At 42.4% G+C, this 70,814-nt stretch overlaps 1 protein-coding gene across 3 annotated transcripts; it reads left to right on the top strand.

Annotated features, from left to right (window-relative positions):
• The first annotated feature begins 21,461 nt into the window (after nt 1-21,461).
• On the top strand, nt 21,462-31,108 carry pcdh18b (protocadherin 18b). Of its 3 annotated transcripts, none has more exons than XM_010749712.3 (4): nt 21,462-24,458; nt 24,883-24,971; nt 25,333-25,448; nt 29,599-31,108. In XM_010749712.3, the coding sequence occupies exons 1-4, from the start codon at nt 21,960-21,962 to the stop codon at nt 30,555-30,557; spliced, it is 3,663 nt and encodes a 1,220-aa protein (XP_010748014.2). In that variant the 5' UTR covers nt 21,462-21,959; the 3' UTR covers nt 30,558-31,108. The 3 variants fall into 3 exon arrangements, with proteins under 3 accessions (XP_010748014.2, XP_010747939.2, XP_010747861.2); XM_010749637.3 differs by having other exon boundaries at nt 21,463-24,458; nt 24,916-24,971; nt 25,333-25,502; XM_010749559.3 differs by having other exon boundaries at nt 21,463-24,458; nt 25,333-25,502.
• The last annotated feature ends 39,706 nt before the right edge of the window (nt 31,109-70,814 follow it).

Here is a 70,814-nt window from a genome sequence, read left to right as displayed (position 1 = left end):
TAATTAATATGTTACAGTCAAAAACAAAAATAAGATTATTATTGCAGAACTGTTCTGATTAAACTGGCAGATCTTAATCCTTTTGTGTGACCTGGCTGGAGTTCCTCCTCATGTCTCAGATGTTCATCACAGACAATTCCCTCTGAAATTATTCAGTATTTCACAAAAACGTCCTTGTCCTGTTGCTACCTGTTTATGGCTTATTGGCTAATAATACTGATAAAGACTTATTTTCATGTGGTAGTTAGAGACAAATAAAGCTGCTCCATGCCTGTCAACTTTTTTCTGTATGTTGCCTGTCTGAAGTTCAGCCCTGAGTCAGCTTGAATGTCCTTCATGACTTCTCAGTCATGGGAATTCCCTGTAGTGCTGACGATGTAGGATATCTGACACCACAACAGTTAATTGCCATTAGTCCCAGTGCTGTCATGCTTAGAGCTCTTGGTTCAGTTGTCATAAGTCAACATGAACATGAAACAGACAGAGTCTGAAAGATATTATTTTCTTTGGACCAAATGAACAGAACTTCAGGTGAGAAAGTGACCTGAGATGACCTGGGATGCTGCTTCTCCAGTCAAACAACAGTAAGTATGAGAACGTGATTCTCACTGTGAGTCTATACAAGTGAGTGCTCAGGTTTAAATCCCAGTTTTTTGAGGTGTACACACATTAATTGATTTTTACATACGTTCGACTTGCTGCAGTCGGCTTGGAGAGCTCCATCTGCTGATACATGCGTAGTTTTTGATGGTAAATATGTATATGAACTTTCAGTTCTTGAAAAATAATCAGACTTTGTTGACATTGTCATATTGCTACTTAGACCTAAGTATCCGTTGATTAGTTATTTTTAGAGACAACTGGCTCAGTTTCTTGAAGAAATTTTGTGTTTCATCCAGGAGTTAACTGACTGGCATTGAATCCCAGGTATTTATTCATATATTTGTTCAGGTCTTCAAGAAACTAAAGCAAGGCAAGCTGCTACAATAACCTTCAATGGATACTACAACAGGAAGTGTTGCAAAGAGCAAACGTGTGTGTGTGTGTGTGTGTGTGTGTGTGTGTGTGTGTGTGTTACTGCTCACACATTCATTCGTTAAAGGAAGATTATTATTTATTGTTATTTCTTTCATTTTCACTTTGTGGAAGCAGATCATTAGTAACATGAACAAACACAGAGTTACTCGGTCTGTCTTTACACTCAGAGCTGCATCGAGAAGAGTTACTACATAAAGAAAGCTGTTCTGCCTTTTCAGATGGCAGCTGGTGAGTGTGTGTGTGAGCATGTGTGTGTGTGTGTGTGTGTGTGTGTGTGTGTGTGATTTATTTTAACATGGTTCAAATATGTCTTGTCTGTTGACATATTCCTTCCTATCCTATCTTTGATAAGCACCATTAACAGTACAGTACATGTTCATCTGTTTTTTGTTTTGTTTTTTTTCTTTTAAAGGCAGGGTGGGGGTTCACTGTTTAGACAGTGGGTTGAGGGGGGAGTGGAAGTATGGACGGGGAGGGGGCTAGGGGTCGGCTGGAGTCTGGAGAGACAGACAGGGAGAGAGAGTATAAAGGATCTCATTGTTTTGAATTCCCTCAAAGGGAGAGCGAGAGGAGGGATAGGTGGGGGTGGGATGGAGGCGGTATTATGTTTCAAGTGATGTGGAGTGGTACATTTTAGTTATGGGACACCACCAGGAGGATGGAGGGGGAGAATGAAAGAGAGAGAGAGAGAGAGAGAGAGAGAGTGAGAGAGCAAGGCTTCTAAACTTCAGTTTCCAAAATAAATATTTCCCATCAAAACCTCCTCCTCTTTCACCCTCTCTCTCTCTCTCTCTCTCTCTCTCTCTCACGCACACACACACACGCCCAGCAGGCTATACTCAGGAATTCTGCTGCTTCATCATGCTTAAATCATCTTCCATATTCCTTTGTTTCTCTTTGTTCAGCCTGGCTGTCCTGTGAGAAAATGTTTGCTTGCAGACACACAGGCTCTGTATTAACATACAATGATACACTTAAAAAACCCAAAGAAAATGCAGTATAAAAAAAAAGTGTAGTAAACTTAAGATACTATGCTTAAGTTATGATTTATGAAGGCATACTGAACTGGAGAGTGTGCACATGTGGAAACTCATGCATGAGAACAGTATATAGTCAGTGAAAGTGGTGACGCTCATGCCAAAGGTAGTAAAAAAAGCCAAATGTCCTATTGGCTTCTTCACTTTAAAGCCTGAACACTGTTTATTTTTTGTTTCTGAAGCTGCAGTGTGTACAGAACGACCACGAGGTGTGAGATTTGGTGTGTTTGTCGGTTCATCCACTCAGCTCAGAGTTGATGTACGGTGTGTCTCTGTCTAGTTAAATTGTCTCTGTCAGGCCGTTAAATCCACATAGAGAGTTATGATGTGAGAACTGTTGCAAACGTGTGAGTGCTGAGTCATTACATTTATAAACAGTGCTGGAATCAGTTCTGTTCAGACTAAACTCAGAACAGTTGATGATAGTCACAAACAGTATTATGGCCATGTGATCACCTGCATGTGCATAGATTTGATTAAATCTTTATCAGCACAATAAAGCAACTCGCTGCCAGACTCCATAATTGTATAGTTATATAATAATTTCCACATTTAAAGTGAAATCATTTATTTATTATGTTGAATAGACAAAAAGTACTGAGCGCAAACAGCACTTTGGTTGTTCGGCTGGCCCACCAGTTTGGTCCTATATCTTGCCTATTGGATGAATTGCAATGCTACAATGTGTTTTGGTACAGACATTTAAATTTCCTCACCATGCATTTTCAGAACTTATTGGCCAAACTTCACTGGGCATGCATGCATTGCATTCCTACTGCGACTTAACAGAGGTCTTGGCTCATGAGTGCTGCTGTCCAGTCCAACATTTTAGATAATAACCTTGTTTCTAAAAACTCAACATAAAGACTTACATAATACAGACAAACACATATTCACATGGGTGACCTAACGCAAGTCCTTACGATGGTTTTACACTATTCCACTGACCCAGAGGTGGCAGTAATGTAGCAATGGGCCAGCAAAGGCAGGAAAGAAGAACTACAGGCTGGTACATATGCAAGAGAGGCATAGAGCCACTGGAGGGGTGCATGGATGACCAGCAGAAAAATATGGAAAACTGAAACTGAGTTCAATGAATATGATTTATGTCAGAAAATAAACAAGAGTTTGCTGATGCTATGATGCTTCTCTATTTCACTGATATAAAACTTTGGTCCTTTTTTATTAGTTGTTGCTCCTATCATTTGTTAAAATTGATGGGATTAGAAATTGGGTTTGCAAAGGAACAAATGCATTCAACATGTTCAGAGTGAATGTGAACATAATATTTGTTTATTAGGGTTAAAATACTGCACAGGGCATCTTTAAAGTCACCTGACTTCCACACACAGTTGATGAGCTGAGTATCAGCTTCAGACTCAGTGGGTGGATTAGACTAGCTGTTTCTCATTGCTTCCAAATAAATGTTAAGCTGCTGGACCTATCTGTGCTGAACACACCGAGATGAAAGTGATGTTCATTTTCTGGTCCGCTTTTTATACAATGGTGATTTCCCAAAAGAGTTACAAAAGCATTTCACTAAATACAGTATGTATCCTGAGCTCCCCTGAGCGCTGTGAACTGTCAATGGTTCTAATGGAACATGTTTAGGCAACAGCCAAAAAGCCATTGCCTCACAGAATTGTTACCACATGCCATCCACTTAGCAACCACATGGCACCCAGAATGGTCCCCAAATATTGGCCATTAATGAATGATTTTGTGTGTGTGTGTGTGTGTGTGTGTGTGTGTGTGTGTGTGTGTGTGCAGCTAATGACTAATGACTTTAATGACTATAAAGCACAGACAGCCATGGGAGAATACACGCAGAATGTCCAATGGGCCATGACACGTTTTTTTTTTTTTTTAGTTTGCACTATTAAAAGAGCCTTGAATCATGTGTCCAGCTGGTAGACACACACTGTCTTTGTGTCACACCACACACACACAGTGAGAGACACACCTGTGTGTGAATGAATCACATCACCAAGGTCAACCCCTTCACTCTTCTCACGAACACACACACACACACACACACACAGTACCCTCTGCTGCTCCATGACCCCATGCATTCATAGGTCTCATTGTGGGCTAGAGATGTGCTTGTGGCTGTGTGTGTGTGTGTGATGGGGGTGGGGCCCGCATTAACCTCTGCACCCTCATCCTGATGTCCTGCCTTATCATCAGCCATATGTTGCTAAGAAGAGAACTGGGACCCAGAAGAAGAATGATATGATATTTTTAAAGATGTCAGTCTTTTACATTTATTTTTTTTATGTTTCCAAGACACTCGGCTTGACATTTCAACACAAGTGATAAAGGAAGTGCAAAATACACTGACATGCATAAATAAAAAAAGACATTATAAGAACTGTAAAATCATTGTGGGTAACAATAATCAATATTAAACTAACCAGTAACATTCTAAGAGTAAGAGTTGGCAACACTTTTTTTCATACAAATTCTATCATGACCTCATGAAACATAATTGATTATTACATATTCAAAGTGTATAAAACAGCATTTTGCTGCTCATATATCCATCCATTATCTGTAACTTCTCATCCTCATCAGGTCATGGTGACTTTGAGCAAGAGGTGGGGTACACTCTGGACAAGTCACTAGCTTATGACAGGGGACATAGAGACAAACAACCATTCACACTCACATTCACACCTACAGACAATTTAGAGTCACCAGTTAACCTGTTAAGGTGCATGTCTTTGGACTATGGGAGAAAGCTGGAGTACCCGGAGAGAACCCACACAGACACGGGGAGAACATGCAAACAGTTCTCAAAGCAAAAGTGCTCACCACTGCACAGCTGTGCTGCTGCTCATGTGTTAATCCATCAGTTCTTCATTGTACTTACTTTACTTGTCAACTCACCACGCTTTTACACTGTTTGTCTGTCTGTCAGCTAAGATGAATCAACTGACACTACTCTGTGTTACGGGAAAGACTGTGGTCAGTTAGCAGGATGAAGAATGTGAACCACAGCCTCTGATGCTTTGTGGACCATCGATGCCCGCCTCCTCCCATGGAGGTTTTGTGGTGCATCGATGCTATTTCCGCCTTTGCTTGATCTTTCATGTTGTGATGCAGTCAAAAAAAAATATATACTGCACTGTTTCCTGCATCATAATTTGGGCCATAAAAAGGAACAGATTCACATATTTCCTCACACCAGAAGCTTTGCTGTTTGGAGATGATGTGACTAACTATGACCCATCGGCAAGGTGTACTTTAAAGACTGTTTAAGGGAGTTTGGTGCCGTGGCTTTGAAAACTGGATTATTTGAGAGGCTGCAGTAATTTGCAAATTACTTCAGTGTGTTTACTCGTTGACAATGGATGTGTGTAATGGCGGTGAGCACGAGTGCGCTTATACATTAACCCTTACAGAAAATTCAGCTGTTCTCTTCAGGTTTTTCTGGGTCGAGACCACTTGTGTTGTTGTGGGTCAAGATGTAGTTGAAGTTGATTTTCTCTGAGGGAGGATGGAGAGAGAGGAAAGAGAGGAAACGCAGGAGAGAGAGGAAGAGAGAGAGACGGAGCTGTGAGGCTCCAGATGAGACTGATTTCCTCAAGAGGAAGAGTGAGGGAGGTGCTGTACTGTGTGTGTGTGTGTGTGTGTGTGTGTGTGATGTGGTATGCTGTTATGCCTGTGATGTGGTTCATTTTCATCTGCATACATTCCTGTGTGTCTATATATGTGTGTGTGTGTGTGTGTGAGAGAGAGAGAGAGAGAGAGAGAGAGTTGGTGGCCTGTGTGTGCATACATATGGCTATTTAGTTATTATGTGCCTAATTTGAATGTCCTGTGTTGGTGGCCTTGCTTTGAAACCCCCCCCACACACACACACACACACACACACACAACTGCTCCAAGGTTCTTGCCAAGCCGACAGCCCGTTGGCGGGAGGGGCGGGGTCTGCCACTAAAAGAAAAAAATTAAGGAAGTGGGAAAAAGAAGAAAACGGAATGTGAAAAGACAGTTGGGGGGAGGTGGCTGAGGATAGAGGCCAAATGGAGTAGAATGAATGCTGCAGCAAACACACACACACACACACACACACACACACACACACCCACACACAGAGCAGGCTGATTGCCGAGCTGATTAGCTGAGGTGCTGCTCAGACTGAAAAAGAACAAAGAGTGTATCCTCCAGTTAACACAGGGAGACAGATACACAGACTCCATGTTGAACTTTATTAAACATCTCATTAAACATACATCAGTCAGTGTCGTCCACCTCTGATATGATGACTCTGATGGATTGACAGCTCATAAGCACTGCACTGGCTTTGGGGTTATAGGATATAGGTTATAGGAGTCATATGTTACGTGCCATTTATGTCAGTTTTAAACTGAATCTGAATCTTGTTGTTGCACTTCGTGGAACAAACATTTTCTTTCTGGGAAGTCTCTGGGAAGAGTATAGAGTATAGAGTGTTTGTACCTCCAAGTGGACGACCTGAGCCGGTCCACTGATCAGAAGATCGGCGGTTCGATCCCCTCCAGTCTGCATGTCGAAGTGTCCTTGGGCAAGATACTGAATCCCAAATTGCTCCTGAAGGCTGTGCCATCGGTGTGTTAATGTGTAATGTGTGAGATATGTCCTGAAAAGAGTGGTCGGAAAGGCGCTATATAAGTACAGTCCATTTACATGAAGTCAGCATGATTCAGGACATTGACAGACATTTATATAAGTATATAAGTAGTAAACCTCTAGCATGAAACATGGATGTAAACAATATAAATGTAAATGTTTTTATGCTTGTTTTTAAGCTTCTGCCTTTAAATATATCAAACATAAATGTTTGAATCGGAGGAATTTCCTGGAAGCTTCTCTGCTCATCAACGACCACAGTGTGGAAAAATGTGACATCATTTCCAAACATGCATGCTGTGCATAGTTATTACAGAGTTTAAGTGGTCTGAAAGTCTGTTTCAGCCTGAATATGGCGAAACATAAACACACTAAATGTCAGCAGAGCTTTGTGTTTTCGCCTGCTTTCTTTTCATGTCTGCTGCTTTCAAATGAGATGAGAGGGGCTCGTGTGATTGGTCAGTCACTAAACCCGTTCCAACTCCACCTGCTCATTCAGTATTCCTCCTACTAATATGTCATGTGTTCATCATTTCTTCCATATTGCTGCAAGCTGTGTCTGGTTTGTGAAGCCATCAGTGTTCATCAAAATCATTTAAAACAAAGTCCCACACTCTCTGTTTAGAGTTTGTAGAATGAAGCAGGAAGTTCCATTCAGCAACTTTGTTAAAGACATTCAAACCCTCAGCTCTGTCACGACATTATTGCATGCGAGCTTCATGCTGCATCTTCACTTCATACGACTATAAACTGTACTGATGACTGGAGAGCAGTGCATGTGCTGAAACAAAAGCTGCAAGCACAGAGACTTTCCTAAAGCACTGCATTAGGTCATTAGGAAACTGTCCAACTCCTTCTAAAATAATGTATTCAGATGAGCGGACTTTATGATTTAAACAGATTAGTCACTCCTAAATGCTTAATAACAGAAAACACCTTAAACAAGTTTCACTGATTTCACTATTTGATTTTCCTGAAACTTTAAGCGAGAGAGGAGAAGGTAAAAATTAGGTCAATATTGTTTTTTTTCTTCCTGGTTTGATGTAGAGAAAGTAGGGTGATTTCCAAACAGGCTCCACATCAATATTCATCCCAATAAGTCGCCCACTTTCATCTTTTTACATTTTCGATTCTCGTTCATTTCCATCACCACCGGCCCCCCTCAGTACTTTTTGAGGCATTCTGTATAATGTCTTAAAATCCAGGCGATGAGGTGGGCCACAGCAGAATACAAACTACTTGAGCTCCCAGTGTATCCTCGAACTATGCGGTAAAATTACTTTGCTTCCAGAAAAGAAAGAAAAAACTGTTCATTGTACGCTTAAACTCTCCTCTTGATAATGCAGATGGAAGAAAAATGCTCTGGGTTCGGTTATTGACAAAGGTAATGTGTGATCTCCCTGAGGAAGCTGTTAAAATGTTAATGCTGACGAGGGGGAAATACAATAACACTGAATTGTGTGTGTCTTGCAGGCAGCTTCAATCAGAGAGTGATAGATACTGGCTAATTTGGGAGAAAGTTAGGTGAGAGGTATTCTGCTCCGTAAGCTTTAATGGTTTGAGAAACGCATTTCTCTTTTCTTTCTCTATCTAATGTCTATCTATCCCCTGTGTCGCTCCTCTTTGCTCTATTCTTAATTAAAGGAGGAGGCTCTCTTAATCTCTGCACACTAATGACCTGCAGGAGGCTTTACCTCACACAAAGAGCTCTGAGAAAGAAAGGCGCAGACAGAGCGAGAGGGTCGAATCAGTGTCAGCGTACAAGTGTCTTTGTCTGAAAGTGTGTCTGCAGAGTGGGCGACGCTGTGTGCAACTCATGAGAATGTGTGTGTTAGGGTTTAACTATGTTAAACCCCCAGCCCCGGTCTGGTGGAGGAAGGGCTAAGGGGTCAGGGGTCACCTGTGGCCTGACAAAAGGGACCTGAGGCCCCCACAAAAAGCCATGCGCCTGGGAGTGGGGGCTGGGAGGAGAAGACTTATTACCATCAGCCCTCGCCTGGCCTTTAACAATGACGGATCAGCATCTGTACATCCCGACACACTGACACTTATCCCTCAGCGGGAGGGACACCACGACAGAAAGCACCAGAGGGAGAAGAGGGGGGGGTGGGTGGCGGACATCTGTAGATATGTAACAGCATGTTGAGCAGTGCCTGCTGTCAAGAATCAGCAGATCGGCTGATTTAGACTGCTGTCCATCTGCATCTCATTGCAGCTTTTCATTGAGACCAACTGGAAAAAATAACCTTAGAGTGAAGAGTGAGCGCTCCACGTACCAGCAGATGAACAGGTGCAGAGTGCAGAGCTCAGCCTTTGTCAGCCTGGACCTGCACTTCTGCCTGTTCTGCACAGCGATTCTACACAGGATGTGATGTATTGAATTAAGAAAGTTGAATGGTAACATGATTCAATATAGCCTTTTAGGTATTAAATAAATTATGGAGTTGAATTGGTGGATAATTCCATTTTTCTTGGGTATGAAAGCTCCATAGAAACAGAAGTTTGACAAAATAATCTCATTTTGAGGTCTTCTCACAACCTTTCAGGTTTCCAACCACCTCTCATGGTCTTGATCAACAAATATTATTAAGAGTATTTTCCAGGTGATTAAATCTCAACTTGTACTTTGCAGGTCTTAACAAAAGACTTTTTATGTGAGTGAAAGCTCTGGAAAGACCAAGTCTTTTTTTAAATCTTCATTTCCTCCCGGTATGATACTGTTATACCCAATGAAGTAATGTCCCAATACTAGTAAGCATCAAAACAAGATTGATCTGATCAGATTAATCAAACTATGAATATATGTAGATGAGATACAACAGAATAAAGCTTTAACAGCATGAGGGTTGAGAGGCATCCAGCAAATGTTGACTTGGTGCATTGTTATTGTCACGGCCATGGTTAAATTAGCTTGAGACAGATGTCATTATGTAAAAGATCTACAACAGATGACTGGAGGTTCTTGGCTTCACTCAGACGTCCATAAGAACTCCTTTAAGGTCTGATGGGATGAATGCAGAGCTGTCTGGACGGCTATTTGTCTTGGCTTCTAATTCTTATACTAAAAAAAAAAAACAAAGTGTCAGATTTATCCCCTATTGATTCACCATACTATTTTATACCTGCAAGGAAAATTGATAATCAAGAGGTTGCTTATTAGTCCGGTGGACCCGACTGAATTTATGAATCCAAATTTAAATCTCAAACCAAAAATGGAGTTTACACAGTGAAGGCTGTTCGAAGTTGTTTGGATTTAGTGAGATGCTGGGTGGAAAGTCCATTACCAGCTGCAGAAACAGAACTCACTGTTCTTATATTGTATTTGAATATTTACACAGTTTTAGATGTTTGTTTTTAGTTTAGTTTTGCAAAATATATTCTTATCTTCTATCTTAGTGTTTGGTCTGACACAATTTTGTCAAATTTCGCAATTATGCAAGTGTGAGGAGTTCCCCAAGCTTCAATCTTTCCAAATGACATAACACCAATGGCCATAGATATTTGCAAGTGTATTGAACCAATGGATGATACTTCACCTTAAGACAAGATGAAATATGTACAATGGTAATATTTGTCTGTGTATTTGTGACATTCACTCATTCAATTATTTGTGTCAAGCATTTTTTTTCTTGCAGCTCAGTTGTTTGCTATGAATGCTATAAATTGGTGTAACGCACATTTTTATAACTCTGCAAAAGCAATATGGATAAAGGTGCATAACAATTTAGAAATGAGGGAGTCTATGAAGTCCCAATACACAGATGAAGTCAAAGGCATCTGAATAAATGAGGTAAATCCTTGCAGAGGCCAAATGAACGTTGCCTGCCAGTCCAGAAGTACATTTGTCAGTTTTAATTATCAAAATGATTTCTCGTTCAGCCTCACAGACCTGAAACAATGTTCCAATATGTTTGACATGAGCACTCGGGGACTCCATCCCTATAGCCTCCATGAAGCTATGTATAATGAATGTGGTGGACCAAGTGGAGTGCAGCTACTTCCCTTTATTGCACCTCTGCCCATTTCTCACTCTGAAAACACTATTACTTGGAGGGAAAAGCAAGGGAGTGAGGAAGAGTAGATTAGAAATGAAAGCAGTAGATGAAGGGTGGGTGGGGGTGGGGGGTCCTTTAGGCAAGCCTGATGAATAAGGTCTCGTGACTGATGACTGGGGCTTTCTCATGGAAATCAGCGCTGGAAAAGTAATTAGGGAGCTCTTTCATTAGCTTAAACACAGCTAGGCAAAGAGATGCTTCTGGTGCATCCCTCCCTCTCTCTCTCCTCAGCTTGCCCACCAAAGAATCCCTCTTGGGAGTATTGGATTTGTTTAGGCCTTAAGTTTTCATTAACAAACCCACTGGGATGAATGTGGAAGAAGAAGAAGAAGAAGAAGAAGAAGAAGAAGAAGAGCGTCATGGAGAACTGAGGAGAAAGAGAGCACACAACACACCGAATCAGATCATTATGGTGTTTTCTCCAAGTTATTTTTATCCCATGCAAGGCTCTGATTTAAATTAATAGTCAATTAGCCCAACTATTAACATGCATGCCAGAACTCACTCCTGTAAGAAGCTCAGGGGAAAAAATGCCCCTCAGTCGTCTGACATTTTAACTTTTCCTCACGCAAATCATCTCCCTCTCCTTCCACTACCCCCACCTTTCTTTTTCTTTTTTTTTTTTTTTGAATGTACATGTTGAGTTGCACATGAATGATTCATGAAGGAGCATGCTGCTAAGTGTTTGCGACTCTTAATGTGAGTCAGTAGCTGCTTTTAATGTGTCCCTCCTCATCAACACACACAGGTACTGGCCCTTGGTGTAGCGCTGGCTCTGGCCCACATTTCAGCCATGCGATTTCACACAAAATCTGCACGCACACACTCTGCAGGCCCCTGTCGCTATGCCCCGCGGCAGCCTGTACACTTCCCTCAGTAGCCGGGAGTGGGTCTGTCTGGAGAACATGAGCTCGGTAGATGCCAGGAGACTCTTTAGCTGTCAGAAAATCTTGTTTACTTTTCATTTTTACACCGCGCCACAGCCCCACTCTGGGGCTTTCTCATCCCTGCTACACTTCCAAAAAACTTGTACCGCCTGCACTTATGCTTTTCCCCTGTCTATTTCTCTTAGCGACTCAAAACCAACTGGTGAATTTAAGAGCCGACTCCAACAAATATACACAGTTGTTTCTACAAGCACAACTCTGTCATGTTTTAGGAAAGAAATGGCTTTTTGCTGGTGTTTGGCTGAGAGTACACCACATGAGACTCACTGTTGGTGTTTGACTGAAGAGATTCTCTTAGATTATATGACTTCAGTCCTGAATTTCCTTCCAAACCTTGCCTCTACTGGAGGTCAAACAAAGCTCAGGATCATGCCGAGGTCATTAGCTAGTTAAACGCTAAAGCCTTTAAGGTTCACCAGATGAGGCCCAAGCAGTTTCCTCCCCAGGTCCAACCTGGAATGTGTTTAGATAAAGCACATGGGTCTGAGAATCATTAGGATAGGTCTAGTTATGGGCCGTGTAATAAGTACACTCTTTAGTATGTCCTTCCCCTTGGGCCACCATGATAAACACAATTGCTGTTTTCACTGTCTGGACCTTTTAATTAAGGTCATAAAGCAAGATCCTGAATTGACAACAAATAGCACTAGATTGCCTGAAATAGCTGGTTACTGTGAAACTCTATAGAGAATGTTGGCGTCTGTGTGGGGTACTGTAGCAGACCATTATGAACAAAGCTCTGTGGTGCACCCAATTACTCATTGGGAGATTTGTTTGCCTGTAAAGTTGGTAAATTGATAGCTCATAATGAAAAACTAATCTGATGAGTAGCCTCCACTTTACAGTTGGTATGGTGTCTAATTGCAATATAACAGCACTTAAAAAATCGTTAAAATTGAAAATATGATTGTTATAGCAACAGCTTATTAGTTCTGTTGTAATGAATTAGATACTTGCTAATTACATTTGTGCAAGAAGTAATCTGTTTACAGTTTAATAACCAGTTGTCCCTGCAATGCCGGGCTGATAAAATATCAACAGTGGTGGGGAATTGCACACAAAAGGGCAACAAAGTGAATTTTCAACCGAAGATTAAAACAGAATAAAAACAGGTCTCAGGCCCTGATGTGGACAACTTCGAAATCCAAATCACAACAGAGGGAGTCTGTCTAGCCTGCTGCGAAAGCTGATCCTGGGATCTATAAGAGTTTCCACGCAAGTGGCCCCAAAATTAAGAACACGTGGCGCTCTGGTCAGAAAGATTCTACCCCCACTCTAAAAATGAAAAAGAGAGAAAGAAAGGGCAGCGCCTGCCTCACATCTGCCAAGACAAACAGAAAAGAAGAAGCGGGGGCTGGTGGGCGGCTGCGGGTAGTAAATCTTTAGTCTAATGAATGAGCACTGCCGAAAATATGTCACCCATTGGCCCTGCACGTGGTAAACATTCAACTCAAGCCACATAGGAGGCCTTTGTTCGCTCTGCTCTCCCCCTCCGACACCCAGAAAAACTCCTTACTTGCTGCTGTCCTCCCTCTATTGTCCTGCAAGCATGCGTCACCCACAACTCTGAGACAGTTTGAAAAAAAAAAAAAAGCCTAATGAATTGACACTCTCCCGTTTTTTGGGCAAACTATATTTTATGACTGACACCAAAGCAAACAATGAGACAAAGTTTGCTACTGTGTGTAGGGTAGATGAGCAGTTTGAAATGGAACCAAAATTAGACAAAAAGAAGGTGTTCGCTTAACATCTGGCAGATAGTCCTCAGAACTACCCTTTTGAAGCTAGAGAAAGAGGTAAAAAGAGGGGTGGGGTAGAATGAATACAGGTGGATTGATACAAAAAGATAGCATTTGAAGGTTTAGCGCATATTACACTGTGACAACAACTGGCTAGATGCTATTCTGCCAGTCCAAAGATATGAAAAGAGGGCGTAGTCCCAGAGAGGCTATTGTGCAACTTCAAAAACAAGTGATCAGGTATCAGGGCAGCATATGCCAGACGTGTGTCCGTCAGAGAGGCAGGCTTTGGCTCTGTCATAACATGACTGCAGGGAAGGACCTGCTGTAAAAGTGCCTGTGATCATCCTAAACTGTTCGTACATGTAACATAAAACTACTGCAAGTCTTTTGAGGTGAACCAGAGAAGTCAATTAGCCTTTGTGGCAGAGAAAACCTACCGGCAGAGTCCTCGCAGATGGATACCTTTGTGGTGTTTGTCAGCACTGCTCTAATTTACAGAGCAGGGTCGATGACAACTTGCTGCTTGCAGAGAGTATCGACGAGATGTTCCTGATTTTTGAAGCTCATGAATATTTCATGAGTTGTGAAACAACTTCAACAAGAGCCTAGTTTAAAATCTGTAACTTCTGAGCTCAGGCTACAAATGCATCTTTGCACAAGTCCCTCTATAGAAATGAAAAGAATTTCTTTTTCTTTTCAGGGCAAATCATCCCTGCACATTCAGACCTTTTTACACTGTGTGGTTTCTTTGTAAGAGCTGCTCTTCAAAGCGAAACAGGACATTTAAAAGCTTCTTTTCAAAACTCGGAGAAAGTCAACAAGGTAAATGGTGGCGGTGCACAGCACATACCTAACAAGACAAGGGTCTTGTATACAGCTCGAAAACCCCATTACCAAGTCAAGGAGCTCCTTCAATACCTCCAAATGTGAATGAAGTCCTGGGGGGCAGTTAACAAGACTGCACCCCAGGTAGGAGCAGGGGCTTTATGGATGGGCTGGCAATCCCAGCAAAGACAATCAGAGCTGATCAGAGACGAGAGCAGAGCAAACAAGCTTTTCTGCTGCAGAGAAAGGCTAACAGGCTTTACAGCATGTGAGGAACCCAGCATGAACACTCCCACATGTGATGTAAACAATGCAGTAATTACAACTTTTCCTGAATTTACATGAAGAATCCATCTGTTACTTTGTTATTGTTTTTTTCTTTTGTCATGTGACACAAGCCAGAAGTATTTAATAATACACAATACAAAAATGATGTTGATGCCAATGCTGAATACTATTCAAACTGTACAGATAGAACAATCTACCTGATGTAAAGTTGTTTATAGATACTATTGCATTGTTGGCTGTTGGACATCTTTGTAATATTGATGTTCTGTCACGCAGACTCTCTTACTCAGAACACCCCAAAAATATAGGGCATATGGAAAATAAAGAAATATTTGATGTCAGTGTTGAGGTAAAGATTTTTCAAGAGATTCAAGATTACCTTTAAGTGTTGAAAAATTCAATTACAAATTACCTTCATCATAATTCTAAAGGTGTATGATAGCTCTTTGCAGTAATACATAAAATCAGTGCAGTGTGCAAATGTTCTGGTGTAACTGATAGCAACCATGTGCTTAAAACAGTCAATAAATAGCACAACTCTATTTGTCTTTGTCTGACTCCATAGGCGTCAAGACTCAACACCTTGAATACATCATAAGGGCATCATCTCAATATTTTTCCTATAGGGAAAACAGATTAAGATACATTCAGCGGCTAACATGTAATTGAGCTCCATTTTGGTTGGTGTGTCGATATCTAGGTGGATCCAAGCAGCACATTTCTTCATGGAGCCTGCCTGGTGCACAGGGGAACCATCACACTGCAAACATAACAGCCAAACACAAACTGTTGACACAAAGTTGGAAGCACATTGTTGTCTAAAATCTCATTGCATGCTGGATTATTTACATTTACCTTCATTAGACCTACAGAGCCGAGTCTAACATTAACCTAAAGTATTTGAACAGAATTGTGCTTGTGCTGTTGTTGTTAGTTTTCCTGTGGATACCTGGAAATGTAGATGACATGAAATCATGTTGTGCTAGCTTCTACACTGCAACAAAGGAGTTTGATTCAAAGGCACTGACGCCAGAATGTGACGTCTCTCTAATCAAAGTGCACCAAAGTTTAACAGTTACCCACTGAGAAATGGAGAAGAGACAGATTCAAATTTGCTGCTTGCATGATTGCAGATCTGTCACCATACTCTCTGTCTTCTTTCTTTTTGTTTAATTTTGCAACATCTTCTCTTCATTGTCACAACTGAGCAAAAAAACACTTTTCCTCTGAGACAGAACTTTTCAGAAATGTGGGAAGTTGGTGTCTGTTGTAAACATTGCAGGCTGAGGATGCAGCAAAAAAAGTTAAACTTTGCAAGATTTCATCACAGAATAACTGCTGAGATACAGTGAACACACACACATCCACATACATATTGAAGAGACATAACTTAAAATAATAGCTCAACACTTAAATATGCATATTTTGTTCAGAGTGAGACAAAAAATGAGAAGTAAAATATCAGTCTCATGTAGCAGTGGTTACTATGAAGCAGATCGGGGATGTGATAAGCTTAACTTAGCATAGCAACAGGACTGGAAGCAATGAGAAACAGCTAGCATAGCTCTGCCCAAATTTAAAGGACCAATGTGCTAGATTCAGTGGCATCTAGCGGTGTAGTTGTCGATTGCGGCAGCCTCACTTCACCCTCCTTATTAGCATGAAGGAGAAACTCTAGAAACGTGGCGGTTCAACATGGAGATAAGGATTCTTATTTTTAGGTGATTATACGCGAATGAAAACAGTTCACTAACTCTATGACAATGACAAATCAGGGAGAGTAATATGATATATATGTATATATATAATATAATATATAATATAATATATATATATATAATATATATATATATATATATATACAAAGTTTCATTCAATATATTCAAAGGTTTAATTTCCTTAACGGCATGCCATAATATATATATATATATATATATATATATATATATATAGAGAGAGAGAGAGAGAGAGAGAGAGAGAGACAGAGAGAGAGAGGGAGAGGGAGAGGGAGAGAGAGAGATTTCTGTTTACTTACAAAAATGTGGAAAGACATCTGAACATTTTATTTGTAGTGTTGTTGTGTAATTGTGGTAATTTATGTTTTCCTTGTCCTATCACATGACTGATTGATGGAATTGAATACACTATTTTGCCAAAAGTGGAAAATTTGGTCTGGATCTGTTTTTAATATTTTGGGCTCAGTGCCTCAGCTCCAATGAAGATAAATCTTCTTACAGTGTAAAAAGAAGTTTTAGACAGTTAGTGTTCCTCCAACTTTGTGTCTTTGGATTTTTCCTTTGCCTTCTTCAACATAACAATGTTGGTTTTCCCAGTTTGCTGTGGGAGAACTTGACTGTCCTTCACAGAGCTCTGACCCCAACAACATCCATCACCTGTGGGATGAACCGGAAGACAGACTGTGTGCTCAGCTTAATCATTCCACATCAATGTTGAATATTACTATTGCTTACTATTGCCTTTGGTGGGTGCAATGTTTTGGTGTCCACATATTGGCTGTGTATCAATGCTTTGACCTGCAGGGTTGGAATTTTGCTTTAATACCGTGCCAGAAATAATTTTTTGTAACAGCTTGACTTTAGACTGATTCACACTTTATACTGTAACAAACTGCACTTGAAGCGATGATCAGCTGGTGATGTGTCACATTTAAATGTAGGCCTTGTGATGTGTCATCTCTGGCCAGGCTTGGTGGGTGGAGGAGAAGATCCTGACTCCCCTCTCGCTGAGCCCAAATCCCTTCCGTCTCGCGCGAGCTAACAGCATGGTAATGATATGGTGGCAGATGCTCGCGTGCCTTTACAATCCTCCCAACTCCCCCGACGCACGCCGAGACACCCCTTCTGCCTGATAAAGACAGAATATCTACATACAGGGATCAAACATTAATTCAGAACTAGTGATTTTAACAAGGCTGTTATTGAAAATTATTGTATTGCTGCTATCTTTGCTAGTAACATTACTGCCTTAACCCTTTCCTGGCAGGATATCTGAAATGGAAATAAGAAGAATCAGACAGAGTGGTGGAAATGGACAGAGCACATACTTCCCCATGTTCTAAAATAAGTGCAAACACCACATAAACCCCACCAACACTTCCTCCATCCCCCAATATCCCTGGTGTGCACACTGATTCTCTGGGGGAGGGGTGATGGTTTGGGAGAGTTGCCCCATGCCTCTCTCCACCTGCTATGCAGCCTTTGTCATTTGAATCTCCTGCTTCATTTCAATGACAAAGTTGCTGAGCCCTTTACCCTGCAACCTCCAAACTCCTTTTAGTAATTTTATGGTCCCCAAGGGCAGAAATGCTGCATCCACCCCATCACCCACCTCACTCATCCTCCCTCTAACTGGCCATATGAATGGTCTGGGATGACGGAATCACCCTTCTGGCTTCTCTGTGAAGAGGAACCAAAGTTAAACATGACTCTGAACACTGAATGTACTGACAATTGAATGTGATTGCATCTTCAGATCATTATTATCGCCACCAGTTAGCCAAAGTTTCTGATTGATATGAGTCTTTAATTGAAATCTTGATATCTGACAGTGAGGATGTAAAAGAATTAGGTTATGTTAGTATCACACACAGTGCAGTCCCCTGTTGCAGCTCTGCGGCAGAGGCTCTGTTGGGATTAAAGAAACTTCTTGGCTGAAATCTTTGTAACGTGTCAAGCTTTTATTTTCTTTTTTCTTTTCCAGCAGAAATGTGATTTGAGCGCATTCTCGACTCCAGTAATGCCATTACTCACCGCACCGTCAGCTCCTCACCAGGGGGGTTGTAGCACTATATGTGCAGGAGCAACTGTCTGTGGCTAACGTTGTTATATGTTACGGGATTCTTTCGTCCACGGTTTATGCTTTTGTAGACATGCCGTGGTACCATGTTACCATGTCTGCTACCATGAGAGACACCAGTGTTTTTGCTGCGCATTGAGAGAGCTTTGCACCGTGTGTAATGGTTCTGTTAATGCGTGATCAGCTGGATAAAACTATGATTTTACCACTTATAAGCATTAAAGGAAACAAAATACATTTAGGTCTGTAAAGCAACCTTTGATTCTTACAGTAGCATGAATTATAGTGAGTGTGTCCAAATTTGATCTTGTTGCATGAAAATCCTCTAAATTAATTTCATTTTATTGTAAAAGCCAAAAACATTCAGTTATTAATCTCTCCCGTCTGTTTTCTCCAGTTTTAGATGAACTGTCATCTCAACACTCAAAAAAAGTCAGTAAAATGTTTTATTTTGGATTTTCCATTTTTCTCATGTGATCTGCTCATATTTTCTGTCAGTTTAATTTTCCAACATGAAGCTTTTAATACTGTTCTCCACTGTGTTATCCATTATTGCCAAAAATGTAGCCAAGTGAAAAAATGTATCTGAAAATTCAGATAAATTTAAAAAATAAAATAATCAGTATTAAAACACACCCGCCGTGTGTCCATCTTTAATTGTAGAATGACCTTGTGTCTGCAGTGATAGCTGTGGTGCTGAATGGAGTTCAGTTTTTGATGCATGGACTCCAGCAATGATTAACTAATACAAAGTTAGGGCATGAAAGGTCTCCTGGACCATGACCAACAGCCAAGTCAACAAGCTGACTTATTTGGCTGTATCACTTGAAGAATTTTGTGTGTTGCATGGCGCCCTGTGAGCCATACTTAAATATATTCTGAGCAATGTTATGGTTATTAGAATATAATATTCAGTCAGATGGCTGTTAGCTATCACACACATTAGCTTTAGTAAGAATATTATAGAGAATTTCAGAGTGGTCACTGTGGTCATAGACTGTGATGGACATGGTAAGCTAACGCTAAATGTTCGCAGTCGTTCATAATAACACGAAACAAGCATCTTTAAATTCTGGACTGAATCGACATTTTGCCCTTGTCGAGTCACTCAACATCCATCCATGTGTGTGCGTGTGTGTGACGGCTCACAGAGCCGATGTCCATGTGTTTGCTCAGAGACAGATGGCGGTGCGGAGAGCCTGTTCCCACGGGTCACACATAGGAATTTAAAATGCAGATAAAATCCATCACAGAGACACATCCTCTCAAAGATGCCGGGCCCAGATAATTTGCTCTGTTGAAACCAATCAGCGCACCAGTTATCAGATATGGCTCGCACTCCAAATGAAACTTATTGAGAATATAAGTCTGCTCAGCGCAACTCATTACTTTCCGAATGATTTGGGGAAAATGGAATCTGGGGAGCCTTTAGAATGGGCTTCTGCTGGCTTACTGGAGACTGTGACACTCTGATGAGGATGTACTATACAAATGTTCACTTTGATGTGGACACATTTAAGAGCGGAGAACGGATTAATAAATGTCATAAAAAGACCAGCCTCTTTGATCTTTATGCCCCTTTTTGCTTCACTGAAACATATCAGCAGCTATGACACATTCAAATAAAGGCAATCCAAAGTGCACCGAATGCTTCTCATTATTACTGAACAGTAAAGTTCTCTGCAGCAATATGGGCAGGATATTAGATTTTATCTGACTGAGGCTAATTCTCACTTGGTGTTACTCGGCTGGGGGCGGCAGGGTCTGAATGGATGGTAATTGTTGGTTTGGGTTGTCTGAGGCCCAGGCCAGATGGCCTGGTGCTCCTCTCATAAAGCTTTGCTTGCCCAGTTGTTTGCTCTCTGAGCGACACTTTGAGTTTGCAGGATGGTAATTTGGTCAGATCAGGAGTTGTAGGCTTCCATAAAACATAATTATGCAGCCAGAGGAGGAGGAGATCTGCCAGAAGAACACACGTGGGGGTCAGCTGGATGGATGGCAAAGCACTGGCCATACTTTAACCCTTAGTGCAGAGTGGAAGAATCTATTTAACAGACTCACAATTAAATGGAAACATTCTGGGACAAGTAAAATGCCATCATCTTTTTTTATGAGCTATTTGATTTAATTATTTAAGCAGTTGTGATAGTTTTCCTTTTTTTGTGAAATTATTTGACATTTTTTAATTCAATTAAACGGAGGTGCCAGAAAAAAAATATATAACATAAAATAGCACATTATTTATTTAATTGTCTCTCAGGATTTCTGAGGATTTCATATATTTCACACATGTTGAGTGCCAGCTCTATCACCAAGAGCCAACATTATTTGACACAGAGACTCGTGGGCATATTTGACTTCAGACATCTCAGGACCACAAATAAAATCTGGATGCATTTGCTCTGGAGTCAGGCAGACAGGTGAACTGGGATTAAGCACCATAAAAATCGACCAATGGAGAGCGATTTTATGCGTTATTGAGTGTGAAAAGTGTGCACAAAGAGCAGAGAGATGATGTAGTTTTGGTACAAAAAGCTTCCACAATCGGAAATAATGGCGATATGAGGCCAAGATGCCAAAACGATGTGAGGTGTTCTGGTTTTCATAAACAAACTGGTGAGATGATACTGCAGCAGTCTTTTCTGTGATTTTGGTTTTATAGTGTGCCCCCGTTCACATGGCGAGGGCTGAGTGGTGGGCATGTTTCCTTCCTCTTCCAATTATTATTCTAAGACAAACAACTTCGCGTTTTACGCACACGTGACAAAAGAGCAGAGTTGGCACACGTTGTGAATTGTAACCATAACAATGTAAGTCTGCCGCGGGTCAGTGTGAGGTGGTTGTGTTAAAAGTGGCTGAGCCCGGAATAATTCCTCCTCTGGCCCATTGTTGTGGCACACTTTTAATACTGGGGTGTCCTCTACGGTGGGGAGGGAGGTGGAGGAGAGAGACGGGGCTACTATCAATAGTCCCTCCTGTGCTGCTTGAAGGAGGCCATTCTGATGATTTAGGAGGAGAGGGGGTGAGGGAGTAGAAGAGGCGGGGGGGAGGAGGGGGGGTTTGTGTGGAAAAGATACGCAGTTTGGGTGCGGGGCGGGCAGAGAGAGAGAAAGAGAGAGAGACTGGAGCGGCGACAGAGCAGAGCGCACGGAGCAGGGCGCACACACACACACTTCATCCCTCCCTCCCTCTCCCTCTCTCTCTATCTCGCTCTCTCACTCACTCACTCACTCACTCACTCTCGCGCACAGACTGGGAGAAAGCTGCGCCTTTTCTTCGTCCAGACATTCACTCTCACTCATTCACTGGCGCACACACACTTCGGGCGACGGACATATGTCGATATATGCAACAGATCTGTCTACAAGGACAGCGCCGTGGTCTGTTTTTGTGCGCCATTCTTTCACAAAAGAAGAAAAGTTTAGTTAGATATTTATCCATTTATTTATTTTTTAAATCTATTTTGCGGACTTCTTTGCGGACAGTGGGCAGCAGCCGAGGATTCAACATGCCAGACGTTTGAGAAGACATCTATTCTTCCCCCCTCCCACGATTTTTCCCTCTGTGGAAGTAATCGCCACAGTGTGCGCACAGAAGATGGGCGCAAAAATGATCCAAACCAAAGGAAATATATTCTCTTCGGCACTACTCAAACTACTGCTTCTGGTCGCGCTTATGCACGGCGCCACCGGTAAGACTTTGAAATATAAAGTTTATGAGGAGCAGAAAGTGGGCACTGTTATTGCACGGTTAAAGGAGGATGTCGCCGGGGTTTTATCCAAACTACCCAGTTCCCTGACCTTTCGGTTCCGCGCTATGCAACGGGGGAGCACGTCGTTCCTGTCTGTCCGGGAGGAGGACGGGGAGATCAGCATTGCCACCAAAATCGACCGTGAGAAGCTTTGTGAAAAAAACTTGAATTGCTCGATTGAATTCGACGTGGTCACTCTCCCGACGGAGTACCTGCAGCTGTTCCATGTGGAGGTGGAAGTGTTGGACATTAATGATAACTCCCCGCACTTCTCCCGCGCCATCGTTCCTATTGAGATCTCCGAGAGCGCATCCGTGGGGACGCGCATCCCGCTGGATGGCGCCGTGGACGCGGACGTCGGGGAGAACTCCTTGCACACATACTCTCTGACACCCAATAACTTCTTTAAGATCGACATCAGGACCAGGACAGACGGGGCCAAGTACGCAGAGCTGGTCGTGATGAGGGAGTTGGACAGGGAGGTGCAGTCCAGCTACCAGCTGCAGCTCACAGCCTCGGATAACGGTGTGCCTCCTAAATCTGGCTCCACTTTGCTCAAGATTAGCATCTCTGATTCCAACGACAACAGCCCAGCCTTTGATGAGCAGGCCTATATCATCAATTTGCTGGAAAACTCTCCCCTTGGGACTCTAATCATTGATTTAAACGCCACAGATCCAGACGAGGGCACTAATGGGAAAATAGTCTACTCTTTCAGCAGCCATGTATCGCCAAAGATCTTGGAAACATTTAAGATAAACCCAGAAAACGGCCACATTACGCTTATTAAAAAAGTGGACTATGAAACCACTGCCTCATACGAGCTAGATGTTCAGGCTCAGGACTTGGGCCCAAATTCTATTCCTGGCCTCTGCAAAATTGTGGTGAAAGTGGTGGATGTGAATGACAACAAACCAGAGATAAACATCAACCTGATGACTCCTGGCAAAGAGGAAGTGGCCTACATTTCAGAGGGTGCCCCTGTGGACACTTTTATAGCTCTGGTTCGTGTTGATGACAGTGACGCTGGGCTCAATGGTGAAGTGGTGTGTAGGCTTCACGGCCACGGCCACTTTAGACTCCAGAAGACCTACGAGAAGAACTACATGATCCTCACCAATGTCTCACTCGACAGGGAGAAGAGGTCAGAGTACAGTCTGACAGTCATAGCTGAGGACAGGGGCTCCCCTAGCCTCTCCACCATCAAACACTTCACTGTTCAGGTGCTGGATGAAAACGACAATCCTCCATATTTTGAAAAGAGCCGCTACGAGGTCTTCAAATCAGAGAACAACTCCCCTGGAGCATACTTAATGACTGTGGTGGCCTCAGATCCAGATCTGGGCACCAATGGCCAAGTCACCTACACCATCATAGATGCTCTGGTCCAAGGGAGCCCCATCTCCACCTATGTCACTATTGACCCTTCTAATGGTGCCATCTATGCCTTACGCAGCTTTGATCATGAAGACGTCAGCCGGATCTCTTTCACCATTCAGGCACGTGACGGGGGAAACCCTGCTCTGTCAACTAACACCACCGTCCTGCTGACTGTTTTGGATGAAAATGACAACCCACCCATCATCCACTCCCCCTCCCTCCGGAATCACACTGCCGAGTTGCCAGTGTGGAAGTATGCATCACCGGGTCAGCTGATCACTGCTCTTAAAGTCACAGACCGTGACGCTGGCGCCAATGGAGAGGTGAGCTGTGCCATCGTTGGAGGCAATGAGGATGGACTGTTTGTGATGGACGCTCGGCGATGTGAGCTCAGAACAAATGCCAGCCTGGAGCAGGCGCCAAGGGATGTGATGGAGATCAGGGTGGAAGTGCAGGACAGGGGCACCAGTCGGCTGTCTACAGGGGCCCTCCTCAGGCTCTCTCTGCAGGAGACTATGGACCTTCCACCTCTCTACCCCACTGGCTCCAGCCAAGCCCCACTGGACCTCTCCCTCATTGTCATCATATCTCTGGTTGCCGTTTGTGCTCTGCTGCTAATCGTCATGGTGATGTTTGCCACTGCCCGTTGCAATCGTGAGAAGAAAGACCCAAGGCACAACTACAACTGCAGAGTGGCAGAGAGCAGCTACCAGAACCACCCCAAAAAGCCCGCCAGGCAAATCCACAAGGCAGATATCACCCTGGTTCCGACCGTCAATGGGACCCTGCCTGTCCGTGCCCACCCACGCTCCCCCTCAGCCTCCCCTACACCTGAGAGGGGCACCCTGGGTAGCAGGCAAAGCCATCATAGCCGCCAGTCCCTCAATAGCCTGGTAACCATCTCCTCCAATCATGTGCCGGAGAACTTTGCCCTGGAACTGGCTCACGCCACACCTCCTGTAGAGGTAAGATGAGATTTCATTCATTTTCTTAAAACATTGAATCCCTGTCATGACTGCTGATTGTGCTAAAAGTCCTGTAAACATACAGCAGGTTATGAATCTATTAAAGATAAACCACATTACTATCCATGTCTTAAATCACAGAGTATGCACTCTTGGCGTATATAAGTATTTGTTCTGAATTTATCCCTTGCTCCCATATTCTGTTACCTTCAGCCCTTTGTGTCATGTTTTTGTTGACCATCACATTGAGGACCAAGTCACAAAGCCACCCTTACCCCTTCCCCATAATTCCCCCCACCCAACATTGTCTTGTGGCCTTGCTTGTTTGACTCCATTCATTTTCATTTTCCCCTCTTCATTTTTTCCTTTTATTTTTGTCTTTTTTCTTTTTTTTTGTCTTTTTTTGTTTCTTTTGGGATTGTAGCAAGTCTCACAGCTTCTGTCCATGCTCCACCAGGGCCAGTACCAGCCACGACCAAGCTTTAGAGGCAACAAATACACCAGGAGCTACAGGTAATGTACACACACAAAATGATTTATTATCTGACACTGGCAGAAATAAAGTCATAATGAAGGGATACGCTTTGGTACGCCCCTATAATAACACAGTTAAAGATTTCCAGATGATTTTGTCTGTTGTCAGCACTTTCACATGTTCCATTCTAATCGTATCCAGTAGCTTTTTGGTTTAGAGTCAAACTGTATGCTCAATAACTTTGCATTTGCATAATTTTATGTAAAACCTCTTCTGCAGAGCACTCTCTATGCACCTTATTATCCATCAGTAGCATGCCTTCACAATTTGGTAACATTTTTGTCAATCATCAGCCAGTCTTCTATGAGAAATGTATCAAATGTCTGTCTCTTCATGCAGATATGCCCTGAACGAGATGGATAAGTTCAGTCTGAAGGACAGCGGCCGTGGAGACAGTGAAGCCGGGGACAGTGATTACGAGCCTGGCAGGGAGTCACCCATGGATAGGCTCCTTGGTGAGGGCTTTACTGAGATATATGCCCCTGATGGCCAGCACAGAACGCATGCAGGTACACCCCTGCCCCCCCACCCCACAACCCTACCGTCATATCCCATTATTCCCCTCCTGTCTCCTTAGCATCTAGTCCTGAATCCAAAATGCAGTCTTGTTTTGATCAGTTTTTACAGCACATCAGTTCATTAAAATCCTCAGTTTAGTTTAATATTATGTAAGATGAATACCAGCAGGAAATCTTGACATTAGAAAGATGGAAACCAGCAAATTTACTTGAGATGTTGCCAATTAATTTTCTGTCATTTGACAATTGTTGTAATTAAAAAAAATCCATCTACATGGTCAATAAATATAGGTCATCATCTATCAAACACTAACATACAATTTCTTCTCTGAGTCTTTAAATATGACTGAACTTGGCAAAACCAGAGTTTCTCAACCTTGGGGTAGCAACCCCATCTAGAGGTCACCCTGTGAGCACAGTGTGGCAGATTTCTTAGAGTGACATGTTGATGTGCCCCATTTATTTTTATTAGAAGGAATTTAAAATATATAGTTTTGAATTATGTATCTTAAAAGATATATTCTTTTTTTTTCCAAGTCTATCTTAATACAGCACTCAAATGCTATATGTACGATCAAAGAGTTTTTAGTTGCTGCAATCATTTCTTCTACCCATACTGGAGCTGAAGTGATGAATTTCAAGCACAATTCCAACGCAGATGATGGGGAACAAAATCCACAGTCCCCATTCTGTGTGAGAATGCATTCAGGCAAAGTTAATAAGAAGCTTCAGTAGGCAGAGTTACGCGAATCAAGTGGCTAGCCTTTTGAGACAAGATCCTTCGTAGCAGAGTTTTCTGAACAGAGTGGGCCTCATACAAATACACATTATTATACTCATTATACTTGGCATTAGTCTCTCAGTCTGCACAAGCCTCACATTAGCTACAGCTAACCTTAATAATGTATTTTTACATAGAAGAAGGACTATGGATTTTGCCCTACTTACAGTGTTGTCAAGCTAGAAAGCGAAAAAAACGGATTCCTTATAATCGCCTGTGGGTTTCTCACCATATTCATATCTATTGCTGGGATCATGACCCATAAACCGGCCACAACAGGTTAAGAAATGGGTGACATAGCAAGTGCCATACCCCACTCTATTCATCTGCTGCCTGTTAGCAAACCACTGTTTTAGCACCTTCAGTATGCCTTCTTTGTTTTGCATTACAAGTGGCTGCATGTGCATTGGCCTTGGAGGTTTGCAAATGATACCATACATACTTAACCGTAGAGTCTCACCTCACTGTTGGGATATTTCTCCAGATAGCTCAACTGATCCTCCTTTAAAGCCACCCATCTCTTCTCCCTACTGTCACACCGCATGGAGTTTCCCTCGCCTCCACAATCGAGTTAACAAGGAAGAATTTTAACACTTGTTGAACATTGATTGACCCTATTGACTTCGAAATATTCTACCCACCTAGCATCAAATATCTGGCAGGTCTCATCCTGCTAGTTGAGTTGGAAACACTCAGTCACACGCTCTAAAATTCCCCTGCCTCTCAGCCTGTCTGGGCTAACGTCACACAGGTTGCAAGCTGCTGCAGCTTCCTTCATCACGCCATCCCTCTCCTCCCAGAGCTCCCGTTTCTTTCCAGCCAGCTTCCCACACAGCCATCACTCGGCACTGCATTTGAGCTACATCCCAATTAAAGTCGACCCAGACGGGCAGACAATCTCATCACTAACCCCCCTCCCCCACCCCCCTTCATAGCTTTGTGGAGGAGCTTTTGCTCGTTAGTCCTCTCCTTTTTCTCACCTTCAAGCTTTCACTTTCAGCCGTCCAAACTGAAGCTTCTCTGATGAAAAGAAGACATTTAATTGCCATGTGACGAATAGTTGCTATGCAGTCAGCACCGATTTGCGCTGATGATTAAGCCCTGAAGAGAATAATTACATCTCAAAGCTCACCTTTCTCCTTCTGTATGTTCACCCCGCCTCCCGCCCCCGTGTCCACTGCAGCATGGATGATTTCGAGCAGCGTTTAGTCAGTGCCCTGTCATTATGGCTGGATATGGTAGTCCTCCCTGCTCAGTGGATGATGAGCTAGAGAGTCTTTATTTTAGCCTATCTGGATGCAGAAGATATTTTACAGCAAATGTGCCTTCATGCTTGAAAGACTGCAAAACGCAGACGCTTAGAGAAAACATAGAATTCTCTCAAACAGCAGGATTAAATTCTATTTTTTAAGAATAGCATTCTGTTTTGTGAAACTAATTGTATTTCTCTCAGGGAGTCAAAAGAAAAAAGCAATAGCACTTCACAGTCAGGATGTGCTTAGCTTAGCTTAGCTTAGCTTAGGTTACCTAAGGCTGGAAGCAGGGAGGGAACTTCTAGCCTGGTTTTGCCCAAAGTTCATAACACCTACCTCTAAAGCTCACTAATTCATCTATTTGATCTAATTTTAAATTCAAATACAAACAATATTGTAAAAATGAAAAATGGAGACAGTGTCAAATATCGTGTTGAATGATTCAGGCATTTTCCAGGCAAGTAAGAAAGATGGTATCCACTTGCATTAAGTGAAGTGTAAGACTAGTGTTTTTGGAGCTTAATCCCATATGAGGCACTAAAAGTCAGGATATCTGAACCTCTGCTATTTCATTTTCATCTTTCTCCCACAAACATTCAAAAAAATAAACCAACTGTTTGTCTTCCTCTCTGCTCAGTGGATTACAGAGCTCTCCTGCTGCTTCTTAACAGGGATAAAAGTAGAATTTGTATCCTGATAAAACTTGATAAAAGGAAAGCGCACAAGTAAACAAACATTATCGGCAGCGAGCCATGTAGTCTGGAGTTCTAAATAAGACTAGTCTAATTTACTTGCCAAAATTATCAGTCAGTAAGTCAGCTGAATTGACTTTACAGTCACACAGACAGGCAGGCTTTCAGTTAATGTTTGCCTCTTCTTCTTTTTTAAGTTTTACATACAAATCATTCAGGTTAAATCTTTCATTTTTAACCTTTCATCAGCAGGGCACCCAATCTGCTGCTGCCCCTGCACTGTTTTTTTTCCCCTTCCAGTGCACCCAAATGCACTTTTCATCTACTCTAAGATGTATTATAAATGTTCCTTTCATGTTAATGAGGGGATAATGAAGTCCCTCAATAGCACGACTGAAAGCGCCGCACTCCTTTAATGAAGGCTTTAAGTTGGCATATTTGATTTGTCTAATTTATTCTTCAGAGATTTTCTATTTGAAGATTTAATATTGAAAAGAGCAACTTGAAAGGGAAAAATGCAGGGCTTTTAAAGCAGGAGTTATTTTGAATGGGTAATAGGCATTGATCGGCCTTGCTGAATTGTCTCTCTGTGGTAAATACATTGGAAGGTACTGTAGCAGGCAGTGTTCCTGCAGAGAGCCTTTCAGACTAATTAGGGCAGATTTCCACCGTGTTTCCAGAGACAGTGCAGCAAAAACACCTGAGGAGAGGCAGACAAATTAGCTGGATGGAAAGAGACTCAACTAGCAGGAATCATCTTTACACCTTTTTAGTTTTGTGATCAAAAATAGTGATAAAGTGATAAATTTAGTTATTTTGCTTAAACATGAAAAGAAATGTACAGATAATATAATGTGAATTTTTTTGTATTATCTGAAAGATACATCTAATATAAATACTGTAGCATCAGCTGGATTTTCTCAGCCCATAAAGTCGTATTTATTCCTTAAAATGCATCTTTTAAATGACCAAATATGGAGATTTGAGGTTTTTCATTCGACAGAAACAGGATACAGTTCACTTACATACAAACATGCATCATATGATACATATACACCAACCCAGTCAGTCTAATTTCCTACTTAACACATCTATAGTATAAATACAGCTGAAACAATTATCCCATCAATCAAATAGTTGATTGACAGAAAATTAGTTGACCACAAAACAGTCAATAAATCATTCAAAAATGACTAGCCTCTCAAACATGTTGTGTTTCTTTCTGTATTACATCATTTTTATTAATATATTTGTGTTTTTGGACTGCTGGCTGGACAGAACAAAGCATCAGCTTTGGCTCAGGTGGTCTAAGCGTGTCACATGTGCCTCATTACTTATGATTGTTTCTATCTTCTCCCCAGCTATGAGGCTCTGCACAGAGGAGTGTCGTGTCCTGGGTCATTCAGATCAGTGTTGGATGCCCCCACTGGCCTCCCCGGCGTCTTCCTCCTCTGACTATCGCAGCAACCTCTACATCCCTGGGGAAGAAGCCCGCCAAGCCACCGACCTCTCCCAGGAAAAGATCCCACAGCCCTGCACTGACACTGGTCCCAACCGGAACCAGAGCTTCTCCACCTTCGGCAAGGACCCGGGTGGTGAGGATGGTGGAGAAGAGGAGAGGGGAGAGGATGGTGAGGGTGAAGCCAGAGATGAAGACCTGTGTGGGACCACTTCATTACTGTCTGAGATGAGTAGTGTGTTCCAGCGGTTGCTACCCCAGGGTCTGGACTCGTATGTCCAGGTCAATGAGAACCAGAAGGGGACTAGCCTGAGTGGAGTTGGTGTCCCTATGACTGGATCTTTAGATCGCAGGAGGGGCCATCTTCCTGGCAAGTCCAACCCCTCTGTGCACCAGCAGGGTGTGGCCGCCTGGGCCGCTAACACCCACTTCCAGAACCCAGGAAGTAGCATTGGCCCATCTGGCCACCACCAAGGTGGCAGTTATCATACCCTGAAACCCAGCACCAAGCTCAGCTCCCAGAGTAGCAGCCACAAGGGCTCGCAGGCACCCAAAAACAGTCCCCAGAATAGCGGCCACACTCCCAAACCCCACAGCACTCCCTTGCTCACAGCGCTGGTCAGCCCCACTCTGGTGCAGCCTTCCCCAGCCCCGGTGCTAGTGCCAGTTCCGCTCCCTGGGCCCTCCTCCAAATGGCTGCCGGCCATGGAGGAGATCCCAGAAAACTATGAGGAGGACGATTTTGACTCAGTGCTCAGCCACCTTCAGGGCAAACGCAGTGACAGCCGACATGAGCTGGTGGACGCCAGTGAGCTGGTAGCCGAGATCAACAAACTTTTGCAGGATGTTCGGCAGAGCTAAACTTCCTGTTTCCTTTTATCTTTATTTATTAGCCACTCACTGACTTCCTTTACTTCAGAATGAAAGTGAGGTACTGTGGGTGGCGAAAGAAGGACAGAAAAAAAAATAAAGCAGAAACAGAAAAGACAAAAAAAAAAGACCTGCAAGTGTCGTTAAAGTTGCATTTCTAATGTAATAATTGTGTTTTGTGAATGCTAAATATCCAAAAAATTGTTTGTAATTGCTGGTTTGGTACACAATGTACACTATGTGACGGTATTTATCTTTGTATTTTAAAAATACATTTGTATACTTATATTTATAAAAAGTGTATATAAACTTAATCAGATGTCTATTTTTATATTTTGAATGCATGTTGAGTAAAAAAAGAAAGTTGAATCAAGACTTTGACATGCGATTGACATTCTACATATTTAAATTGTCTTTTGTATTGTGATTCTTTTTTTATTTGTCATTATGATATGTATACATGAATATATTAATGAATTATTGGTCTTTGTGGATTATTGTGGGGAAACATGAATAAAACAAATAATAATACACAAACATTATTCAGGCGTCTGTGGTTTATGTTTGTGTATGTCTGTGGTAGATGGAGCTATAGTTTTTAATATGCTGTATGAAACACTGTTTACCTCCAGTGAAATACAACATGTACTTTGTTCCATGCATGATTACAATGCAGTGCCAAGCTGCTGTAAAAGTAAACCTCACATCTGACACAAAGTTTCAGTCTGCTGTGGACTGAAAGGAGTTAAAGTGGATCTCATAAGACATCAAACAACGTGAAACAGCACCATGATTATTCCAGAGCCACAGGCTGCAGCTGCTTATCAGATTGAGTACAAACAATGGATGGAAAAGTGGAACTAAAAAATACTGGAAGAAAAATGCAAAATAAGTAATTTCATGACGGTACTGATGATCAGCTTTTCTCTATATGTCGACGTAAACTGGATATCTTTGGACTAAAACAAAGACTGAATGATTAATCCATTAAATGAACATGTGACAAATTATTGAATATAGTCATACAGTGGACCTACACCATCTGGTCAGTACACAGTACAACAGCAACCTTCACTAAACCCATCACGAGTCCTCATCTTCACATCAGCAAATTTGGGTTCTTGTCAGAGTTTGCAATTTGTGCGACACGCTGCTGCTCATATGAAAACGCTTTGAAGCATTCCCTCAAACACTTAATGACTTGATGCAGCCAGGATTGTCGTCTTAGCCCAGAAGCACGCCGAGCGGCTCGGCATTCTGTCAGCAATCTCAGAGTCACTTGAATTCACAAAACAAAAGAATCAAACTTGGAATGCATGGTGGCTGATGGGAGAAATGTGCTGTGGAAGCAGACGGAAATAGCTGCTGTGAAGAGACACAGAGAGGTGTTGAGAGTTTTATGGAGGGGCTTTTGGATTTGACGGAGACACCTCCCTCCTCTGTTGCCTTAACAACTAGATAATGGGTGACACCTAGAGGTTCACCATGTGCACTGTAAACCAATGACTGCAGCACCCAGTTCTTACCACCACATTACTACAACTACTAGCAGCACCCAGCCCTGACATGGAACCACAGAGGACGAGAGCACACAACCAGACAGAGCCCCCTGGAGGACAAGCCACCATCCTGCAGCTTTCAGAGGAAAATACTGCAAGGGAAATCAAACACACACACACACACACACACACACACACACACACACACACACACACAGGACTTTATTGTCCATCAGACTAGATCACAAAATGGATAATCTAATATATAGCTTATACCTAGTATATATCTTACCAGTAAGGACTAAAGGAAGTATAAAAATGACCACAATAGAAATAAAAAAATAAATAATGGAAATCTCCTGGCATTTAAATGTTTAAATGTTGTTGGTTCGTTAAATTGATTGCACATGATGAATGATTCCTTCTGTATGTTCGTTGAATTGTGCTGGATGTGATAGGTGGTAGATAAACCTTTCCTGTATTATATAACACATAGCATCTAATGGATTTTTGACCCACAGTCAGGTTACTATGCCATAACCACTGTTAAAACATCAGGATGCTGTGCATCAGGCCAGCGTACATTATTTCTAGAACATTCTGACTGACTCCAGAGTGACATCTTCATTTGCTGATCAGAAATCATATCTGGCAGGCTTTTGTTTGTGTATTTCCAGCTGCTGTGAACTCAAACAGATTGGTTGTGTGTGTAGTTTAAAATGTGTTCTGAACAGCATGGAGCTAATCACACCTTTAGATACTAAGACACACTTACTGATTATGTCATTGTTAAGGAATGGACCAATCAGCATGTTTGAAGAGCCTGACATCATCACTGTCCTGCAGTCATATTTCAGCACTAGATTTAACACACTTCTAGTTGACTCCTGTCAGTACTAATTAATGCCTTTCTACCTTTTTATACCAACAGGAAACAATGTGATATATATTGTACGCCAGTGAATGTCAAACAAACTGTGTCCCTGTTTGAAAACAGATACTGGTTCAAAACAGCTGTTGTGGTATGTACAGATAAAGTACAGTACAGTATGGTATGCTCACAGTGGGAAAAATAACAATAAACGCTTGATGTCTGAGAGTGCATTTATCCCACAATGCAAAGCACAAGGTAAATAAGATGTCAGTTGTTGAATCTATGCAACTTGGATGGATGGACTTGTATGAAGTCCTCAAATCAGTCTGTGTTTTGTTTGAGAATAATATATAAAATGATAATCATAATTGTTTAGGCTACAATTTAACTTTCAAAACTATTTTGATATTTCCCGTCCACTGATGGGCAGTAACGGGGGAGATAGCAGGACCATGCAGCGTGCTTGGAAGTACCGACATTACTTTGAGTTTTACTTTCTTGGCGAAGTAATCAGTAACTAATTACTAGCATATGGATTATACATCCTCACATACACACGAAGAAGGAAATCAAGAATAGAAGTTTCCTTGATAGAGCAGAATAATTAGACTGTCAGAGGTTAACAGAGATGAAGTGACTGTGCTGAGGAGCTTACAACCTGCAGCCATGATCTCATGAGGACTGACAGACATAACAGATTCTCTTTGTATTTCTGTTTAAAAGAAGAAATGATGGGACTGTACAATTTACAAGTTTGGAAAAAGTCTTTAAAAACAGCTGAATGAACAAAAGAACAAAATGTAGGATGTCACTCTGGCCTTTATGTTTTCTGTTTTATTTATGGACAGGTTTCAGTAACACAAAAACACGTGGAAAAAAAAGACCAAAATTGCTACAATCAATCTGAGAGAGAGAGAGAGAGAGAGAGAGAGAGAGAGAGAGAGAGAGAGAGAGGGAGAGAGAGAGAGAGAGAGAGGAGGAAATATGCCTGCAAAGAGAGAGGCAGCAGTAGAGAGACACAACAAAGCTTTTAATGCAATTCAGCCCTTTTTCTGACAACACACACACACACACACACACACACACACACTTTGTCTGCTATCTCGTCAGCACAGATCCCCAGTGACAGCGGGAATGAAGCCACCAATGTTACTATTGTCGTGGCTTCCCTGATACACAGTGTGTGTGCGTGTGTGTGTGTGTCAGCCCGCAGTGTTTATGCAGAATGTGAGATTTAAGCAGCGTCATTCAGGGTGTGTGTGTGTGTATCATGGGTGTGTATGCTGCCATTATCAGTTTTGTATTGACTGCCTCACAGACAGACAGACAGACAGACAGACAGACAGACAGACAGACAGACAGACAGACAGAGGATGACAGCTGATTGATGAGAGACATTCATCTTGCTGAGATCCTCAAACACTCTGCTGTCTCAGGGTTTTTACGCAGTTATTTTGTCTTCTGTTCTCTGACAGCAGCTGGAAATGACATCTGCACAGAGCGTCTGTGCAGTGACATCACAAAGCAAATACCCTCATCCTACCTCGAGTCCTGAACACTCTCCTCATCCTCTGTAAAGTTTGCACACTGATGTGAGCTGGCATCAGGGCAGCCCATGTCCGATGTATCTAACCAACGACAAGACAATCATATGCTCTGCTTTTGTGGGTGTAAATGCTACAACAGGTGATCGGTGGAAGAGTGAGGATGTTAAAGTTATGGAGAAATTGCTGAAGTCAAAGGTCAATGGTGAGGTCAGGAGTTCAGAAAGTGTTCAGGAGCCTCTGATGTCTTATGCTGTATTATTTATTGACGCTTGGCCAGGGAGAATTAGAGACACTCTCAAAGTTCATCAGAAGTGCCTGAGTCGGTCTCACATTCTGCCCAACTCATCCTGGTGGATCGACTTTAAACCCCAAGATAACACCACAAATACTACATGCCCAGCATTAGTCAAAGAGAATGTCTTTACCCATGCAGGTGTTACTGTCAGCATATTGTAGTCTGGAGACACAGATGTCTGTTTATGCAGATTGGAACGTCAACGGCAAGCTATCTATTATGTCTAGGAAGGCAGCAACAGGCCTTTTCGACCCTGGTCACCACAGTGTTAAGATAGGCTGGCACGTAGTCAAAGACAAACAACTAATACTGCTGAGGACCTCAAGGCCCATACGTGACCTCGTGTTACCTTAGGATAGAAAATTCCATAACAGTTAGAAATGTTGAGGTTTAAAGTCAAACTGACTCCCCAAAGGAACTTTAAACCAGATACTGACTGTCCAGTGTTTTGAACAGGGCTGGACCTAGGCTTTTAGTGGCCCTAAGCAAGATTTTATGTGTGGCCCTTAAAAACTCGTAGTGCACTCAACAAATCGCACATACTGCTAACCTTCTTTCAGGGTTGGCAAATAGAAAACAACAGTAACATTATGTAAAGAGTCAATGAAAGAAAAAACAAATTGTTGACAGAATGTGGATCTTGCAGGATCATTTTGTCCAGAAAACAAACTAGAAAATCAGCCTAGAAATAGAAGAGAGAGAAGGAGTCCTGAGCTGAACTATTTAGTTTGGATTAGTTTGATTTTAACCAAGAGGACCTGTCTAATAAATGAGTGTGAGCTTTGGGGCTCAACCTTTTATTTGGCTTTAGATTTGTCACGTACAATTATGTTATAATAGAAGATTTCAGCATTGAGGAACAATCAGACTATATTCATGATTTTATTGAGAATCATTATAAAGTTTCAGGGTGTCTCCGTAAACACAGTACTAGTACATAATACTCATGGTGGGAGAGGAGAGGGAGAGACGCTTAATGAAGCCATGAAGCTGAATGAGTCGTTATTTCACTCACGAAACACACACCAGGACACACTCTTTGTCAGGTGAGTTCTCGCATGTTGACAAAAACTTAACAAACCGAGTCTCAAAATGATGACACAGGTCTGTGACGCAGGCAAAATCGAATTGACAACCGATAATGCTGCAGCGCTGCAGACAGGACACAGACAGAGAAACCCCCCCACCAGCAGTTGTGGCCTTGAGCAACCGCATAACTGGCTTATGCCATCGCCCAGCCCTGCTTTGAATTTGAGCTGCGGTGTCCAGTCCTAAATATTGTACCTTTAAATTACTATGAGCAACAAATAAATCATATTGAAGAGAGAAGTTAAGTGTTTAACCAAGGTGTGTGTGAGGAGTTTTCATTAAATGCTTTCAGTATTGGCCGATGCTTGTTAGCGATTAAAAAACAGAGCGGAGCTACACGTGCACTGAAACAGCTTTTATCTGAGATCAGTCGACATACTGTAAATAGTACAAGAACCTGGTGAGGGTACATTGTGGAGATAGCTCGTACATTACAGTAAACATGTTAAGGTGGCGCTGATCATCACTCTTGTTTTCACTTTGGTTTCCACCTCTTACAAAGCAACACAGCTGCATTTTTGTCTTCGAAGGCAATGCACTCGTGTTTTCATAACAGCAACACCAGGAGATGTTTTTCCACTTGGATTACTGCTGCAACAATAACCACCGTGTGTGTAAGTGCATTTTTTATGTGTGTGGGTGTGTGTGTGTGTTTCTCTCTATGTGAGTGGTAGCAGCACTGTAGTGTGACAGAAAGCTTATAGCCACAGTGGGAGGTATGCTGTCCACACATACACACACACACACACAGACACACACACACACACACTCAGACACTGATGAGAAGGGCTGGCAGTGGTTAGATAATGGACCATCAGCTGAACAATAGCTGCTGTCTGTGAGTGTGCATGTGCATGTGCATGTGTGTGCATCTGAGTGGATGTCTTATTATCTCGGTGCATCTGTATTTGTTTGTGTCCACCATTTTGATGCGAGCGTTTAGGATTTTTTGATGCACGCTTTGGGTAATGACTGTGTGAACATGCTCTCTGGACACACATGAGCATGTACGTGTGTGTGAAATTGTGGTCAATGTACTGTATGTCCAGTGTGTGTCTCTGATGATCCACCAGTGTTTGTGAGCCTGTGTGCATGTGTGTGTGTGTGTGTGTGTGAGGGCTCAATAAACCAGTGTAATCTCTCTGTATATGGGAGTAAACACCTATCTGGGTTGCTGGCTACTATCTGTGGACACACTGTGGCTGGACCACAGCAGATTGGCCTGATATCACTGTGTGTGTGTGTGTGTGTGTGGGTGTGCGTGTGTGTGGGTGGGTAAGAGAGAATGTGTGTAAGGACACACAAGGCTGATGGAAGTCGATGTGTGCAGGCGATTAATCTTGTCTAACCTTACAGAATGGGGTTTCTGACTGCGTGTGTTAAAAAAAGCGAAGCTTTGAATTACAGAAAAAAAGAAGTCCTGTGTTTGGCTTCCTGCAACAGCCAGTTTAACTTCGACAAATTTGTCATTTCTCAATAATTTTCACAGTATTCCTATCAAAAACTGATCACATGTTCCAAAATATATGAAGGAGACTTTGACACAGATTTAGTTTTGCACTCCTAGAACTTGTTGAACTGGTGATGAGTAGTCAAAACGTCAAAGTCCATGCAGAGAAAGTGTCTGAAAAAGCCTGGCGCCTACATTATCCACAATGCAGCTCCTCTATCACCAGCTCAGTTTGAGATTCACGTGTGTGCTCCAGATTATGAAATGAGGAGCGTGCTAAGATTCTCTGCTAATGATATGAAAGTATATACTCTTCCTGTCTCTTAGGCAGGTGTGGTCTCCTCGGCCCACTTGGTTTGGAAGTGTTGTGAACGTTGTGTGAATGGATTGAAACAGATTATGAGACAGGTCTCAAACAAAGTTCATTTCCTCCTGATCTGTCTGTCTGAAAGAGAACATTTGAGTGTCAGAGCGTTCAGAAGATATGAGGCTTGTGAAAAATGAGTCAAATATTTACTTAGGGACTATGAGCTGAATGAATCGTTCATAATCTGAGCTCACATTTATGTGCGACCTGTTGCTTGTCTCCTAAAGAGGAGTGCATACAGGAAATGACTCTTCAGTGCTCTTCACACACCTCTGGAAACATTAAAGCCTTTATGATACATATTGTATTATTATATTTGGTAACAGCTGAAATCATAATGTGGACATGTGATGGAGTTTCAATTTAGGTCAGCTCTTCACAGTTGAAAATTCCTATCACTTTTTTGATACGAACACTGTGAACATGAATCACATCACACATATTTTGAGTCAGGTTTGTCTCTGTAATAACAACATTTAAAGAGCACAGTGTAGACCTTCTCCACATGGAAGTATTATGAGATGAGATCAGCTAGGCAGATTAGGACTAAAGTACCACACAACCCAACTGGAATCAAGTCAAAATTCTACACTGTGGCATCACACATGCAAAAGGGCTGCACCACCACTCAGCCCAAACTTTAATATGCCAGAGAAAAGAAAATGGCCCATTCATGTGATAATAATAAGGCAAACTAAAATCTAATAAACCTGAAAAAACAAACAAACAGTGAAACAAAATATCTCTATGTTGGAAAACGTTCTAAACTGGAACACATGTAGTCCCTTCTCCCAGTTCGAGACATGCAGGTGACGAGTCTAAAATATAATATTATATTTAAACGACTATTTTAAATATCTCAGCACTGCTTGAGCATACCTGTTTCTTGTAAATAATTACTGCAAGCTTTAGTCCCTCACTAAACACTAAGAGTCTAACAAATGTAATATGTAATATGTAACAACTAATATCAGCTAATGCAATATTTCATGGTCCGATAATTTCAATATTAAAATTATGCTTCTCAACATTTTAAAACTGGAGCCAATCAAGTCAAACTCTAAACAAACGCTGGCCTTCTCTGTTCTCTCAGGTGTATCTCAATGCTTCTTTCCCTTTTTCATAGACTCTGCCCGTATGCCTGCTCCTAGTGCTGGACGTCCTGTTACCTTTCCTTCCACTTGGGGTTAGGTCAGAAATCTCAAATCTTAAACCCAAATCACACCTTTTCGTTTCTTTTTTTATTTGAGTGAACTGACCCATAAAGGCCAGTATCAGCACATACACAAACATTTCTCTATTTTCCACCTGGTCACTCATTATCACAGCTGCCACAGCGGCCACCGTGCAGCTTCAACATCAGCAGTGTGTCTGATCTCATTCACAGGTGTGTGTGTGTGTGTGTACTCCAATATATCTCTCACCTGAGTCACAGCATCACACTTGCCAAGAAACCTCCTTACAAGAAGATACAGTAACACCCGACCTGGCAAACTATAGCTCTGCACTGTATAACCTGCCACGCAGCATATGTTCCTCCATGCCGCGCTGCATCAACAGCGCCTCATAAATTACCAAACAAACACTTCTCGCTGCCAGAGAGGCACGACCATCGGCGCTGATATTAATAAAGACATGTTTGTCATCACGCCTGACACCTTCTATTGCTGTGTGTGAGGGTGATGTGTGTGTGTGTGTGTGTGTGTGTGGGGGGGGGGCTGACCCTGGTGTGAGCGATCCATTGCCATTGAAAAGAACAAAACAAAAAGGGCAAAAGAGGGTGTTAAAAACAAGTCAACTTTATTCATTGTGCATTAAAATTAGGTCTTTGTGTTTCACATCCTGTTTGTGCCACAGCATCACAGCATCTATCTGTCTGCCCATGTGTTTGCGTTCCTTTCACATTTTTCCCACCACTAGGTGGAGCTCTTCCTGTTCCTCAGGAGCCTCTCCTCACTCTCTGCTCCCTTCCCTCCCGGTGGATGTGGCTGCCAGCTCTGCAACTAAAGCAGCAAATGGATCAGTGGTGGAATAACAAAACGATGGATATGATCCCTCGATATCCCCTCTTTCTCCAACTCTGGCCTGCTCTCCAACTGGCACCGGCATGTGTCTCGTATCTGGCGTGTGTCTCCGCTCTGATTTAGCAGGATTACATTTACACCTGGTGTTAAAATGCATCTCCGGTACACACACTTAAATTGGATTTCTCTTCCCATCTCCAAAGCCTCAACAGATTGATACACACATCTGTTGTCGTTTTCTTCCCCTTTTACACCAACAGCAATGCATAAATGATCAGTTCAAGCGTGAGATACAGTTTACACACCTTCTCTGCACCAGATCAACTTCAGTCACAGGCGGAACTGTTCTAGCACAGCACTAAATAAATTAGGAGCAGTATGTGTTATCGTAAAAACTGCCTAATCCAGATACTAAACACTCTACTCATCATTGATGGCCTTTGAAAATGAAAGTAAAAAGTTTTTTGAAAAAAAAAAAAGTTTTTTATTCACAATACCCTGTTTCTCCTACTCTACACTGTGTATGTAGCTGTTGGTGACAGTGTTTCCGGTTATTTAATTACGCAACTTCATTTTGTTATATGCTCCATGTATGAATTTTGTTTTTGTTTTACTCCATCATTATAACTCTGGAGGACCCGTTCTAGGTCTCACTGTAGCTCATAGGATCATCAGAAATATAAATTTTATTGATTTCTATGCCTCTTTTTTTCACAGTTTTTCACTGTAAATCTCGAAATGCCTCCGGTTTTATGATCTTCTGGAATCTTTTCATGACATCACATAATCACCATCAGTAAACAGAGGGATGACCTGGCTCGGTTTGCACTGCCCAGACGGAGGCTGTTTTCTGGGGACAGTTCACAGAAGTGAGGACTGACCGGATCACGGTGACTCTTCCACATATAAACTGGGTGATTTTTGTTTTTTTCTCATGTAGCTATACTGTTTGTTCTGACAAAGGAAATATATATTTACAACAGTTTTAGTGTTGTCTTTTTTCTGTTTTTATTATTTTTTTTCAGTTTAAATGCCAAATATTTAATATTACAAATTAAAGAGGAAGATGTGATGAGTTTTTAAAATTAAAACAACTCGAAAAATGTCATTTGAGTAACAGTTCATAGTGAACTGCAGCAACATTCTACAATTCAAGAGGGTTATAATGTCATAATTTAAGTAGCAGAGGCTTAAATGTCCTGACTTTTTGTCCTACAGGTAAAGCTCAAAAACACTGAATCCTAAAGTAATTCAATAATGTCTTCATTCATTCAAACCAGTCTGTTCTTCTGTCTGAAGAAGAAATGACCAGGGAAACAGATGGCTATAGTGCCCCTTCCAGCCCTTTATAATTCCACATCAGATTCAAACTGGAGTCTGATTGGTAATTTAGTGTTTCTTTGTAAATTATGCCTTTGTGTGTAATATTTTACGGTTTCTGTGTGTTTGGAAGACAAAAACCTTGCCTTTACCTGATATTTACTTAATAGTTTGAATGGTTTGACCATGGCGGCTTGAGGCGAGGCACCTGGAGGGTCAATATTACCTCTCCAGTAGAGCAAATCAGAACCCACTAAGAAGAATGACTAATTAGAAAGTAATACTCTGTCCTAGATATAAAACAGCACATACAAAATGATACATCCTTGGCATTTTTTCATTACAAAGTGTTGATTGACAGGTGGATATTGGTTGGACTGGGCTTTGGCAGGGTTTAGCTGTAGCAGGCTGGTGTAGTGGAGCACAGACTCTGTGCCCAGGGGCCTCCTCACCGCTTAATCTATCTTTGATGACGACGTCTTGACAAACATACTAGTATAAGCATAATCACAGTTCGAGCCTCACAGGGCTTTACCGTGCCTCATTATGAAGACATACACCAAATGACACATGCCAAAGACCTTCATTAAGAACAAGCAGAATCTCTCTTAAACCCTTAGTTTCTGTACATATTGAGTTCATCTGCAGGTGGATTAGATGTGATCTTTGATCTGACCCAAAAGACAAAGAAATTTATTCTTATTTGCCCTGAAAAGTATACAGTTTTGGTTTTATCCACCAAGGTTTTGAGATATCCGATTGTGATATTTCTGCCTTCACCCCATTTAAATGCAGCACAACAGAATATTCAGTAGTATGTGGTGTTCACTGAAAAATGACATTAGAAAAGCTTCAGCAGCAACCTCTCTATCCACAAGCAGCATCCATCTTAATTAGTCTGGATCAGTAAAATTCATCATGCAAATGAATCACTATTTGAAGGCAGCAAGTTACATTACCCCAGAACCAACTAAAGGGAGTAAGGGTGAATTGAATAGACAAGTCAAATATTCATCACATACTGACTGTATGTCTATACATGTCACAAAATCATAAAATTAATAAAACAGAAATACTGATGTTTGCTTAAACCCTCAATCAGTTTTTTTTCTGTAGATGTATTCTTATTTTCATGAATATAATATTATGAATATAATATTCAATTTCTGGCATATTCTGTAAATAGTACCCCCTAAATCTCACACACTGGCCCTTTAACATTCACTTTTAAACTATATTACATAAACAAAATGGAGGTTAAAAGGGGAATGTGAAATTTCCTTTTTATAACCCATGTAATGCATTATTTTCTATTATATTATAATACAATGGATAAAAGTAACACAAGAAGAAATGAAGTGGAAGTGAAAGTTAAGAGAAAATTAATAAAAGCTGAAAGTAAAAGTCAGTGCTAAAAGATGGTTTAAAAGAGAATTTCCTAGTTCCTCAGGTAAGTTATTCTAGTGTTGGAGCCCTAACAGCAAAAGGCCTGTCACCCGTGGTCTTCAACCTTGAGTGAGGAATAGCTAATAGGGCCTTATCAGAGGATCTCAAGCTACAGGCTGGTGAGTAATGATTTAGAAGTCCAGCCAGGTAGCCCTGTGCTATACCATCGAGCCTCAAAAGTTAAGAGTGAAATTTGAAAATAAATTCTTAAACAGAGAAGCAACCAGTGAAGGTAAAATAAAGTAGGGGATCTTCAAACAAGGCATTACATTAATCCAGACAGTGATAAAATCAGAAATGATTACTAAAAAAATAATAAAAAATCTAATTCTCAAGTGAAAAAAACATGACTGACGTAGCCTTTTAACATGCAATTTATGATTGAAGAGAAGTGATCTAAAATAAGTCCAGGGTTCTTACTAGAGGGTACAATATGTCGAGTTAGAGTGCCAAGAGCAGGCATAACATAAGTGTGTTCTGGGCCTATAGAGGATTTCTGCTTTGGGAGAGTAAAGCTGAAGAAAAAATCTGCCATCTGATCCTTCACCACAGCACAGCAATTATGTAAGCAAAGGGAGTAAATAAAGACAAAATAAAATTGGTCCTAATGGAGCCTTGAGGCACCCCATATATAGATACAGCCTGAGATGATAAAACCATCAACAGACACAACAATTTATTTTTATTTTTTTTAGAAAAGTAGGAGGACAGTCCCAGAGATACCAACCCATGCTCTCAATCTTTGACTAGAATAATCCACCATATCAAAGACCACTGATATGGTAATGCTAAAATCAAGTAAAACCAGCACTGAGCACTGACAACAGGCTTCATCAAGATATCACTGGTCTGAAGTCTCTGGATTGTGTCAACGGTTATGAGTGATCATAACCAGGTTTTTTTTTTTTTAGTTTTAGTTTTTTTTGTCTTTTTTGTCTCACTAATCAGGAACCCATCTGGAAGATGACGAACTGTTAATGGAATGATTGGACGGTAGGTAACGTGTGAGATGCAAAATATTCCACAAGATAAGTTCAGTAAAAAAGTGGGGTAGTGAATCTTTGATCAAATGTCCTTAATCTAGTCTGTGAAAAAACCTTTCAGTCTGCATTTGAGGCATTAAGGTCACCAGAAAAACCAGGGTTGACTAGACAATCAGTGGTCTTAAATAAGAATCCGGGCATGTGCTGATTTGAGGTGATAAGCTCTACAGCTTTAATTTCAATGTTATAAGATTGGAATAAAATGTATTATGATTATAGTGTATCCAGAGTTTAGATTTCTTCCAGTCTCTCAATCGTCCTATACTCCCTTTTCATGCCACAGATTCTTCCAGTAATCCAAGGTGACACAAAAAGATCATTTGAATTTACATAGACATTTTGGTGAAGAAAGACTGAGATCTAAGGCAGCTGTGTGCATATCCTCGAAGCAGTTCACTAAATTATTAGTGTTTTAATATAAATCTGGATTCACCCAACTTCACAAATAAGGACAATCTTAAAGCACTGATGTAAAAGATGAGTGAGAAACTGCTTACGAGGATTTCTCTTTACATAAAACACAGAGATAAAAACAAGACATAGATGATCAGAGATAAAAATGTGTCTTGAACAAAACTTAAAAAAATGGATAGATAAGATAGACTTTAATGATCCCACGCTGGGGAAATTTATATACTCTACATTTACATTTAGCCATTTAGCTGACACTTTTATCCAAAGCGACTTATACAACTTATGCAACAATAAGTGCTGTGACAGTTCTTAAAGGGGTAGATTTATCATGTCCAGTTGTTGGTATTGTTGGAGAGGAGGTCCTCTCTGAAGAGCTGGAGGTCTTCAGGAGGTTTTCAAAGGTAGAGAGGGACGCCCCTGATCTGGTAGGAACTGGTAGGACGTTCCACCAAAGGGGAACAGGAAACGAAAAAAGTTTGGATTGCCTTGAGCGAACAGGTGACAGAGCCAGGCGTCTTTCATTGGAGGAGCGCAACAGTCGTGAGGTAACATATGTCTAAGGGCATTCAGGTAGATAGGAGCAGTACCGGAGACGACTTTGTAGGTGAGCATCAGCGCATAGAATGTAATGCAGGCTGCAACAGGTAGCCAGTGGAGCGCGTTGAGCAGCGCGGTGACATGTGACCTTTTAGGTTAGTTGTTGACCAGGCGTGCCACCACATTCTAGATCATCTGAAGAGGTTTCACTGTGCAGTCTGGACCACAGCTTGTGTCAGAAGTTGGGTAGCTATACTAAGTATAGTCACCTATAATCTGGATTCTGTCACATATGGCATATCACTAGTGTGAATTATTAAGAATGGTAGACTGTCAAAATTATGTACTGTAGGTCTACAGCTTTTTCAACCATATCCTATGGTCTTCATCAGTAAACTCAGTTGTCATCAGGTGACCGGATTATGCCATATACTATAATATAAAGGTGGGGTCAGTCATAGTGGAAAAAGAACACCACCTGTTGTGTTGCGTTGCATAGCCACAGCCTCCTGCGCAAGGCAGGCAAGTTAGATTGTGTGCCATTTTGCAGTACACACATCTACCACTCTAGAATCTAGGTGTATGGGTGTGTTCAAGATGTTCTTTCTGCCTAAAGACACGCTGTCTCTCTCGTACAAAGGTGCATACATGGAGATGAATATATTCCCCAGACAGAAAACAGCATAATTAAACATGCGCTCAAAGGGGGTGAATGGGGCTGGACTTTGTGGATAGATACAATGCCACCACAAATTCCTATTATGAATTTGCAGGCTGTTTTTATTATGGATGTGTCAAAAGCTATGTAGAGAGTGATGTGAATCCTGTCACCAAGGTCCCCTACAGTAAGCTTTACCACCTCTTCAGTGAGAAGGTGGTTGCCTTGGGATCACAGCATGGTGTGTGGCTTGTTGTGATGTTGGAATGTGAATGGAAGTCATTAACAAATTCAGACCTTCCAGTCTAATCTTTTCTTGCCATGTGCAGAAAGCCAGAACACCTGGAGCCCAGAGAGGCTCTCTTTTAAGATGTTTTACCACAAGGCTGCGTGTGATGATAGTGAAAAGACTCTTGATTCAACTGGCCTTTAACAAACAGTTTAGTCTAAAAAAATACTATTCAATTGGTCAACCACAAATCATTTACAAAATGTTGGCAGCATTGAAGATTATTTCAGTTTTAAGTTAACTACAGTTAACTGTATCACATACATCAATAAGGGGATCCTTAACCAATCTGGCAGATTTTTATTACGATTATTTGGTGCAGCCATTCTGTTTAGTGTCAGTCTTATCAAGTGTGAGTGGAATGGAACATATAATGGTTTTAGTCATCCAACACCAGCTGGAATTGTTCAAACAGCAGAACTAGAAAACAGGACTCATCAGACAAGCGGCACACAATGAGTTGGATGAGGCTATATAGAGGTGTTGCAACTGCCTTAGACATGTATGAGAATAATTAAATATGCTGGTATTCTCCATACAAACCTGTCACTGCTGAGAGGGGGTGAACATGTAAAGTGTGCATTGACACCATCCTTGTCCATCGCTGAAAGTGCCAATGCTATTGGTACGGGACAGGACTCTGCACATCCTGTTCATGTGACTGGTGTAAAGGATCTGTTTGTGGAAGACATTTTGAGACATATGCCATACACATTGATCCATGTGTGATGGGTAGAGTTCTCCCTCCCCCCTCTGCCTGTTTAGCCACGCTAGATCACTTCCTGGTTCTCTTTAAATGTAGCTGCAGCCAGCCAGCAGTAGGTTTTGCCTCATGCTGTCCTGACTCCACACATGTCTAGTCAAGGTCTTTCTGTTGAAGATATTGCTGGCACATGTACTTAGTACTTCTGTTGCATCTGTACAGGTGCAGGACTGAGCGTGAAAGGAGTCTAGTCACAGTGCTCCCTTCCCCCTCGTCTGTGCTGCGCTCACCATGTGTGGCTGTATAATATGCAGCTCCCAGGAATGCCTGTTTTTGGTGTTCTAAATCAGGGCGGTCTAAAGCACACAGGGCAGACACTGCTGCACGGTTAGATTTTTCATTTCTTTTTTTTAAATTTTTATTCAGTGACAGAACATGTTCATGATTTTTATTAATTGATGCAAAAGAATGTTAGAGTCTATACACCTATCTTATCACCATTTTGTTAATATCACCTATTTAAAAAGTAAATACATATGGGTGGGTCAGTAATCATGATCTCAAAATATCTATTTGTAATTATCATTGTTGCATAACATTATTTTCTACACTGAACACATGTAAGGTTCTATCCATGGTGTTCAGTAACTGTCCACAAGGCATCCCTTACACCAGTGGTTCTCAACTGGTCTGGCTTCGGGACCCACCATCACCCCTAAAGGACAGGCCGTGACCCAAATTGAGGAAAATTTTCAACTTCTCAAATTTATTTAATGAAAAGATGGTGCAGTTTGGTGGGTGTCTATTAACATTACAAGGCTTTATCGCCACCTACTGTGGCGATTGTGAATAGACGGCACTCCGCGACATAAAAAATCCACTTCAAAATAAAAGCACAGGATTTTGTTCCTAACATTTTTTTCCCAGGCAAAGGCCCGCGACCCACTGAGAACGGGTCCGCGACCCACTTTTGGGTCGCAACCCACCAGTTGAGAATCACTGCCTTACACAGAAAATCCATATATTGGAATTATAGTCAACAACCAATTTGCACAGTTAACAAGTTATTCTGTCAAAACGTGCATTAATGAATTTTGTGGTGACAAAGAACACATCCCACTTGTCCTTCCAGCAACAAATAATGACATCTCCTCTCACTAGTTTACCAATTGTGATGGCCCTGGGGAAAGTCCTTTCTATTCAGCCTAATGGTACGATTGAAGTAGGTGTCTGCATACAACAAATCACTTGGGAGGGAGCTAGAGGAGACAAAGTTATCTACATACAAGTGGTTTCATTACATTCTTGATGACTAAATACACCAAGCCAAGTTCAGCCTGGTCCTGTGCCCTACCTACAGGAGGCCACTGGTGTAAATGTCTCTGACCAAACAATCAGAAACAGACTTCATGAGGGTGGCCTGAGTGGCCGACGTTCTGTACTGGACCCTGTGCTCACTGCCTGGCACCATGGAGCTCGACTGGCATTTGCCACAGAATTGGCAGGTCTGCCACTGGCGCCCTGATGAGAGCAGGTTCAACCTGAGCACATGTGATAGACGTTAACGGGTCTGGAGACGCCGTGGAGAACGTTATGCTGCCTGCAAAATCATTCAGCATGACCGGTTTGGTGGTGGATCAGTGATGGTCTTGGGAGGCATATCCCTGGAAGGACGCACAGACCTCTGCAGGTTAGACAACGGCACCCTGACTGCTATTAGGTATCACCATGAAATCTTTGGACCTATTGTCAGACCCTAGGCTGGTGCAGTGGGTCCTGGGTTCCTCCTGGTGCACAACAATGCCAAGCCTCATGTGGCGAGAGTATGCAGGCAGTTCCTGGAGGATGGAGGAATTGATAAAATTGACTGGCCCCTATGCTCTACTGACCTAAATCATATAGAACACCTCTTGGACATTGGTTTGGTCCATTCAATGTCACGTTATTTATTTTCCTGTTGATCTGATGTGTTTTCAAAGTGTTACATTAATTTTTCATGAAAGCAGCTCAGCACTGCCTAAGAGCTGCTGCAATGATATGGAGTACATTTAAACAATTTGACAGTTCAGACAATGAGCATTTGGTTAACAGCATCAAACTAAACTCCAATTCCTTGTCTCCCACTCTTCAGCTTGCCTTTCTCACCTCCTCTCCTCCTCCCCTCCTTGCTGTTGTAAATCCCCTGTCCTCTCAGCCGTGTGTGAGTGACTCTAGCCAAGCTGATTGCTTCTAATTACTCCAACACATGCTGATTAAACCTCTGACACAAATTGGTGCACATGCACAGATATGATCTACAAAACCAAAACCTATGTTGTCTTATGCTTATGAGATCTTAAGCCATGACTGTCAATCTATACCCTCATTTTAATAAAGATGTTTTTTTTAAGGAATTTTAATGACTAGTTAAACACTTTTCCTGAATTTTTTGCAGCTGTTCTGTGTGCTGGTAACATGGCAAACCAGAACACATTTCGAATCTTGCCCTGGCTAAACAGGGAAGTCTGTGATTAAGTTTGGCACAGATTGAAATCCAGGTGTGCACTCTGCAGCACTATTACCAGTGCTACAAGGATAAAGTAGTCTCACTCACCAGAAACATGCAGGCTGGATTAAGAACCAACAAAGACCACAAAAGAAACAGCAGTGCTGAGTTAATGTCTACCTCTTTCTCAGATGAACTGAACAACTGTGCATGCTTTGGGGAAACCCTTTCAGCCAGGGATGTACAAAAGGATACTGCCCTCTCTCTTACCTGGACCCGAGAATGCTGTGCATTGACTATAGTTCAGCATTCAGTACCATTTTGCCGTACAAGCCTACAGGTCTTCAGGTCATCGGGTCTGCAAGTCATCGGGTCTACAGGTCATGAGGTCTACAGGTCATTGGGTCTACAGGTCTGCAAGTCATCGGGTCTACAGGTCATTAAGTCTACAGGTCTGCAAGTCATCGGGTCTACAGGTCATGAGGTCTACAGGTCATCGGGTCTACAGGTCTGCAAGTCATTGGGTCTACGGGTCATCGGGTCTACAGGTCTGCAAGTCATCGGGTCTACAGGTCATTAGGTCTACAGGTCATCAGGTCTACAGGTCTTCATCCCACAGGCCAACTCTTGAACTCTTGTAACTCTTGTTACGGGAATTTTAAAGAAAAACCCTTAAATAAGAAGGATTGGATTCAAAACATCAAAGTTTAAGTTGAATTTATTGTTCTTGTACAAGAGGAGCGTTTCACAGTGCAACCCCCTAAAGGGGTTACAGAGAAAAAGGCTCACTGAGGAGCATTGACAGTTGGTTCTTATACATTTTCCTGAAGATGGGCTGTCTCAACCCCTGTAAATTGTTAACAGTCAATTTGCATATAAAGCATTTAAACAGCTTACTTCAACATATCACCTAATGAGTAGCCAGTATGTCCCCAATCTTGATGTCATCTCTCTGACCTGTCCCTGACTCATTCTAATTCCTCTATTTATACATTAACCTGAACTTTACCTTACCCTGCCAGTCTCAGTAAAACATCAATAAAGGGAAGTGCCCTAAGGACATATGATGCAAACATTGTATAAGTTAAAACATCCAACTAGCTGTGTAACCCTAATTTTTATAACAACTCTCATTACTGTCACTGATACATTTTACCTGAAATCTTTTTTTCATTTAATGCTGAAAATGGTTTACATCTCTCTTTACATCTATATTGATACAGCATACAGTGTATATTACCTGTTCATACCTTCTCACATCACATTATATATATAAACTGGGAACACATAATCAGTTGTTCATGACCCGGCTCTAGAGCCATGACAAACACAAAAAGGAGAAGTGGATTGAAGGCCAAAATTAAAGTGATTTATTGTAAAGAACTAAACAACAAACCTTTTTTTTTTTTACCAAAAACGAACCAAAGAAACAATGGGGTGTGTTAATCAGTCAATCAGTGGTGAAGGTGCATGTATGCATGAGTGAAAATGTGTAGATGTGAGATGTTGCGTGCATGAGAACAAAGAAACCAAAAAACCATGAGGCAGCCTGGAGAGGTGGGTGGAGCCTGCCAGACAGAGAGTGACAGAGATTTAGTGGGTGGAGCTCCCTGGGTATACAGGGACCCAGGGGTTTCCACCAAACAGCTGGATATGGGAACACACACTCAAATTGCTCAGGGAACCGTCACACCCCCCTCCATAAGAACGGGGTCCCAAAAGGATTCCCATGAAAAATATACCATCATATCAAGTGTGGAAACAAGCAAAGAGCAGCCAAAACCAACACTAAGCTGGAGCTCTAGACAATGTGTCTGCCACCACATTGTCAGTTCCCTTAATATACTTGACATACAGGCAGAATGACTGCAGGAACAATGACCAACGCACTAACCGCTGGTTTGGACACTGCAAAGAATTGAGGAATGTCAACGGATTGTGGTCCGTATAAACTACGACCTTATTGCTGCCACCCAGATACACTTCAAAGTGTTTTAACGACAAAATTAAGGCCAATGCCCCTTTTTCCAATTACAGAGTAATTTAACTGGCAGGAGTTAAACTCCTTAGAGAAGAAACTAACCGGTTTTTCTATTTCCAGATCATCAGCCTGCATAAGTACCGAACCCGCTCCTACAAAGCTGGCATCTACATACAGTTTAAACTGCAGGTCAAAGCGTGGGGCAGCCAACACTGGGGCAGAGCAAAGGAGTATTTTAACTTGTTCGAATGCTTTCTGACAAACCGCAGACCAGAAGAATTTTACCTTCCCTTTCAACAGATCGGTTAGGGGTGCCACCACGTTCGAGAAGTTTCTGCAAAAACTTCTGTAATACCCCATGAGGCCAAGAAAACGCATGAGCTCCTTCTTTGTGGTCGGGGCTGGGTACTTTTCTACTGCCTGGACTTTGGCATCAACCGGACACACGTGATCCTGTCGCACCACCACCGAGATAGGTGACGGTCGCCCTCGTAAACTCACACTTTGCGAGGTTTACTGTAAGCCTTGCCTCTACCAAACGGGTGAACAGTTCAAAAAATGTCTGAAAAAATGACCACGTCATCCAAATAAACTGTTGTCAGACTTTGGCACAAGCAAGCATGGTGAGGACCAGCTTGAATTACATGGCTCTGCAATACCATTCTCCAACATGTATGCGATTTCAGCATCCAGAAATTTACGTTCAGCATTTACATGGTAGAACCTCTGTTTAATTGGCTCAGCATCTCCAACATCAATGTTATGTTCAATGAAGTGAGTATGACTAGGTGTATCGCCAAACAAACAGGGAAAACTCAGAATCAATTGAACCAGCTCGCCGCGGCGTGGTTCTGGCAAGTGGTTCAATAGTTTGTCCAAGTTTTGTAAAGCATCCACGTAACATAGCCTGATCAGGTGCAGTCAACACATCATCCTCCCCACCTACATTACGAGAAGACTCCTGCACCGGACCAGCAACACAAACAGCACGAGCGTGACCCACATATTGGCTGTGCAACAGAAAAGGATGGCTCAGAGGTGCGTTCATAATACAGTTTAAGCAAATTTACATGGCAAAGCTGACTTTTATTCCTCAGTTTAAGCAAATTTACATGGCAAAGCTGACTTTTATTCCTCCAACCGGGAGTTGAAATTATGTAATTTTGATCAGAAATTTGTTTCAACACCGTGTGTGGACCTGAAAACTTTGCCTGGAATGGTGATGTAACAATAGGGAGTAGAGCAAGTACCTGATCTCCAGGACTAAACGCACAACGTTCAGTATGGCGATCATACCACGATTTCATCTTGTCCTGAGCTGACGCAAGTTTTTGTTTTGCTAACTCCCCAGCTGTGTACAGTCTGTGCCGAAACCCATTGATATAGTCAATTAAGTTTTTAGGTGGATCTGAGCCTTTCCAGCTATCAGACAAGACTGCCAAGGGACCTCTTACCGTATGTGCAAACACAAGTTTGTTTGGGCTGAACCCTGTACTCGCCTGTGTTACCTCCCTTGCCGAGAGACCTTCCTCACAGTCCTTCCCTAACTCAGTGCAGAATGCATGCAGTAGAGACTTTAAAGTTTGATGGAAGCGCTCTAACGCACCCTGACTCTGCGCATGGTAAGCAGAGCTCTGATTATGCTGTACCTGAAGCTGCTTCAACACCTGTGAGAACATGTGACAGGAAAAATTTGAACCCTGGTCAGACTGTATATGCTTTGGAATGCCGAAGATGGAAAAAAACTGAGAAAGTGCTCGTACCACAGACCTAGTAGTTATTGTGCGCAGAGGATACGCGGCTGGATAACGTGTACTCTGGCACATGACAGTCAATAGATACTTAGCACCTGATTTGGATGGAGGAAGAGGACCTACACAGTCAATAATCACATGTCCAAACGGCTGGCTGATCGCAGGAATGGGACACAGTGGTACCGGTTTTAATGTCTGGTTTGGCTTGTCCGTCAGCTGGCATGTATGGCATGTTTTAATAAACGCGGATACATCTCTCCTCATCCGAGGCCAAAAGAAATCTCTCAAGACAAGATCATATGTTTTTTTCACACCAGCATGTCCAGCTTCATCATGTGCTACTTTTAACACTAAGTTTAGTTGGCAAAACTATCTGAAAACAGGAACCCCAATGAACACTTCACTGTGCTGCAACCACTACCTCACCAGCAGTGAGTCCTGAAGAAAATAACCACAAGCGCCGTCCTGCACCTCACTCTCAGACTGAACCTGCTCCATCAGCCCCTTGAGAGAGGAATCAGCTTGCTGCTCTGCCACCAGATCACTGCGGGATATTGACAGAGGAAAATCAGACGAGTAACGAAAATTTTCGACAACCATTTTCCTTATCTGACTGTGTTGCAGACTCAGAATCAGTTTCACTCTCATCCGGTTCCACTCCCACCCCTGGCACCGGTGAGACCACCACAGGTGGAGTTACATCTGCCCACACACACGCACCTACCAAGTCGTTACCCAGGATAACAGAGATGCCCTGGATCGGCAACGCAGGGCGCACAGCCAACTTAGCCTCCCCCTGAAACAAGTCACAGTCTAGTATCACCTTGTGCAATGAACAAACAATACATTTAAATCCATCCCACGAACAGGAACTGAATTGCGAGTTTCTGACTCCTTAGACAACAGCAAAACTCCAGCCTGAATGAAAGAGTCAAAAGCGCCTGTGTCTCTTAAAATTGTCACAGGCACATTTTCTGACCTTTTCATAAATTCACATAAACCTTAAAAGTCGTTCACCTCCGATGCAGAATACCAGTGAGTGAAATGTAAATTCAGGTCATGTGCAAATTCAAGATGACTCTGATTTTCTCCTGTCTTCCATGTCCGAAACCGTTGCCTATATGCTTCCGGAACCAGCTCATAAGCTCTCAGTACCGCTGACTTCACAGCAGAGTAACTTTTACTTTCAGGATAACTTAACGCAGAGTAAGCTTCCTGCGCCCTGCCAGTCAGCACACACTGCAGCATAAGTGTGCGTGCCGACTCCGGCTAGTTGCGCGCTTCAGCCACTCGTTCAAACAATGAGAAAAATGACTCGGGATCCTTCTCTGAAAACTTTGGCAAAAGCCCCAGGTTTCCCAATTGAAGCATCAATAATTCTTTTTGTTGCTCAAACGTTAAACCTGATGTCAACGCCGGAGACAACGTGGTAACAGGTGGACCTACTGGTGGAGGTAACACCTTGTTTTCAAATAAATTTGATGTCAGAATAGCCTTCACTCTCTCTTTAAGACGTTTATCTCCAATATCAATATCATAGTGCTCTGCTATTTTCAACAGTTGTTCTTTAGTGCACAAATCTAAAAGCTCCTCTGAAGGAGAATCAAAGAACTCCTCAGTATTCATAATAACTTGTGTGTGTGCGAAAATCAATGCAAACTTTAAGTGTAGTCTATTTCGATATACAAACAATTTGGACTGAACAGGAAGCAAGTGTGCCCCACTAACTGCCTCAACCACAAACTACCTAACTAAGCTCAACCCTGGTCTTCATGCAGTTACTGGTGGTGGGTAGTTATACACTGACGCCCAATGGCCAGGGAAGGCAACCAGAACCTGGCGACCCACCCTAAACCATGGATGTGCTCCCGAGACAAAATGCTCTAACCACGGTCACCGCAAGACTAACAAAACAAATAGGATGAAACCTAAAGAGGTAATGCCGCTGAGCCTAACAGGGGACACCTGATCACATCAACTAAATATACCTGCTAGACCGCACTTACCTTACCTTGATTTCCAGTTAAAACTCCAGTCTAGTCCTGAACAAACTTGTAGCATCCATTACAGTTTACAGATCCACTTTCATCTTTTGTACTTGCTATAGTTGTGTGCTCTGAGGGATTATAGCACAATTTAGGGTGCACAACGTTACCAGATAAAGTGGATTCTTTCTGGATAATCAATCTGTTGTTTTGATTGTCTCACTGTTGTTGTTTCTTGTCCCGTTGGACCTATTTTTAGCTGTGATCCCTGATCGCAGCAGCACTTTTATTATAACACATAAAACCGATGGCCAGAGCGAGAAAAATAAAATCCAATTTGTAAGAGCTGTATAGTTTTCCTCCAATGCACCGACATGAAAATGATATCAATCCTGTCATCTCAGAAAGGAAGCAGATAAGCATACTTCCCAGAATGTTGAATTATTCTGATTAAACCCAACACCAAATCTTGAAGAAGCCCAACTTTAAAGTTAGAAAAATGGTATTCATAAGAAAAAAAACACCCGACCACACACGTTCCACAGGATGGCAGGGATTACTCATTCTGGCTCCATAGCACAGTGAGACAGACGGTAAAATCAATTAAGTTTAGCTTGTGGCTTCACTAGTTAAAGTATCTGCAAATAGTTGATAAATGTCAGCTCTCTCATCATTCAATCTTTCTCCACACAAGCCAAAATCTTCCATAATCACAAGGAAACTACACTCACGGAAACAAAGTTGAGATTTTTTTCTTTATGATTTACCTGACATAAACTGCTACAGTAATGTGTGGAGCTACAGTAAGTGTCACTTTGCATTTGTAGTAGTGACATATACATAATTATCATCTGACAGATAGCATAATGCCTAATTTGTTACTGTGTATGAAGGTGCTCTCATCTCTCTGCCTATTATTAGCTGTCTTTATCTGCGTGCAGAACAGATCTGTGATGGATTAAAAAAAGTCAACGCCAGCATCTCATCCGCCAGCATATTTCATAGCTCTCCCTCTATAGTTCATTTTAAATGGGCTAGGTAGGATTGCATGCAAAGTCAGTGGATGCCAATTGCTCAATAGTAATTTGAACAAGAGTTAGCTAATCTTGGAACTGAATGAACCTAGTTTAGATGTACAGAGAAAAAGAGAGAGTGACTGAAGAATGCTCAGCGCTATCTTACAGTTAACCTCTGTATAGTTACTACATTGGCTGTTTGAGGTGAGAGCAGAATCACGTGACTTTCTCCAACTAATCAACAAATGCCAGGCTACACCACAGGAACAGCAGTACTTAAATGTTAAAAACGTATCAAACTGTGACCCAAAGCAGCAGTATGTACTGAACTGTTGTCTATCATTACCACCTAAACACATACACACAAAACCTATTAGACAAAGTGTATACAGGGAAACAGATTGTTGTCGTCAGGGTGCATGCTGTGCTAATTACAAACTGTGCTGTCGGGCTCATCAGTGTGCTAAATGTGTACGTTTCAATATATTTAACCATTTCTACTGAGGTCTTTTGTTTACACACACACACACACACACACACACACACACACACACACAGATGCAAGCAGAGCTTTTATTGTTAGTTCAGTATTTGGAGGTACTTCCACTCGGAGTGTCTTTTTGGAGAATTTAACTGCACTTTCCTGCAGGGATGGTCTCTCTCTCAGTTCCACTTTTTCTCTTTCCTTTCACCTTCTCTGTTGGTGTGACCAATCATATGTTATCATAGGCCATACACTTCAGTCATCCAGTGGATCTATAAATGGAACTGTAGAGAGTGTTGGGGGCAGGGCTGTGCTCTTTCTTAAGCTACTCATGGAGCCAAAAGAGTTGATTTCTGGGCATACAATTACCTGGTTCTGCTAGCTTCAATGGGGATACAATACTGAATGGCTCAAGTTCTGATAGTGGAACTGGCACAGTATGGTTAAAGGAGGTGGACCCAAGAACAGACATAAAGGTAGTAGTGAACAAAAGACTTACTCAGTGAATGGGTAGGACACACAAAATAACAAAAGGTGGTTGAATAGTCCAAGTAAAGAGAAAGTCCAGCAATCCAGGAATCAAGCTTAAGTCCATACAAACAAAAATCCAGAACATGGAACACAAGCTGAAAATGAACTTGACACAAAACTGGAGAACAGAAGACAGAACTCGCGATACAGACAGAACACACCACACAGAAGAGAACAGACCTGGTGAAAAGACACAGAGGACCTGACAAGGGAAACCAAGAAACACTGAATACACGAGACACATTGAGGGGAGAATTAGAAAATAAAACAGGAAATTCTAAACAAGACAAAACCTTGACAGGAATGATTCATTTTGGAAGGGCTGTATGCTAAACGAATGTATCCACCATTTTACAGACGCTTCTTTTGGAAGCTGATAGGAAAAATTTTCATGCTTTGGCCGCTATGTCAAATTGGCTTCACAGCCTGGAACTCCTGAGGGCTTCTTTTATACACTAATGAAAACAGAGTTTTGAATATCACGTTCCAGTTCTGTCATATTCTGTAAATAGAAATCTAAATCTGACACACTGGACCTGGAGTAATGACAGTTGAGGAGATTCAACACGCATATAAAGGATCTCAAACATGGCCCAGCTAACCCAATGGCTGACTTGTAAGTCTGAATAGAGACATAGAGAAACAACTTTATCTGACTAACATTACCCGACATTAGCCAACCTATGCGCCTGTTTTATAGTGCATTCAACAGAATAAGGATATGTTTTATTGCTTATGGATTTAACTACAGATGTAGAATGTTTTATTCTTCTTCTAAAAGCTACACAGTCACGCTTCAAAGACTTGGTCCATTTACCTCCAGTGGTACTGTACTGAAACATAGAGATAGTTTGGGTGTCTCAGGTTCTTTTGTCATTTTTTTTGTGGTTTAGAAAGTAAGAAAAGTTTTTACAGACAGTGTAGGAGCCACATTTAAGTTTGTTTGAATTCAGTTATTTACATTGTTTTGTGAGTGTGCACCCTCTACAGGTGAGGATGGTGGTGCGACCGATTGAATAGCAGCCCTTCAGGTATCAGGTGGAGAAGGCAGACCAGCAGACACCGTCATTGACCGCAGCGTGTGAAGCTGTGTGGTCCTGCCAGTTACAAGATTTAAAAGACCCATGCAAACAATGCGTTATTTGTGTGTTTATTTAAGTTACAATAAATTATCGGCTTCGTTCATCAATCAGCTCTCACTGGATTGTTTTTGATCACAAACTGGGGGTCTGACACTGCACGACTGCTTTCTCCAAGTGGTGAAACAAAGGAATCTGGAAAACTGGATACAAAGGGTTACAAGAAAAACCCAAACAAAGTTTTGCCACTACAATAGTCAATGACGAGGGTTCCGGGAAAAGAAACTTTTGAAACCGTGCGCATTGGAGACAATAGGAAATGTCGGCCTGACGCATGGACTTGAACAGAGGAAGCGAGTTATGTGTTTGAAATGCCGCTATCCTGAATTATTTTTTTGTTTTGGAATAATATTGAAAGAATTTAGAAACGACTTCGGATGAAAATTTTTGAGTTTATGGACTGAGATCCTTATTTTTGGTGGAGATTAAAAAGGACGAGCGTATTGAAACTTTGGATAATATGCATGAATGAAGCAGCGACAATTTGGATTTTTTAAAATACTGACAACTCTTCTGACTCATTGAGTAATATTGCATTGTCGGGAAGAGGATTAATATTTTGTGTGCCTTTGGACCAAGGTACTTTTTATTATTCTGTTTCTGGACATAATGGACACAAGCTGAAACCAGAAACGAAAATTCGGCTCAATTTCTCGTTTTCTGTTCCAATCACCAAAAACAAAATTTCCACTTCCATATTCCATTTTAGTGGTGGGCAGGGCTCGTACGCTTCTTTGCCCGGTACTCTTCAAAATAAAAGTTCTTCCGTTTGACAAAAATATTACTTTATTAAAGGGTGACCAAACGTACTCTTTTGGCCGGACATTTTTACGTCCTGTCTGGGGCTCCTGAGGATTTTTTTCTTTATAAGTTCATGAAAATGTCCGGTTTTCAATTGACTGGCGCTTTGCACAGGCTGTCCTGTGTGTGGACCTGCGACGCGCACACTGGCTCAATTCGTGGCATCGGCATCTAGTAGTGGCATTTTCAGGGAATGCCACTACTAGATGCCACTATCTGAGGCATTGATTAATCTCTCAACTGCTGCCGATGTGTGCGCGCGCCACGGCAGTTGCTGCTGTTATGGGCATTTGCTTTTATTTTATAAAACAGTCATTGTTGTATTACACTTGATGGAAGTAACATTTCTTTTACGTGAGTTCCGCATTAATTTGCGAGGTTTTCTTAAATAATCTCGCAACCACTGTGTGGCGCAGCTGCCACTGACCTGCCGCTGTGCGTGTGTGTATGTGTGTGAGGTAGGCAACTAAATAAAGTGTGAAACACATTGTTAATTTAAAGAAAATTAATTTAAATAAATATTTGAATGGTTGCTAGATTTGTGTTTTTGCTGACACTTTGGAGAATGGAATGCTTAACCCGAAATAAAAAGTTCATTCAAAAGTGCAATTATTTGTGTTGCTTGCGGGGTCATTTGTTTTCACTTAATTCATCTATAAAAACTAAAAATGACCATCAAAAGTGTTGAGAAACAACACCTGTCATAGGATATGACACTTTATGACATAAGTGGTATGAACAGAATGCTTTAACTGTTATAACATTACCTTTTATGCTGGAACATTTTAGGTTGATTTTAAGATCAGATATTTAAATTATTATTGTAAGAAAACCTCACAAATTAATGCGGAACTCACGTAAATGAAATGTTACTTCCATCAACTGTTTTATAAAATAAAAGCAAATGCCCATAACAGCAGCAACTGCCGTGGCGCGCGCACACACACGCACGCTGTCGAGTTAGGTTCTTTATCTATTTAATAAAGATGCTGAGACGGATTTCACGTTGAGTCTTTACTTCCACATTTCACATGACCTTTGACCCGTGGCTCTGTGACAAAAACATAACCTGAGGTTCCCCTGTAAGACCGCCCCCTGGTGTCCTGGCCTAATGCTACACATATACTGCACATACCCAGATTACACCACACACGCACACACGCACACACACAGCGGCAGCAGTTGAGAGATTAATCAATGCCTCAGATAGTGGCATCTAGTAGTGGCATTCCCTGAAAATGCCACTACTAGATGCCGATGCCACGAATTGAGCCAGTGTGCGCGTCGCAGGTCCACACCCAGCCTGTGCAAAGCGCCAGTCAATTGAAAACTGGACATTTTCATGAACTTATAAAGAAAAAAATCCTCAGGAGCCCCAGACAGGACGTAAAAATGTCCGGCCAAAAGAGTACGTTTGGTCACCCTTTAATAAAGTAATATTTTTGTCAAACGGAAGAACTTTTATTTTGAAGAGTACCGGGCAAAGAAGCGTACGAGCCCTGCCCACCACTAAAACGGAATATGGAAGTGGAAATTTAGTTTTTGGTGATTGGAACAGAAACGAGAAATTGAGCCGAACCAGAAACGAGTCGTTTTTTCGTTTTAAACAAAAAAACGACTCATTTCTGGTTTCAGCTTGTGTCCATTATGTCCAGAAACAGAATAATAAAAAGTACCTTGGTCCCTTTGGAAGTTTATTTTAATAATCATGGCTGGAAAAGACGAACAAAAAACAACAACAAACATGGATGATGCGATAACACGTCTCCGTTCGGCAAGATCAGGAAAAATGTCTCATATCACTCGGAGAATGAACATTATAAATAACTTGATGGCTGGAGATGAATTTTTTGATGAGGTAAAAGGAAATATGGTTAAGTTTGAGTAATATCTTGCCGACTTTAAGGACCTGCATGCGTCTTATGCTGACACACTGAGTGAGGAAGTCCGTCAAGAGGACAATGAAAAATGGTATCAGCCGAGATATGCACAGATCGCGGCTTTCATTGTAAAAGCCACAAAATGGATTAGAGCCATAGAGGATCCTAGTTCCCCCTTAGTAGCCGAGGCCACTTCTTCCGCTGCGCATGTGGAAGACCCTCTGCCCGATTCCGCTGATAACGCCGACCCCGACCCTGACTTTATTGATGTGCAATCAGGTTCATCCAGAGGCTCAAGTAAAGCATCTACAACACTGCGCATTAATGCGGAGGCAGAACGAGTGACCTTATTGGCCAAAGCATCTAAATTACAGGAGAAACACGAGATTGAGGAACAGGAGGATTCTTCTCTTAGCCCTCGCCGGAGGCAGTCGCATTCTTTCTCTCTCCCTTATCTTGCTGATTGTGCCTCACTGTGCCTCTTGTCTCGTCTCTACTTCTCTCTTTTCTGTGGTGAAGTCTCTCAAATCCTAAATTATGGAATTGATCAGCTGGTCCCTTTTGATACTATTTTTTCACGAAGGAATGCTGGTCCGGGAGAACCGTCATGTCCTGATGGGACTTTTGCTGCTGGGTACGCGATGGACTCTTGGAGCAAGTGGAACGTTGTCTGCCTGGGAGCTCTGTCCCTAGAAGACATCGAGGATGTCTAGATACATTTGGATCTGTGATAGCAGGTGTCCTAATGATTGGCATCGGGATGGCCCTGATCTATCGGAAAATTGGGAAGCTGGCAGCCAATAAGGAATCCCCGAAGCTGTCGGCTGCAATCACACACCATTGCGGAGCCGTTGCTGACCAGGTGAAAGGGCTACAGCAGAAGGTGACACAGATTGAGGAACTGTTACGTGACACCGCAGTCCGGTCTGAGGAGACTTGGAAGAGGCTCGACCAGATCTGTGATTAATCTGTGGATACCCCCCGACGCTTGGATATCATCATGAACATGTTTTGGGAACTGGGTAGAAACATCTCCACCCAGGCCGCAATCAGTGTTATGCGTCTGGAGGAGGTGACTAGGGGTCTCTCGGCCCTGCAACGGAATTTCGAGTTGGGGGGCAGGCAGTATTAGGTTTTTAGACTAAATTGTCAATTTTCCTGAATCCCTAAAATGAAATGATTTTCTTGCATTTACTGTCCCTGCTATTATCTTCTCTCAGAGGTCTTCATTGCAGTTTACTTGTCTTATCTATGCTCCACGGCACTGGACACTCCAAGGACACACAGCTGTGTAAACAACAGCTCACAATGAACAAAAAGAACATCATATCAATTTGGCAAGGCTGACTCCACGTATTGTAATCTCTCTGCCCTATAGTCATTCTGCCTGGGTTGTCACATGTTTCTCTTCTTTCCCTATCTGTACCCTGACCCCATCTCTCTCCTAAAATGCGATCCAACAAAAAAGACACCTCATGTATACCAATCCAATGTATAATGTCATATGTGTCTGTGATTGGTTTTTTGCCTGTAATTGCACTTTTTTTCTTTCTTAAAAATGGTGGCGCGAGCAAATGGCTGGCAGCCGTAACCGAATTTCCCTTTTAGGGATCAATAAAGTACTATCCTATCCTATCCTATCCTATCCTAAATGTTAAGGAAACGGAGAGAAGCGCTGGAACTGAATGCTGAAATTGAAGCCATTACTGCTAAGATCAACTATTTGAGAGAGGCTGAATTTAATTTGTACAGCTCTGATAAAATTTATTTTGTCCCACTTCCAATGCCAGTGATAGGTGCAGAAGCAGCTGAAGCCACAGCCGATACATCAGCTGCCATTGAACTGGACGAAAGGCTGCAGCATTCACTTCATCTTCAGGACAGGATTTCCCTTGGCCCTGCAGTCCGACCCAAGACTGGTGTTCATGTTCAATTTCCCCTGTTTGACTCAGCCTTAGATAGAGATAGCCATCACAGTAGGTCTACTCTCCATCCCAGGCCCACTAGTGATGTATCACAACCACAATGCACACCGCCTCATGGTTTCCCCTCTGCTACTCCCCAGTCACAGTCAAGCTCTGCCCAAGTCACCCAGTACCCTGTGCCACAGCGGCAAAATCCCTCTGTGCCCATGTCATCATCACAGGAAAGCCACATAAGCAAAATGCTGGAAAATCAAAGTGAATTAACCAGGATGCTGATGAAGCAACAACTGTTGTCTACTTTACCACAAGGTAACATTCCAATCTTTGATGGCCATGTTTTAGAGTACAGATCATTCATTCACTCCTTTGAGAACATGATTGAACGTAAAACTGATAACAACAGCGACAGATTACAGTTTCTTATTCAGTACACCAGAGGCCAAGCGCAAAGGTTAGTCAAGAGCTGTGAGTACATGACACCAGATAGAGGCTATCAGAAAGCAAAAGAATTACTTAAGAGCAACTTTGGAAATGAATATAAAATCTCTTGTGCTTATCTTGAAAAGGCTCTATCTTGGCCGCAAATGAAATCGGAGGATTCCAAAGTCCTGCAGGATTATGCCATGTTCCTCAGGAGCTGCTGCAACACTATGGAGGACCTGGAGTACATGGATGAGCTGAATACAGTGTCGAGCATGAGAAGCATTGCCCTCAAGTTGCCATACAAGCTCAGGGAGAAATGGCGGAACAAAGCATACGAGCTGCAAGAACAACACAACCGCAGGGTGAGAATATTGGATCTTATCACTTTTATTGAAAGACAAGCTCGCATTGCAGCTGACCCAGTCTTTGGTTATCTTCAGGATCAGACAGTTAGAGGAAAGATTAAGTCCCCTGTTAAGTCACAGGCCTTAAATTCATCTGGTAGCAGCTATGTTACAAATGTGGCTCTTCCCCCAAAAGAGACAAAGCCTGAGCGCCCTTGCCCCTTCTGTAGCTCAAACCACACTTTAAATTTGTGTAAAGATTTCGCAAAGAAAGCCCACAGAGACAAGCTCAGCTTTTTGAAAACAAAGGGCATTTGCTTTGGATGCCTTTCCATAGGCGGTCATATTAGTAAAGACTGCAAAAATTGTCTCACCTGCAACATATGCAAGAAGGCTCATCCAAGCGCCCTGCACATTGAGCCCAAAGACCATATAAATAAAGACAGCACGGTTAGTGAGCCAAAAAGGCCCTCTGGTGTTATAGGCAGTGCATCGGCAGAATTATGTGGTCATATAGGGGCCGGAGACCAAGAAAGCGTGCTTCCAATTGTTCTGGTCAGAGTCAAGGCAGCAAAGGGCAGCCATGTCCATCAAGTGTATGCTCTCTTAGATCATGGGTCCTCTGCCACCTTCTGCTCAGAGGAGCTCATGTCACAGCTCGGCCTCAAAGGCAAAAGGACTCACATCCTGCTGCGAACCTTGAATCAGGAAATGTCTGTCCCAGCTTATGTGGTGTCAGGACTCGAAGTTTCAGCACTGGACAGCGACAACTTCCTTCCTCTTCCTGACACCTTTACTCAAAAGGAAATGCCGGTCACCACAAGCAGTTGCTGTTAGGATACTGTTGGGGTGGGTTGTAAATGGGCCACTGAGCGGCTGACTGTGTAGACAGGGTGACTGTGAACTAGATTTCAGTGGTGAGTCTGGAAAAGCTGCTGATATCACAGTACAATCAGGATTTCAATGAAGTTGCCTCAGAGGAAAAGACCGTCTATTGAGGACAAAAGATTTTTGAAAATTGCTAATGGTGCACTTTTGAAAGACAGACATTACAGTCTGAAACTGCCCTTTAGAAATCCTGATGTGCTCATGCCAAACAATCTCCAAGTTGCTGAACAGCGGTTGCAGAGCCTGAAAAGGAAAATGAAAAGAGATGAGCGATTCAAAGAGGACTATGTTACGTTTATCAGTGATGTACTCAAGAACAACTATGCTGCGGAAGTCCCACAGGGGGAACTCAGACAGCCACCAGGAAAGGTATGGTACTTACCACACCACGGAGTGTACCACCCTAAAAAGAACAAACTTAGAGTGGTGTTTGATTGTGCTGCCTCCTATCAAGGTGTATCCTTGAACACAGAACTGCTCCAGGGTCCTGATCTGACCAACTCTCTGATTGGAGTGATTCTGAGATTTCGTAAGGAGCCCATTGGAATCATGGCTGACATTAAATCAATGTTCCATCAGGTCAGAGTGGCTGAGTCTGATGTGAACTATTTGAGGTTCTTGTGGTGGCCACAAGGTGACACCTGCCAGACAGCAAAGGAACACCGTATGCTTGTACATATCTTTGGTGCTGTGTCCTCCCCTAGTGTGGCCAACTTTGCATTGCAAAAGACTGCTGCTGACAATGAGAGCTGTTTCCCCCCTCAGGTGGCTGAGACCATCCACCACAACTTTTATGTAGATGATTGTGCCAAGTCTGTGGCCACAGAATCTCATGCCATCCAGCTGGTAAAAGAACTCAATGCATTGTGCAGTAGAGGTGGGTTCCATTTAACTCAGTAGGTCAGTAATAGCCGGGCTGTTTTGGCTTCCATTCCAATAGAACATAGAGCCAAATAAATTAAGTCACTGGACCCTGACAAAGACAGTCTGCCTGTTGAAAGAGCACTGGGACTGCAGTGGAGCGTGGACTCTGACAATTTTCAGTTCAACATCAACCTGAGTCAAAAGCCACACACGCGCAGAGGCATGCTTTCTGTTGTCAGCTCCATCTTTGATCCTCTTGGCTTTCTTGCTCCTCTCATTCTTCCAGCCAAGCAGTTGCTACAGGAGCTCTGCCAAAGGGGCTTTGGATGGGACGAACCTCTAGCACAGCCTGTATCAGACCGGTGGGTGGAATGGACCAGCAGCTTGAAAATGATAAAAGACTTCAGCATGCCATGCTGTCTGAAACCCCAGGATTATGGAGAGACAAAATGTGCAGAACTGCATCACTTTGCCGATGCCAGTGAGAGTGGCTATGGCTCAGTCAGCTACATCAGACAAGTAAACCAGCAGAATGTGATACATGTCGCTTTTGTCTTAGGAAAGTCCAGGGTCCTCCCCCTAAAGACCATCACAGTGCCGAGGCTGGAGCTTGCTGCGGCCGTGTTGCTGGTAAGAGTAGACAGAATGCTGAGGAGAGAATTGCACTTGGACTTAAAGCTCTCAGTTTTCTGGACTGATAGCCAAACAGTCCTAAAATATATTGCAAATGACCGTGCCAAGTTTAAGACTTATGTAGCAAACAGGGTATCGATGATTCGAGACAACACAGAGCTGTCTAAGTGGAGATATGTTCCCAGCAAAGACAATCCTGCTGACGACTGTTCAAGAGGACTGACTGCAAGAAAATTCGTGGAGCAGAAAAGGTGGATTCATGCTCCTGAATTCTTGTGGAAGCCAGAAGAAAGTTGGCCAGTGGCGGGAGCATTGGGCTCAATGTTTCAGGATAATCCAGAGGCCAGGAAAGGCACTGCTATGTTTACAGCAGTGGTAAAAACTGAAACACCCACAGACCAGCTTATCTCATTCTTCTCAGACTGGATGAAATTACTCAAGGCAGTGGCATGGTACCTTAGACTAAAACACATTTTGATGCTGAGCATGAAGATAAAGAGGGAAAGGCCACTCCCCTCTACTCAAATTAACACCCGCTCAAATAAAGAAAAGATGAAGATTAAGTCTATTGATTTCAGGACCAACATTGGTGGAAAGCTCCTCTCTGTGAAAGATCTTGCAGAGGCAGAAAGGTCAGTTATCTCCTATGTCCAGCAGCAGGCATTCCCTGCAGAAATGGCAACACTGGCATTGTCGCCACCCAGAGTGCACAAGAGCAGCAGTCTCTGCCGGCTCGATCCCGTATTGGACAAGGGCATTCTCAGAGTGGGTGGCCGTCTGCATAAATCTGCAATGCCTGAAGAAACCAAACACCCCTGCATCTTGCCCAAAAATTTACACATCTCAGTCCTTCTCACCAGACATGTCCATGAGAGCAGTGGTCACAGTGGAAGAAACCACATCCTTTCCGAGCTCCGCAAAAGATACTGGATTGTAAAGGGCAACTCAGTAGCAAGAAAGGTGCTCTCTAGATGTGTCATGTGTCGGCGTGTGAGGGGCAAAGCAGGTGAGCAAAAAATGGCAGACTTGCCAATGGAGAGAATCCTGCCTGACCTCCCTCCCTTTACCAATGTTGGCTTAGATTACTTTGGCCCTTTTGAAGTAAAACGAGGAAGAGGCACCATCAAAAGGTATGGCGTACTTTTAACTTGTATGTCCAGTAGAGCCATCCACTTGGAGGTTGCCTACACGTTGGACACTGACTCATGCATACATGCTTTGAGGAGATTTATCTGCAGGAGGGGTCAAGTCAAGCACATCAGGTCTGACAATGGGACAAACCTGGTGGGCGCTCAGGCTGAGCTAAAAAGGGCACTGATGTCACTGAACCAGAGGAGGATCCAGGATGCCCTGCTAACTGAACAAATAGAATGGAGCTTCAACCCACCAGCAGCATCACACCATGGCGGAGTCTGGGAAAGGCTCATACGCTCCGTCTGGCAAGTGCTGAACTCCACTCTCCATCAGCAGTCGATTGATGATGAAGGCCTTCAGACATTGTTCTGCGAGGCAGAGGCAATCCTCAACAACCATCCACTCTCCACAGTGTCCTCAGATCCACATGACCTCGAGCCACTAACCCCCAATCACATCCTCCTGCTTAGATCTATGCCCACTCCGCCCCCTGGAACCTTCCTGAGGTCCGATCTCTACGCCAGACGTCGCTGGAAACAGGTCCAGTACCTGGCTGGTCTCTTCTGGAGCAGATGGACCAAGGTATATCTCCTTGTACAGCAAGAGAGGCAGAAGTGGACATCAATAAAGAAAAACCTAAAGGTTGGAGACGTTGTCCTGGTGGTTGACCCCACTGCTCCTCGAGGGTCCTGGCTATTGGGGAGAGTGCTGGAGGTCAAACCAGATGTGAAAGGCCTGGTCCGTGCTGTGAAAGTCCAGACAAAGACATCAGTTCTTGAGAGGCCCGTCACTAAGCTGTGCCGAATCATTGAGGCTGACCAGTGACCCTGACCATTATAAAGAAAAGTAATGTATACATATCTTTATTGTAGTTCATACGCTTTGTAGAAGAGCATTAAGTGCTTACTGAATTTCTGAAATTACTCTTTTGGCTCCTTTTTTTTGTAAATACTCATGTAATTGATTGTATAAATAACAATTAAGGGGCCGGTGTGTAGGAGCCACATTTAAGTTTGTTTGAATTCAGTTATTTACATTGTTTTGTGAGTGTGCACCCTCTACAGGTGAGGATGGTGGTGCGACCGATTGAATAGCAGCCCTTCAGGTATCAGGTGGAGAAGGCAGACCAGCAGACACCGTCATTGACCGCAGCGTGTGAAGCTGTGTGGTCCTGCCAGTTACAAGATTTAAAAGACCCATGCAAACAATGCGTTATTTGTGTGTTTATTTAAGTTACAATAAATTATCGGCTTCGTTCATCAATCAGCTCTCACTGGATTGTTTTTGATCACAAACTGGGGGTCTGACCCTGCACGACTGCTTTCTCCAAGTGGTGAAACAAAGGAACCTGGAAAACTGGATACAAAGGCTTACAAGAAAAACCCAAACAAAGTTTTGCCACTACAGACAGTTTAAGACATAAAAAAAGTCATATTTAGTTTATATGTCCAACATTCTGCAGAACAATCAGCAGAATGTTCACATGAAGGTCAATGTATGGTTTTAAACATCTGACATTTATTAAAGGTGTCTACTTAAATCAATACTCGAAGTATTGTTATGTTAGCATAACAGACACTTTAGAGTGAAACTTGTGAACTGGTATTAACATTACAGAAGCTTCTGTGTGCAGCTGAGAAAACTGACATCACATTGGTCCTTGCAGTTGATAAAACACAAAATTCTGGAGCCACATTCAGTATTTTACCTCTCAGCGGGATTTTTCTAATAGAATGAGTGCTGAAAATGATCGACCTACGCTAAATTTAGCCTCATCCGCTTTTCTCTATAATTTCTCATCAACTGCAGATTAAACTGTTGACTCAACTCAATACTGATGTTCACTTTTCCACAATGCAGTCTGCTTTTTCTTTTAGCACATTAAACACACCTGCAGGAACAATATATGCATCTCCAATTTGATAGGAGACATTTTCTTATGTGGCATGAGGACCTAATGGCAGTGAACCTTCAGCATTTCCTACACATCAGACAGGTAACATGTTCCAGTGAAATCATTTGAGATCCATCAGAGCTGGATAGTCAGGATAGTTATCTGGACAGCCAGATATTGAGTTTATTATACTTACATAATTTATGTGCATATAATGTTTAGTTTTGCTGTTAAAGTCTCACAATATTTGCAAAAACTACACGTCTAAGTGTGTTCATATGCTAAACACAAGTTCCTATGAGTTATTGTAGTTGTTTCCTCAGTGTACAGACACATATTGTCCATCCATCCATCTATCCATCCATCCATCCATCCATCCATTATCTGTAAGGCTGGATCCAGACTGTGACGAGACGTTTTTCCCATTCATTTCAGTGGGGGTGGTCCGGTGGTCCACACCACGGGGGGGATCAGCAAAAAACAGCTCCAGCATGCGGCCGAAAAGTTGACCCCGATCCAACTATTGGAAAAACGGAGCCCCACGTCATGTTCCGGGCCACCAATCAGACACTCAAATTGGTTTAAACCTCCACAGACAGCCTGAAATGTCTCTGAAACTGAGACTATCCAGACGGAGAAACACTGATAATCAACCTGTGTGTGTGTTCTGACTGTTTATTTAATGTACCCATCTTCTAAATTTGATTCTGACTTGCAATTAGAGACACAAAGAAGTTTAATTTGTCGGATGGTTTAAGAGAGAGAGAGAATGAGCACTGGTCAAGAGAGATACAATAACGGTGAGCGAGTGTTGGCCTTGATGAAGTCCTTAATCATGAAAACAACCCCAGACACATATTTTCTGCCACTCAAAGCATATTAATGTGTAATCATATATAGACATAGAACGCTTTGCTGTTATAGAAGTGGAATTCTGGAGATCTGCTCCATTATGAAAAGGGGCCACTAATCGGAAGAGTGGTGGTTCGATCCCCAGCACCCTCCACTCACCCTGACCCCCAATGTCTCTGAAGGAGCCCTTCATGTCCTTCATCGTCAGTGGATCACAGTATGACCAGTTTCCTTTATGCACTACAATTTTGGAGAATAGGGTGCAATGGTATAGCATACATGGATTTGCATTGCCTGCTTTTGAGTTTACCTTTGTCACAACACCTGACCCGAAACCAGCTGAGAGAAATATGGATGTTAATACATTAAACAAGTTATAACAACACAGGGCTGTGCTGAGGAGGATGGGTCACGCCAATGAGACATGAAACACAATCCAGGAATTTCAGATGGAGTGTAGTGTTCTCACTCAGAGTGTAGCAACTCTGTTTCAACACCGAGTTAAATCGAGTCCAATGAAAACAAATGTTATGGTGGAGTTGACTGTTTACTCAGCAGTGTTCAATGACATTTGGGGAAAACTGTAAATACAACAAATATTGCAGGCGTTGCCTGTACAATATTTCTCAGCAGATAGCTAGGATAGCTTCAGAGCATGTCTGCCTCACTCTCAGTCCAAGGAGAAAAAGAACTAAACAGGTAGTCAACTAACACATGTGATGTTCTTAATAAACTTTTTAACCCTTTTGCTCTTGTTATTTGACTACAACACATAAGAATGACTTATCTTAAAGCACACATTACAATGAACAACAGAAGTGCCTTTGAGGCAACACACTCCCTGCCTGGCCTATGTGAGGCCACTATGAACTTGAGGGAGTCTGAAACATCATTGTCTCCATTGTTTTGCGTAGAGGTCCCTGTCCGTGAAGTCCCCAGGAGGGGGTGGAACTCCTGATTTCTGCGTGAGGAGCATTGCCAGTGAAAGAATGAAAGGCTGCTGTGGGTCTGTACACACAGGTAGGAGTGGACGTGCATTGATGATAGCTGTGACTTCCGCCATTAGCGTTGAAAGCACCTCATGGGTTAGGCGACTTTTGTGCTGCAAGAGCATCGAATCTAGTATTCTACTAGCTACTCCAATCATTCGCTCCCAGGAGCCTCCCATGTGGGAAGCATGTGGCAGTCTGAAGTTCCAGCTGCATCCGTTCACTGACGTATTTCTGCAGTGTCTTGTCCATCTCCAATTCCTTGCTAGCTCCAACAAAATTGGTGGGGCAGTCAGACTGGAGCTGTTTAGCAGGGCCTCTGAGTGCAAAGAAATGCCTGAGAGCATTTATACAGCTGGACGTGTCCATAGACTCAATCAGTTCAGTGTGAACAGCTCTTGAACTCAAAAAACTGAACATCATGGCCCACCGTTTACTCTCTGCCTGTCCACCCTTAGTGCGTCTGGTTAGGATGGACCAAGGCCCAAAGACATCGAGGCCCACATACGTGAAGGGAGGGCAGACTTTGAGGCGCTCAGGTGGTAGGTCAGCCATACGTTGTTCTTCCAGTCTCCCACGCAGCTTCCGGCAGGTTATACATTTGTGGAGAACTGAACTGATTAGTCGCTTACCACCCAGTCCAGCTGCCCTTACTGCTCCCTCTGTGAGATGACGACCCTGATGTCTCACC

Source organism: Larimichthys crocea, chromosome I (genome assembly GCF_000972845.2).
Source record: "Larimichthys crocea isolate SSNF chromosome I, L_crocea_2.0, whole genome shotgun sequence".
NCBI classification, from domain to species: Eukaryota; Metazoa; Chordata; class Actinopteri; family Sciaenidae; genus Larimichthys; species Larimichthys crocea.
The sequence above is the reverse complement of the archived record's forward strand: the minus strand, read 5'-3'. Positions and strand labels throughout refer to the sequence as shown.

Coding starts and splice junctions, on each gene's coding strand:
- pcdh18b (XM_010749559.3), top strand. CDS start 21,960: ATGGGCGCAAAAATGATCCAAACCAAAGGAAATATATTCTCTTCGGCA. Junction 24,459..24,882: donor ACGCCACACCTCCTGTAGAG/GTAAGATGAGAT, acceptor TTGGGATTGTAG/CAAGTCTCACAGCTTCTGTC. Junction 25,503..29,598: donor CCAGCACAGAACGCATGCAG/GTACACCCCTGC, acceptor TCTTCTCCCCAG/CTATGAGGCTCTGCACAGAG.